The 59990-nt window shown below is 30.9% G+C and overlaps 1 protein-coding gene across 8 annotated transcripts; it reads right to left on the bottom strand.

Moving 5' to 3' along the window:
* Positions 1–31969: 31969 nt before the first annotated feature.
* Positions 31970–57235, bottom strand: LOC132727157 (cytosolic carboxypeptidase-like protein 5). 8 transcript variants are annotated; one of them, XM_060712577.1, is made up of 11 exons: positions 57068–57235; positions 56314–56449; positions 54594–54778; positions 53817–54016; positions 51564–51772; positions 47027–47358; positions 44988–45217; positions 43945–43974; positions 38442–38502; positions 33150–33252; positions 31970–32833 (listed from the first exon to the last, which is right to left on the bottom strand). In XM_060712577.1, the coding sequence occupies exons 1-11, from the start codon at positions 57226–57228 to the stop codon at positions 32714–32716; spliced, it is 1767 nt and encodes a 588-aa protein (XP_060568560.1). In that variant the 5' UTR covers positions 57229–57235; the 3' UTR covers positions 31970–32713. The 8 variants fall into 8 exon arrangements, with proteins under 8 accessions (XP_060568560.1, XP_060568562.1, XP_060568558.1 ...); XM_060712579.1 differs by lacking the exon at positions 38442–38502 and adding an exon at positions 37752–37764 and having other exon boundaries at positions 51534–51772; XM_060712575.1 differs by lacking the exon at positions 38442–38502 and adding an exon at positions 38074–38134 and having other exon boundaries at positions 51534–51772.
* Between the last annotated feature and the right edge of the window lie 2755 nt (positions 57236–59990).

A 59990-nucleotide genomic window follows, 5' to 3' on the forward strand; every position in this document is an offset into this window, starting at 1 on the left:
AAGGAAAAACTATCTACGATTAATTTAGTATGGGGGATAGTAACAATTTATTTAGTATTTCATTTTTTTTTGTCCATTAATATTTCATTATTTTCAATGTATCGTAATATATTCACATCCTAAATCGATCGATTTCTATTAATCACCCTATCATATCTAGGAAACATTTTCAAAATTAAAAGATCGAGCGGCTGCACCGTTCCTTTTAGATTTGGTCAAGTCAGCACGTCCAATATAGGGGTTTTGATGCTCGTACGTAAACCGGTTTGTTACTCCAAAACTAAAACTGCTAGAGCCTTAAAAGTTTCAAACTTTCAGTGGCCAGCATGCAAATTTATAGTGATACCAACTGTTTAAACAAAAAAGCATGTTAAGACTTATGTCCCGTGTGACTAGCAAGTGTCATTTAATTTTCTAAGAAGAATTGTCAGCATGTGACCTTACTCATCTGGGTATTTCGTCGGAAATTGGTTGGCGATCGACACAGTAGTGCCACCTGTTCAAACACACTAAACATGTTAAGACTTGCGTAGCAAGTATTTCAAAAACTCTAACTGCAAGGGCTATAAAACATTTTTAAAATTACTGTACACACTTCAGATTAGAGCTCACGCAAACGCTTTTTGACACGTAATTTATCGTAGAACAGCAGAATTATGAGGGTATGCTTATCGACGGTATCCGGTCTCCGCGGTCCTCGACGGTCCACGGTCTTCAAAGACCGTCGATTGGAGAAGACTGTCGATTAATATGTTATTGTACAAATTGACTGCCTTTTGGTTAAACATAATGGATATGAGTTATGGACCCTGATGAAGCCATAATAAGCATTATATGTTTATGCCGAGTGTAACTCCAAATGTGTAACTGCTACAGTAAAAATCTTCTAGGAATATTTGTCATTACGTGTACTGACGCATCCCGGTAATTTGTCGGAAATTCATAGGAAAAAATAGCAGAGTTATTACCCGTGATTTAGCCAAATAAAACATATTTCCAACAGTTTAATTGCTATATTTGTACGTACCAGATTTTGTATAGGGTTTTAGTTGAATGTTAAGACATTCTTGTCCTGATGAGCATTTCTAATTATATTTATAAATTTATCTTTGATAAATTTGATATGACTTGACTTGGTGCTACAATATGTCGTACTTTATTTTCATTGTGTTGTTTATCTATTTTGATTCACATTCATACATTTTCTTATATACATTTTCGTTAAAAGAGAGACACCTCTGTTCTATAGACACTTTCATTTTTTAAATTCGAGAACTAATTATTTAAAAAAGGCAATTTTCATGTCTAAATTCTTTCAAGTAAGAGTTTTTGTATCATACGCTTTTTAGTATTTTTTCTATTTATCTCAGAAAAATTCTTTTAAACTCCACAGCTGATGCGGATATAGAATAAGTACAAATAAACATAATTTGTATTCGAAACATACTTTCGTAACGTCGTAGAAAATTTTATTTTATTTTATTTTATTTTAGCAACAACATAGATCACAGTTACATAATAAGATATATATATATAAATAAACATACTGTATATATAAAATAACAGTTTATCCAAATTAAAATATCATTTCATATTAATAATAAATAAATCAAATTTAGTTAATGACTGAGATCAGATGAGGCATAGGATAAATGTATTTAAAAAAAAGAAGCAAATGAATAAATTAATAAAATCACATTTCAGGTTAAGACTACAATAGTCAGAATTATAATTATCACAGAATATTGTTTAAAGTTACTGATAAACATGATATAAAAGAAGTAAAAGAATTTCAATAAAATTTCAAAACAAGGGTTTTGTTAAATAGTGATCTATGGTTACAAGGATAGCCCATTAAGCTGGTGTGCTTATTTCCAATGGGGTCCTGTTAACCAAATCGATGGAAACAAGATAAAACCAGAGAGACATTCATTCCTCAAATAAAAATAGACAATGAGATAACCTTCAAATTATTCAATCACAGTAGTTTTGCATTATCACAGAAAGAAAGGCACAGGAAAAATAAGATAACTAAAAACAATAAAGTTTGGCGAAACCTATGTCGCCACTTAATTAGTAATATAAAAAGTCACTTTGATGTTGCGCAGCCCATATTGAAGCAAGATGGCTTTTAACAGAATTTTTATATAAAGTTGGATTTGATATACATTTTACATCATCTTGGCAAACTATTCCAATCTTTAATACCATTATAGAAAAAGGTGCTATTACATGTCTTATTACAAAGAGGAATTGAAAAATTAAACTTATTTGATCTAGTGTTGTAGTTGTGTATATCAGACATCCGAACAAAATTTGTTTTCATATAACTTGGACACGTATTATAAAAAAATCTTATGCATATGATTAAGTCTCAGTTGTTTAACTCTGTTTTCAATATTTAACATGTTAACATCTTTAAAATCAGAAGGAGTTAAAACTAGTTCTTGGATGGTAATCTTTTATAAACCTTATGACTTTGTTTTGAGCTACTTGCAGTTTCTTTTTCAGACTTTTATTTAAACTTTCGTACCAGGACGAACAAGAATAGTCAAAATGACATTGGATTAAAGCAGAACAAAGCAATTTTCTACAGTTAAATGATAGACATTTACTGCTGACAAAATTTTTAAAAGGGTTTTTCAGAATGACTGCATTAAAAAATTTTTTCCAGACCCGAAGGGTTTTTTAATTTTCAAGCCCAAAATATTTGCTGTCTTTTGTAGATTCAATAGTGTGACCATTACAAATAATATTAAAATTATTAATCTTTTTAAGTTTTTTCTTTGGACCAAGAAAATGATGAGGAAATATACGATTTATCGACAAAAACTTAATGTTAATCACCAAAACTGAGACGCTACATAAGATGTGTGCTAACGTTTTCTCCTAAAAAGATATTTTATTAATTTAGCTGTAAAAGTTCTCGGTGATTCAACAAAAGATAGCCCTCCGGTGTAAAATAATTTACAGAGAAGCACCTGTGTCTCCTTGTACCAGGAAAGGTCAGATGACACTAAATGTCCATAACAAGAAATATATGAATGATTCAGTTAAATACAGCGTCTACTTCTGTACCGGTAGTATCAGGATATAGCCTCTGTGTATCTAGTTTCTTTAAACCAGATGCGACAGACATGTCTTACTTTTGAGAAATTAATCATAGAAAAAAATGGAAACTGTAAAGAACACTGCAATGGCAAAATTGATAAAGAGAATGTACTTAATTTTCGGTAAGCTTCATGTCTTTAAAACTCAGGGTAAGGTGGTTTTCACAGTTGTTTATGAAGTTAAATCAACTGACACTATTATGAAACAACTGCACATTGTCCGGAAATGTTTACATTGTACGATTGGCGCCAAGACATTATAATAGTAATACTGAGACAATCAATGTATAAATAGTGAATTGTATTTAAGAATAGGGTATTCAAACATGCTTGCCATCAAATATTTGCAGAACACTTCTTTATCGTAATCTTTTGTTACAATATCGATATTTGTCCTAGCTATGATTAGTTATGATATAACATGTCTTGGGTAAATAATGTTGTTCTTGTTTATATGTCAATCTTTTATTTTAATCATATTGATACGGGAAATCATTTTTTTTGTTAACATATAAGCTTACAACGCAAGTAATTTACACGTTGTCAAATGATCATGACGCTTATGCCGAACTATTTTATGGATATTTGCATATAGTTTATAATATATCGCAAAATGTAATCAAGGAAATATTCCACTTTGTTAGCTGTTTACTCGCCAGCTGTCCAAAATTATACGAAGAAAGAAGAAATGCATGTTTGAATATTTTTTTAAAAGTAGGTCTATCTATTTCAGCGGGATACAACAGTTTAACTCAAACAAACTTATACTACTAAAGACAAAGTTATGATTGGATCTCGAATTGTTGCAAAATCAGCAAATAGTCGAATAAAAACTAAACCTCGTTGCTGTTGCTAAATTGAACTAACAAATGATGATATACTATGTGCAAAAAATGTTGTTATATTTCATTCTTGTATAATTCATATAATTTACAATCAATTATTTTACTCAGAATATTATATTTCAGATTTTGTACTTTGTTAGTGTCTTTTACCTCAACAATGTACGGGTAATTTCATGCAGAAATAAAATGAAAACATGAAGAGCTTCATGATAACGATATGTTTTATTGTCCCTTCATATTTTTTATCCTATATTTAAATGATGTGTTTAACTATGTAAAAGTAGTTCAACTAATTTGATTTGAAACTGTTATTTAAGGTCATTTTTCACTCACAAAAAAAAAGATTATTCAAGAAACCCAGAGTAAGCAAGATTTTTGTGAAGACTACGGGATCAAATGGCATACAATCTTTTAAAAACATATATCCAGTCAAGTCATGTCAAATTCATTAGTGGAGAACCTTAGTATTAATATTACACCAATACAATAAGAATCACATTTACGAGCAGATCAATATTAGTATATATATATCAGTTATAACATTTCTATTGAATCAGGAAAAAATGAAACATGTCAGTACTGGCATGCGAGCAGTTCCCGTACAGAAGCAGTACCCGTATTTTTCATTTAAACGCTTGATTTTTACTTGCATTCTTCAAAAATTCATTTCAAGTCAAGCAGATACATAAACGAGACAAAATCTGAGTGTCAGTTCGGCAGTACGTATAAAAGTCTCATTTTAAATCAGTTTAACCTGTGCCTCGTCAAAACGTGACCTTGTTTTCTCTGGGGGATTCCGTCATTGCGCGCATGCGCAAAAATACTTACACGTGAGGCTTGTTAAAGGGGTTTCCACTAATACCACCTGTTTACAGATAAGTAGGCAATGTGATGAAAACTTGTTTAATTATCAGAATTTTGACAAATATTACTATATAAAATAATTTTATGGCTTTGATGTGTAAAATATCATGCATACAAGCATGCTATTGCATGTGATTTCATGCGTTGGGTAACGGTACCGGGTAACAGATACCCGCGTTTAGTCTACGCTCTATTTCCTGAGTTACATCTATTTATCTCTTGGATAATGGTCTGTTCAACAATTGTAAATGAAAAATAGGTCCGATATAATAAAATTGTATAATTATAATGGGTCAGATGTTATGTACGGGAACTACTTCTCTTCATACAAAATAATGGATAATTTCGGTACCCCATATGAGGCCTCATAAGTAAGGGTTATTCTATGTTTAGAACATGATGGAATTTCCATGGTTTGTGTGACGCGCCGAATATTGATGTGTAAAATTCAAATTTTGGTGAGTGAGCGTAATAAAAAATAATGTTTAAGTAACTATGATTTTTGTACGGGAACTGCTCGCATGCCAGTATATAAATAACACATGGGTTTGTGAGTAACAGTAAAAATATCATCCCGAACAAAATACTGTGATGATCTGAAATTGTCAACTAAATCTAATTGTAACAAAAATAAACCAAGAGTAACAATAACTAAACTGTCCTTATCTTTAAAGTTTTAAGTGTACTTTAGGCCTACTTGAGAAGTTTTCTTTTTCTTTTATTCTTTAAGCAAGTGATGATATCTACACGTCATAAACATACAATAAGCTAGGTTTTATTTAGAAAACAAAACACTAACCCATTTATACGGTTATGATCTGTGAAATCTGATCCTTCTGTTTCCAGAATATTCTTCGCATGGTTTTTGACAAAATAACGATGATATCCTATGTCTGTCCACCATATCTGAAACGTTTCACTGATTAAAATTGTTAAATAATCCTTTGTTGCATGCTTAAATCGTCTGCATGTTCCAGTTTGACACATTATTATTTACATTGTAATTACTTCCGTTGAAAACGGATGTCTACTTTTTGACTATTCAACAAAAAGATATTTTATACGCGAAAAGCACACCAGGGTGAAAATAGGTAAAATAGGTCATCTATTGAAAAAGAACTGACAGATGAACTACATTCTGTCAGTCAATGGTTAATTGACAATAAACTTTCCCTTCACTTAGGCAAAACAGAGACAATATTATTTGGTTCTAAACATAGGTTAAAAACAGGTTCATCTCTTCATGTCAGTTGTAAAGGGACTGATATACAGTCAAATTCTAATGTCAAATATCTAGGTGCAACACTTGATCAGTCTCTCTCCGGTGAAGCAATGGCAAGTTCTATTATTAAAAAGGCCAATGCAAGGTTAAAGTTTCTGTATAGAAAACGTGATTATCTCACATTTCATTCTAAAAAAACTTCTGGTTATGGCCCTCATCCAATGTCATTTTGATTATGCATGTTGTTTCTGGTTTCCTGGGGTTACTAAATACTGGAAGGATAAACTCCAAGTCACACAAAATAAATTAATAAGATTTGTTCTAAATCTTGGTTATAGGTCACATATTGATAATGAACACTTTAAAATTTTAAATTGGCTACCTGTCCAGAAAAGAGTTGATCAAATCATCCTATGTAATGTTTTTAAAATAAAACATGGACTTGCCCCTGAATATGGGAGAAAACTTTATTTCATTAGATTCTGTTCATACTGACAGGACCAGGTCAAGTGGAAGTGGGTGTTATATGCTACCTAAGGTCAAAGGTTTCGGATCAAAGTCTTTTGCTTAATTACAATGGATGTGTATTGTGGAATAAATTACCCTCTTCTATTAGGATGGAATCAAAATTATACAATTTTAAATTATCTGTTAAAAAACATTTATATTACTTAATGGGTAATTATCTCTTTTAAGGGTGTCTATCCTCTAGTCTTAATATTAATTATTTTTATTAATTTATTTTAATTTGAAAATTTTATGTATACTATTGTCTTTCTTCAATTTAAAACTGTGATAAGTCATTTTCATGCCTCTCTTTGTCAAAACCATCAGTATCTAAGGACCACAATGGAAATAAGAGATTAAGTTCTCTTTCTTGTGTTATCCTTGGTATGATGTTTTTGATATGGTGCATTTCTTTTACATTGATATTTGTTTTTATTGTTTTATCATGTATTGGATATGTTTTTACCATGTTATTACTGAGTACTGAAATAAATCTATCTATCTATCTATCTAGGGTGCAAACAACTAAATTTTATGGGTGTCATAGTTACTCCAGAGAAGAAATGGATGTCCTATCGGGGTTTAACGTCGAAAATAAGAATGAATAGAGAAAAAAAGGGCGGCCATTTTATTTCATTTTATTTAGCAAAATAGACCACGTGACCAGATTTTATACTGTTAGAAATACTGTTACCTATGTAACAGTGCACTGTTACCTATGTAACAGTACAAAATTCTTAGTCACGTGGTACACTTGCATTAACAGTAAAAATAACTCCCTGAGGCCTATGGGAAATTAACATTACGAAAAAAGTGAGGGGTAATAATACCTAATCTTGTCAGGTAATCAATCAGTTCTGTACGATGCCAGGTAAACATTTACCTATGTACTATGTCAAATAATCTTTTAATGCTTTACTGTTTCAGGTAATCATCTTTTGTAAAAGATTTTAGAATTAGATTCAAATTTGAAATTGTTGATACAAATGTTATAATGGAACACCGCTCTATGTGCTAGCAATCCCTAATACAATGTAGTTATAAAACAACGGTAAATACTTCTGTGTTGGGCAATTTATGGTAGATTTAATGCTCAAGTCAGTTATTTTCGGGATGAAAAGTCGACATTTCGTCTAACTAATTTAGGTATGGCTAAACTAAATAAATTTGAAATATCACCAATTTTTTCTTTTTTTATTAATGAGGCGTGATTGTACGCAAATAACAATAGCTGAGCGATGATCAAAGTATTACAATAATTTTTAAAAAAGAATTATAAAATCTATTTTTACACAATGCGGATCTATAAAGCGATATTATGTACCCGATATGATTTCACTAAATAACTCTCAAGTTGCCGTTATATGCCTCAAATATTGTTTATGTTACAAAGAGTTAAAAAAAAATGAAGTCTCCTTGAATATGCGATGAATTGATACCATATTGATCACATACCCCAAAAAAAGACCATTTGAAGTGAAAATAACCATTTTTCATTGACGCGCCTATAGTATAACGCTACAATTTAACGCATTCTAACGCTATGTTCAATCTCAATGTTCACAAAAACGAATATGTCACACGTGTGAAAAATTAGTGATAGGCGGAGAATTATATGCCCGAAAGTGTTTGGGTTTTTGTTTGTTAGTTAGAATGAAACATTTGTAAGACATGGGAATTAAATACAGTATTACCTCCTTCAAAAAGCAATCCTCATTTATAGCTAAAGAACCTTCATATATATACAGTTGCTGTTTTCAAAGCACCACCATCAAGTTGTAGTTATGCTCCAGAAACCACAACTTTCAGTGTAAGGATCATTGTGACCCTCACTTTTGACCTTATGACACTAAAATCCACCATCAAGATGTAGTTATGCTTCAGAAACCACAACTTTACATCTGTAGATTGATTAATACTTAAGTTATTGAGCGGAAACTGTTTTCAGTTTTAAGGTAATAGTGACCTTGACCTTTGACATTGTGACCCCAAAATCAATAGGGGTCTTCTACTTAATATGGACAATCATCCTATGAAGTTTGAATACTTTGGGCGAAATAGAACTTAAGTTATGCTCCGGAAACCATTTTCAGTGTAAGGGTAATAGTGACCTTGACCTTTGACCTTGTGACCCCCCAAATCAGTAGGAGTCGTCTATCTAATATGGACAATCATCCTATGAAGTTTGAATACTGTGGGCCAAATGGAACTTAAGTTATGCTCCGGAAACCAAATTTCTTACGGACGGACGGACGTTCCAACATTTTGGGTTTAGGGGCTATTTTCTTTGTTATTTTCTTTGTTTTCTTAAGGGCTACTAGCCCATAAACCCTTTGATCACGGAATGAACCTATTGTTCTATTTTGTTCTCTTTACTGTTATATAGCCCCTAAACCCAAAATGTTTGCTCTGACGGATAGACGGGCGGACGCCAGGGGGTATAACATATTTGCCGCATATAACAAAAAGGTGCTGTGAAATTCTCAAGCCCTATTTTTCAACCACCTCTTAGTATAAACGAAATTTTCACAGAAAATATCAGAATACTACATTTTTTTTCACACATGCAATGGGGGTTTTTAAATTAGGGGGGTTTTTCAATTTTGATTTCCCGGGGACTGTAACCCCTAAAAAACCCTTAAAGAATCCACCCCCAAAAGGATTGCCCCGATTAAACTTAAAAATTTCAGCTTTGGAATTTAATTTATTTGAAACCTTTTTAAAAAAAACTTTTTTCAACCTGTTTTCTTTCCTTTACAAAAAGACTTAAAACCCCACTTTTTACAAAAATACACATTATTTTTGCTCTACACTGTAAAAAAATCAAATACTCGTCCCAAGTTATATGTTGTTTGTTTCAGCCTCAAAAATTTGAGGCAATTTTTTTCCCTTTTTTACTCATCTACGTAACACTCTGTCCTGATAAAAGATTTTTAATCACTGCATTTTAAGATAACAAACTTTTTACAGTCAAATTTATATATAACAGTATGCCGATTATGTGGCAAATTCTTCTCCAGACGACACGAAGGACGACATCGGCAACTTGGTCCTTACTAATGTGACCTTTGTAACATGTGGCTTTTTTCTGAGTATCATTCTTGACATATACGAAGTGCCATACCTCTGAATGCAAGTTATAATGTATTATCAACCCTGGTAATCCAGTAAAGCAAACAAGTGATTGTTTCAAAGATTTGTTGATCAGCTAAATATTCAAGGGCGCCGTTCTTTAATCTCTTCAGTACAAAATGGTCAGCATCCTTGTTTCGAACCTAGTGAATCCTCTGTGCTCATCAAATATCGCTGTCACGTGATTCCTGCAATATGTTAATTAAAATTACTCGTTAACAAGTGCTAGTAAGTTACATAAAAGTAATTAAACTGAAACAATACAAGAAGTTTTACAAAAACAGTAAACACATGTAAGTAACCAGTCACTTAATATTTAAAAAAAAATCAAAGTTCTTTAAGAGAGAATTAACAATTATAAATCCAAATAATTATAGTAGAAAACCAATACAACTAAACACTATTAGTAAAGTAACAATAACTGTTTGACTACGGAAAAAACAGTAACGTGACAACAGAACAGGAACTGTAAATAACAATAACAAAACAGGAACTGTAACAGAACAGTAAATAACTATAACAGAACAGGAACTGTAACAGAACAGTAACAGTAAATAACTATAACAGAACAGAACAGTAAATAACTATAACAGAACAGGAACTGTAACAGAACAGGAACAGTAAATAACTATAACAAAACAGGAACAGTAACAGAACAGGAACAGTAAATAGCTATAACAAAACAGGAACAGTAACAGAACAGTAACAGTAAATAACTATAACAGAACAGTAACAGTAAATAACTATAACAGAACAGGAACTGTAACAGAACAGGAACAGTAAATAACTATAACAGAACAGGAACAGTAAATAACTATAACAGAACAGTAACAGTAAATAACTATAACTGAACAGGAACAGTAAATAACTATAACAGAACAGGAACTGTAACAAAACAGTAACAGTAAATAACTATAACCAAACAGGAACTGTAACAGAACAGAAACAGTAAATAACTATAACAGAACAGGAACAGTAACAGTATATAACTATAACAGAACAGGAACAGTAAATTACTATAACAGAACAGGAACTGTAACAGAACAGGAACAGTAAATAACAATAACAAAACAGTAACGTAACAGTAAATAATTATAACTAAACAGGAACAGTAACAGAACAGTAACAGTAAATAACTATAACAGAACAGGAACTGTAACAGAACAGTAACAATAAATAACTATAACAGAACATGAACTGTAACAGAACCGGAACAGTAAATAACAATAACAAAACAGTAACAGAACAGTAACAGTAAATAACTAGAACAGAACAAAAACAGTAACAGAACAGTAAAAGAAAATAACTATAACAAAACAGGAACAGTAACAGAACAGGAACAGTAAAAAACAAAACAGTAACGTAACAGAACAGTAACATTAAATAACTATTAAAAACAGGAACAGTAACAGAACAGTAACAGTAAATAACGATAACAGAACAGGAACTGTAACAGAACAGGAACAGTAAAGTAACTATAACAGTAAAACAACATAAACAAACAGAAAAAATAAAACAATAACAATTGTTAACAGTAACAGAAAAGTTACATGAACAGAACAGAGACAGTTACAATAACAGAACAGTAACAGTAAATAACTATAACAGAACAAGAATGATAACAGAACTGTAACACTTAATAACAATAACAGAACAAGAACAGTAACAGAAACTGCAATAGTTGGTTACAGGAACAATAACAGAACAGTATCAGTAAAATAACTATAACAGTTAACAGAACAGTAACAAGAACAATAACAGGGCATTTAAGTCTGAAAAGTCTTTTGATATCAGTAAAATATTAACATTTAAAGAGTATTAATATTCTATTGCAAAACTTGTTTTAAAAAAATATAGTTTTGTTCACATTTAATATTACTGTAAACTCGTAAAATATAAAGTATGAAACTTACATTGTATTGAGGATTTGGTAATATCATACATTTCCAAGATTTTTCACGTTTTTGACATTTTAAGTTCAATTTTCATACATTACTGTCGCTTGTCACTGATTGAATTTAACTGTACATAGTCATGATGTGCTAACATAAATTTAAGCCAACTATTGGGTGAAATTTGGATTAAGCAATGTATGCACGAATAATATCATTAAGTCGACCTTCTTTAAGGTGTGAAAGCTATTATCTATACTCTGTCTACACCGTCCATTTACTGGTATACACGTATGTTTAGCCAGTTACGTCACAATTTAATGTCTAATTGTTTATAAAAAGTATTATATATATTTAACACTATTTCCCAGGAAATTCTTCTGAAAATGTTAAATTATAATCATCAATATAATCATGAAACAGTCTGGTCATTTTTTTAATTACAAATAAATTAAATATTGAAATTGCAAATAATATTTCTGTGCCGTAATTTTTTCTGTTATAAAGCTATATCTTACGGAATATTTTTTTTATAAAATTTATCAACAGTAAAATTATATTCCTTCCATTATCTTAAGGTCGATTTTAAAAGCGTTACATAGAATGTATCTATTATTAACACACGTGAATATTGTACCTAAAGAGAATAAAATGTTCCTGAATAAAATATTCTGCTATCTTAAGTTTAGCAATTATCTCGTGTATGCGCCAATCTTTTATAAAGCAGTTCACTATTACATTTATTTCATACAAAAAATGGAAAAATTCTCTTTTTTACATTGAAACAATATGTTTTGCAGTGGATATATAGCTTTAGACACTTTAACAATATTACAATATTGTAAACGCCTTAAGATATTCATTATGAAATATAACAAAACGGAACATATTTGTGACTATGTATACATGTACTCTAATAAACAATATTATAACAATATAGATTATATATGATGACAAACAGAATCATCCACAGTCATATATGAAACACACATTTTTACAAGAAAAACTTTATCCAATGAAAGCAACGTTACAAACGGGCAGTATTATAAAACGTAAATGACGTCACGTTCAAAATAAATGTTTTTGGAGGAGTCGTCAAAAAGCGCATTGGTATGTGATAAATAGCAATAACCAAGTATGCACTGTTTTTTTGAATAGATTGTTTGTTATCAAATAAACACAATGTAGTCTGTCCTTGTTTTTAAGTGTTTTTCTTTAAAGACCGTAATAGCTGCTGTGACAGCGACTAAACTGGTAAGTGTGTAAGAATATTATATAACAAGTTAATTAGGAATAAATCTGCAGGGCACTTATTGTAATTATAACCACTTAAGAATCAAAGCATGTAAACTTTGAGATTGTTAATGACAATGGTTTAAGATTTCTATATCGCCCAAACTCTTCTGGGAATTGTCCAAGAATTTTTTTTGAAAGAGGCTTTTAACGTTATAAAAATAGATTGTTTCTCAAGATACTTCGTAATGAATAAGATATTTTAACATTGCATAAGCAAACTATAAGGCCTGTTTAGGCATATTTCATTATTGAAATCTGATAAGCTATTATCGAACGACGTAATGGTCGGAGTATTAGATGATTTAAATACCCAAAACCTTAATACGATCATTCTTTTTAAACATACCTTTAAACGATACATGAAATTTTTCTGTGGCAAATCAATCGCACTGTAAATAACATGTATACAATGTTACATTATAGAATTGTTATACATGTATAAATTGAATGAATTTGATCTTTAACAATCATCAAAACAGATTGAAAAGTAGTGTCAATTTAATTCTATTTAAAATTCTGAATTCAGTTTGCTACATTTTTTAACAATTCCGGCTCATTTGGTATATGTATATATTTAAACTTTCTCCCATTTCCACATTTAAAACTTAATGTTCTGAAATAGTATTGTGTGAAATAAATTTCCCGAGGAACTAAAATCCAGTTTCTTAAACAAAAAAGAACAAGAAAAAAAAAAATGCATTTTCCAAGAATCGAACCACGGTCTCTACACTGACGAAGCCCAACACTCAACGACTATGCTATTACGCTGAATGGTTTAAAAAATGGGGAGTAACTGTTTAAAGTAGTTAAAGATTTTTAGGCGGTAAATAGTATGCTTTCTATACTTAGTGAATTATCGGACACCCCTTTGGTCAATATTGATGTAAACAGATGAGTGAAAGGAATAGCGAATCTCGAAGTTGTTTGTTTGTTTGTTTCATTTTACGCCTTTTGTCAACAGTCATTTCAGTCATATAGGCGGGTAGTTACCTAACCATCGTTCCTGGAGAGTTACCCAGTACTAGACTGCCTTTCCTCCGCGCTAAACTACCAAAGCATCTCCCGGGATCGAAACCCACGCCAGAGAGGTAACTGGATTAGAAATCACTGACTCTAACCCCTCGACCACGGAGGCGGTTTAATTCGAGCTGTACCCCTCACTATTTTTGTAATGTTAATTTGCCACAGGCCAAATGGAAGTTATTCTTACTGTTAATTCAAGTGTACCATGTGGCTAAAATATTGTACTGTTACCAGTACTTTTTCAAAATAAAAACCTATAGAAACAGTGTCCCAATCAAGTATCTGTTCGGGATAACGCCTCGGGTAAAAGTATTTCTCTCAGGTTAATATGTTATACTGTTATTTATTAATCGCCTAGTTTGTATTATGTGGGTTTGTCGTTGGATATAAAAATATAATCAAGACAATTTTATAATTTAATCTAATTTATTAATGCCCATTTTTAACATTTGGTAAGAGACTCAAAATGGATGGCTTTATGAAGGAAAATATGAGAATGTATTATTACCCCTCACTTTTTTCGTAATGCTAATTTCCCATAGCCCTCTGGGAGTTATTTTTACTGTTAATGCAAGTGTACCACGTGACTGAGAATTTTGTACTGTTACATAGGTAACAGTATTTTTTTAACGGGTCACGTGGTCTATTTCCTAAATAAAATGAAATAAAATGGCCGCCATTTTTTCTCGATTCATTCTTATTTTCAACGTTAAACCCAGATAGGACATCAATTTCTCCTCGGGGAGTCACTATGACACTCATAAAATTTAGTTGTGTGCACCCCTGGGTGTGCTTTTCGCGTATAAAATACCTTTTGGTTGAATAGTCAAAAAGTGAACATCCGTTTTCAACGGAAGCAATTGCAATGTAAATAATTATGTGTCAAACTGGAACATGCAGACGATTTAAACATGTAACAAAGGATTATTTAACAAATTTAATCAGTGAAACGTTACAGATATGGTGGACTTAGGATATCATCGTTATTTTGTCAAAAACCGTGCTAAGAATATTCTGGAAACAGAAGGATCATATTTCACAGATCATAACCGTGTAAATGGGTTAGTGTTTTGTTTCCTAAATGAAACCTAGCTTATTGTATGTTTATGGTTTGTAGGTATCATCATTTGCTTAAAAAATAAAAGAAAAAAAAACTTCTCAAGTAGGCATACAGTAAAGTACACTAAAACTGAAAAGGTAAGGACAGTTTAGTTATTGTTACTCTTGGTTTATTTTTTGTTACAGTTAGATTTAGTTGACAATTTCAGATTCATTCTCAGTATTTTTGTTCGGGGTAATTAAAATAAATAACACATGGGTTTGTGAGTAACAGTAAAAATATCATCCCTCGTAAAAATACTGTTACCCTCGGCTACGCCTCGGGTAACAGTATTTTTCTCGGGATGATATTTTTACTGTTACCCACAAACCCATGTGTTATTTATATAATACATGTATTAAGTGATTTGTGGAAAATTAAGTTAATAAAAGTCATTCTATTACAGATTTATGGCTTTTCCTTAAAATTATATATATAGATATAGATATATATTTAGTATTTTCACATACACAATATATATTTAATTTTGATATATATATAAGTTGTATATTTCATGTGTTGAATGTATCATCAACGACAATTATTCACATGAGTTCTTCTATCATGACAGTTCTTTGTCAAAGGCTTCTGTTCCTGGCATTGCACATTCTGAATGAAACAACATATCATTGATTCTCCACTAAACATTCAAATTAGGCTGTGTGTAATAGTGAGTAATTGACATTTGCGAATAGTTACCTTTTTTTGTTGGTTTAACTCATGTATAACATTGAACACATACTGGTTCTTTTAACATTTCACCAAAAAACTTGTAATATATCCTGACATTAAGTTACCAAGAATTCGAGATTTGTGCAAAAACAGATACGTTACCATTTTTCCAATTGCTTTCAGAGACTAGATAAAAATAATTAGCATGAATATACACGATTTGGAAATTTACTATCATTCTTTCAGCAATATAGCACCAGTATATATTACAACATATTACGCATCGATATGCATTTTTTAAAAAAAACTATGTCTATGAATAGCTTGTGAACTGAAGCTGATGAAAATGTTACTTATTAATCAGACGTGTTTATTCCAAATACATTATTTACTTATAAAAGCATTTTAGTTCAATAAAAATACTGATGTTCCATACTTATCTATTGACACAATGTAGATCGGATTTACTTAACAGTATAAATTTATTCCGCTAAGTGGAAAGGAATATTAAATCATAGTAACGTATCTGTTTCACAGTTCTACTATGAACAAAATTATGAAAAACTCTGAACACGTAGATAGATATTCATAAAGTTTTTTAAACAACTGACCAATAAATAATATGTCTGAACCAGTACTTTTAATATTAAACGGAACACACAATATCATCTCCAGTTTTTTAGGTTTTATTGGTTTATGTGTAGCTTCAAATAGTCAAATAACATCGTGACTTTAAGAAACAGATTGAACTTATTAAGAACATTTAAATAAAGACACTCATCTATTAGAATATGTAACAGCTATATTAATGTGAGTTGTGTGAATTGACATTCTGTATTTCGTTTTTTTTTTTTTGGTTCATCTGCTGTTCAATTGTCTTTATTTTTTCTATATACTTTTTCTTTATATACTGGTACAATCTCGATCTATGATTTTTTCATACTTGGTGATATGAGTAAACCTACATGTATATGCTTACCTACATTTAACAAAATTATATCAGAAACAATGGTACTGCTTAAAGAAAACCAACTTAGTAATAATCAATCCATATATATATATGTGCACCTCCAAGATTTTGAGTTATATCCAATTAGTCCATCCCTACCATAGACAGAAAATCTTTATACGACCCTGACTAAAATTTAGAAACTAACGGGCATTCATTTAAAAATACTTTAATATGTTTTTTTTTCATTAAGTTACAGTGCTGTTATATACTGCCTAACCATATATTACTTATTTAAACCAAAGTTTTGTTGAAGATTTAGTTATATATATTAAACAGTACTGAAATCTTTTTCTAAACAGATACGTTACTATGATAAACAGATACGTTACCAGATGTTTATACAGTCCTTTACATTTTATTTTTATGCAAATTTTGCAAACCAAAAAGATATCAACATATATTTATTCCAGGAAATAAAGCAGTAAATCTTTATATGTTTCTTTTCTGTTTTTCAACATTTTATTTCCTAGAAAACTCAACTAATCCTTGAATTTCAAATTCCTGATTCACATTTTCAGTTTTCCAATAAAATCGAGATCTAAGCATCATTTATGGGCTACACGTATGTTATGCTGTGAATTTTTACTTGAAACCATTTCAAAACTGAGCAAAATCGTCAATTAAGATTCAAACAATAAATATTGGTAACGTATCTGTTGGTAACGTATCTGTTGGTCAAAAAACTAAAATATATCAGATATACACATATGTTTGCCAAATATATTAAAATATTAAGTTTTGTAAAGCATATATTTGAATAATGCATAAATGCGATCCTACTTTTAAGTGCTGGTAATAGTAAATGTTTCTCAGTGGGATATCATGGTAACGTATCTGTTTCACTTTAAAGTAAAATCCAAATTGCCTCATCATTGCAAAGTCATTGTGGTTCTAGTATGTATATTCTAGTCAAAATTATTTTTGAATAATGAAATATGATAAAACTTGAGTTCAATAGCAAAATATTAATATGTTACACGTTCATATTACTCTTTCTCAGGTTTACCCTAAGTGTGGTAACGTATCTGTTCAATATATGAGGGACATGCATTTCAGCTGGTAACTTTTTTTCCAAATTCACTGTAGAAAACAATAAAAATCGCCCACTTAGACATTTAAACAAAAACTTAATACTTAAGAGGTTTTTCTTCAACACATGTTTCAGGTGAAATTATGTAAAACCAACAGTAATGTGGGACCCAAGCCTGGGGACATTACATAATGGATTATACAGCACCTCTGCATGATAATATTTTCGTAAAAATCCAACAGACTAAGTCATTAATTTGAATGCTTTACATACATGACCATGTAATGAAGCAATAGAAAGCCCAAAAAGTATTTTTCAACTGCAGTGCAACTAAATATACTCGAGGGACAGAATATTTTCTAATTTGCACGTTTAGTGGAGAATCAATGATATACATTATATTAGCTAAAATATATGTGAATATAATGTATTGTAGATGATGTACTTTGTACAAGTCTTAATAAAATTTCTGTTCTGCTCTGTTTTGTTCATTATATTGGTTTAAAATCTTACATTCAGATGAAGTTTAGCAATACGGTGAAAAGTCAAGTTTAATTAAGAAAATTACAGGTTTGTTTATCTAACAAAATGTCAAAATTGTAATAGGTGCAATATTTGTTTTTGCTACATTATTATTACATTCCTATAGTTTCAAGCACGATGTATATATGAATATTAATTTTATAAAAAGTAGTTCTATAAGAAATGTTTATACTTCAAAGCAACGAATGAACAATTATGTCAACAACCTGAATTGTCTGGTGTTGTCCAAGTCCAGATTAGCTGTGGGTCGGTGTCATCAGAAAACATTTGCCCCAAACATGTCTGGGAATCTTTTTCAAACTGAGTCCATGGTATATCGTTTAGTCTGATCACTTCCTCGTGGACACCTTCACTATTTACATTACCTCTTTGTTCCTTGTAGAAATGACAAAGATGTATAATATTTTATCATACCAAAACACAAGTTGTAACTGATGCACATGACAAATAAAGCTTTCTGTTACAATAAATGGTTAAAGATGAATATAGAAATGTCGTTTTTATGTATAAGTGCATCGTTACACAATACATGTATATTATATGTTGATATCCTTTAGTTTAGTTTTTAGAAAAAAAAATGTAAGTGTATGTTTGTGCTCAACAACAACAAATATAAAAACTTACCCTGACCATGAAATGAGTGAGTGTTTCGGAGCAACGACCGTCAACAATGTTTAAGAACGTAAAGCAGGCATGGATTATGATGTATCTGTCCGGCTGAGTACTCATAAAATAAACTCTCATACTGTCTAAATATAAACAATAATAAAATATTTGCTATAACAAATGACATACAGGGTGATTTACTAGTGAAATAAAACCTAAAATCACTTCTTACTAGTATTGATCGCGTTATATTCATTTTTATGCATGATTGATTGAAATAAAAAAAAAGTTCTACATGGCATAATTTTTTGTTGAAGACCTCCTTTTAATATATATGAAACAGGTATTTGTATTACAGCAGTATGTAAATATTAATTTCTTACATTGCAATTTTAACACATTTAATAAAGTCAGTTCTAACCTCCTCTTGGACCTTGAAATATAGCAAGATGGTCATCAGTCCTGACAAACAAGTTATCAACAAACGTACATCTCTTTGTAGCAGAATTCCTAACAACAAAATACAATAAATGACAAGTAATTAAATATATGTAAGTAATTTGTTTACAATTGTAATTCAAACTATTTCGACAATAGTTTATTACAAGAACCTAAAATAAAAAGACTGTTACAATGGCATTCTGTAGTTTTAGTAATGAAACGTGTTATATAGGCAAACCAAAAGTCACCGAAAAGAACTCGCAATATTTAAGTGAAAATACTGATGGCAATACAACGTATTCATAGAGATTTGACTTAAGAACAAATTCCCATAACACTTTTTCAACCAAAGTTACCCACCTCCAGGGAATGGTGGGAGAAATCCTAAAACAAACCTTGATTAAAATAATCACTCGTATAATTAATTAGAATGAAACATTCTTGTCAAATGCTATAACCCCTGTCATTTTCGGAACAAAAGTTTCACAACCTATATAATGCCAGAAACATATCTATATTTTTACCAAAAGCTACCTATCCTCCTCACTGTTGTTTCATTGACTACAGACCAAATCACAGATAACTTAAAACGTGTTCCTGGAAATATGTCCTCGTCTATTCCATATATATCAATCAAGTTTCTGCCATCAATCTAACAGAAAAAAGATATGCGATCAATCTAAATGGTAAAAGGAGTAGCTATAAATTTAAAAATAAGTACACAGTTTTATTTTCTTTCAATTGGGTTTTCTTTCCTTCATTGCTATATACTATTCCAGCGGGTTTGTCACAAAGATCGTATTAACCGTTAGTAAGACAAAATATAGATCTATGTTTCGCCCAAAAGAATTCTGATAATAATAAAACGTGCGCTCATAAAGTTGAAACTTTTATGTCATCAAACAAGGACATAGTGCTACATTTCATATCACTAAGAAAAGAATTCTAGAATGTAAGTTTGCAATAAATATAAGGCTATAAGTTTTCATCACAATATTATATCCTAGAGTCATTAATTTTGACGCCCTTAAGCTGTTTAACTAGTGCATTTTTATATTGAACTTGATCATTAAATAAAATACAGTATAAAGTTACTTTGGCATGTTGTTTATCACTGCAAACCATTTTTATGTTTGTTAAAAATTCATAATCAGTTAAGTATTGTACTTAAGTAAACTGACCATGGAGGCATCCATTGTTGTTTACAGTCATATGAAATGAAGCCTTTTCATTGGGTGGTTATTTTAAAAGAATATTTCACTGTAATGTAATATGAACAACAAAAGAAGTTTTTTAATGAGCAAACCTGCAATGTAACAACATCGTGAAAACTTAAAATTATATTTTATTTCATATAAAACTGTCCATTATTTAGAATGCCATACACCCTGGCAGTAGTTTAGTCTCAATTGGTGGAACAGTCTCTTTAACCTTGAATGTATTTACCATTAAACTTGATGAATAGCATCTGTATTTGGCTTATAGAGCTGAAAAATATATCTAAAATGAAAGATGTTGTAAAGATATGTACGAGGGCTGTCCCAAAAATTTTGTGCACTGCAGTTATTGTCATGAGGGTTATTAATAAAACAAATGAATTATATATCACATGAAGGGGAAATCTGTCTCAAATAAGAAAACAAAATAAATTTAGCCGAGTTACCGGCGTGTCGTGAAAGAGAATTGTCATTAAGTTACCTTAGTAACGTAATACCGGCGCACGACAAAAAATTGGGTTACTTCATTACTGTAATTGTATTAATTGTTTGTTGCTTGTAAAGTGGCATTTCCTTTTTATGTTATAATTTCTTTTACTGTCAATAGAGGAATGATTGATGCAAAGCATTTTGTAGTTTTTATTGTTCTTATGCAACGTACATGTAACATATTCCACAAATGCACGAATATATTGGACAACCCTCGTCACATGCGCCGGCAATACGGTCTGCCTGACCGGTTGTCATCGTCTACCGACTCTCGCCCTTCTACAGAGCGTTTGTGCCATTTAAAAACCAGCCTTCGTGACACTGAACTTGTCCCGCTTGCCCTTTTAAATTCTTTGTATGTATCTGTTGGTGTTTTACCAATATTTGCACAAAATTTAATGATCCTCCGTATTTCCAGACATTTAGCGACTGACATTTTCACTTAATTACAGTATTGACGACCACACACAAATGTTTGTTTACGACCGCTAAAATAGAGCAAATGACGTCATATTTTCTAGTGACGTTAGGAATACGTACACACACTTTTCCCTGAATTTTATCAGTTATATGTAGTGTCTAAAGAATACCGTGATGCATCAAAGTAACCCAATTTTTTGTCGTGCGCCGGTATTAAGTTACCAAGGTAACTGTACGACGATTTGTTTTCACGATATGCCGGTTACACTTTTTTCTTTTGTTTTCTTATTTAAGACAGATTTCCCCTTCAAGTGATATATAATTCATGTGTTTCAATCAATAACTCTCACGACAATAACTGCAGTGCACGATTTTTTTGGACAACCCTCGTATATGTTGATTTGAAAATGATATTTTTCTTTCTTTTTCAAACTTTATATACAATAATTAACCCATTATGAATTTTACTCAGTTTTTACCCGATTACGTTTTCAAACGATATAACACCTTATGCTACAGTGAATATTAAGGACACTGCTAAGTTTTGGTCATATGACACTCATTAAGACATTTTAAAATGGAGGATAAAAACAGAAAAGGGCAGGTCAAGATTTTTCAAAGGCTATATTTGCAAAATTATAGCTTGTTTAACCAGCGGTTGAATTTGCATTAGTAAAAAGATGGAAAAAAACAGTACATATGATAAAGGTGAAGTATTTTCAGTGAAATGCCTAGATGTCTTTCCACATGTTTTAGTTATACGTTGTAAATACATGCTTGCAGTGAAGTCAGCAAATTATGACGTCATACGAGGTCGTTTTCGTCATTTGTTAGGTCAAAACAAAAATGGCGTCAAAATAGATGAGCGTCAAAACACATGACCCGACGATGTGTGTTGACTGATTTGACTGACGAATTTAAATGTCCCTTTAAATATACCATAATTTGCTTTGTAGAAATGTCAACACAAAATAAAGCAACATATTTTGGATAAGTAAGCATTCATTGAAATCTTTTGCATTTATGGTACAAGATTTTACCTCGTGTATCGCATATTTAAGATATTCACCTATAAAACAAGACCGAAAGTAAAACGAAGAGTGTCCTACATATTATTATAAAAAGCGGTTTTAATTGCCCTCCAGTTAAAAACAAGAAACGCTGAACTGTAAAAATCAATTACATATTCTCAATTTTATATACATGTTATAGTAATCATTGTTGCCTTAATAGTATTTTTCTATGATATTAATTTCTGAGAAGGGCTTAATCTAATGTTGCTAGAATTTGTTGCCCTATGTATTTGATTTTTGCAATATACTTATCATTTGTATAATAATATACAAGTATATGCTGCAATAAAATATGTTTAAACTAAAAGGAAACTATAAAAAATATAATATGATGTTTTGATTTACGATCTTTTTCTCCTGACCGGAGCCGACTGGTAATATTAAGCTTAAATATTGAGAATACACGGGGAACACGGAAAGTATGGAAATTAATTTCACACGCCATCAGACAGATAAAAGGACAGTGCGCCCGGCTATTCTCGTTGCTTGAGAGTAAAACAAGAGCCTGAATAACGAAGCAATTAACAAAGAAGAACATTTTGTAAAAAAAAAGACCATGACAATTATATTCACCAAGACATGTATTAGTAAATACCTTAAGTAGCACTGAAGGTTGATGTATCATGCACAACTTTAACCAACAATTACAAAGTTCACAAAGGGCTTCGATTTATTTAGTAAAAACCCATGTCAGGGTAATAGGCCTTGAATAATGACCTCCAGTTCGGTTCATAAAGACTTGTATTAAGTTTCTAGTGTTTTGAATGTGTTGCATACTAATCTTAAACAAGGATTTTCCTAATTCAAAAAGGGTCAGAATTCACTTAAAATCCAATTAAGAGGCATAAGCTTTGGGTATGTATCTCTTAAACAAAATGTGCTTTGGATAATATCTATAATTATCTCAAAAAATCGTCGAGCTAAAATGCTTAAATATAGTCGTCCTGCCAAAATGGATACAGAGATTTTAGCATATGTGTGTGAATGTTTTTATTTACTTTGCAATAAGTTTTAATGCTCACAAATTAATCGTAATATCACGCAATAAATCATGCGTCTTACTCAAAATCATATACTTGTAAGACTCTTACACATATAAATATCATTAATGATTATTTTGCTAGCAAATACTTTGCCGATTGCCAAATAGACGAAAATGCCGAATAAATCTACTGCATAAGTAAATTTCTGCAAACTTCAACTTACATGTTCTTTAAACTGATCCCAAGTAATGACACACTCGTTTTGTAGTGGTATTTTGACGCCATTGTCCGAGGCCTGTTTATCGTCCTCCTCGTTCAACAACATAATGTTTGGTGTGGTTCCCGGGTTAGCTGGCGTTGTCATTGGATTATATAAATTTTGTTGTTGAAATGAGTGTATAGGGAATCTAGCGCGATTCAAACTATTCCAGCTGAAATGACTTGCCATGCAGCCGGAAATTACGGCAAAAATCAGAAATAATTCCACTTTCCTAAGAAAAAGAAAAAGAGTAACTAATAGAAATTTCCATATCTCGAAAAATAAGCTTTAGCAACAAACTAAAGGCAATATCATTTTAAATCAAATAACCGGGTTTAAAAATTGAAAAATAGTAAGTAAGTAGAAAATCTAACTTCCATCTAACTTAGATAAACAAATTTTGAAGAAAAAAAATAAAAAGGCTTTTCAATAATAAATTATTTTGGTATACAGTAAAGAAGAGTCAAATAAACTGTTTTATTATGCTGGTTAATAAACTACAAGGTTCTGTCAGTGTATCAAATATAGCATATACGAACCAAGAAACATAAATGAAATGGTTAACATATTTATTTTCATGTGAAAACTATATACATTTCACGATTGTCAAATGTTTAGGAAAGTAAATAAAAAATCACTTGTTGATGAGATATAACTTTTACTAAAATTAATTAATGAAACAAAAAAAAAAGTTTTATTTCCATATCCTTACATATTTGACCTTCTTTAAACACAGACTTTTTTGGTTAAAGATAAATCTGTACAAATCTACTTTTTTTCCACTCGCTCTATTTATGAGCTTACCACTTCCTTAAACGACAACCGCAAACATTTATGTTTCAAGTCATTTATTTGCGTTTTAGTAAATTACATCACAAAATACATAATGTTTCCTTTCTGAACTTAGATCAAGGTAAAGATAACGATATGAGCATCATTTATTTTATTCTGTGATATATTTAAAATTTATTTAAAATTTATTTATTTTGTGATCTATTTAAAATATACCACTAAGTTTTAGACTTGTATCCATGCCAATCACTTTACATTCAATTTAGTGCATGTGTATAGGTAAATTATTATATTAAATTTATTGAATAGGTAAATTACCCCAAATATATCATATATATTGCATCTATAATTACATAACCACAAATATGACTAAAATGATATACAACATAATTGATAATTGTTCCCTGTGAGACATTTATTCACCATCAGCAATTTCTAGTTCCCCTAAAGAATAAAGACTTATATACGTTAAGAAATTAACTCATTAATATTACCGGAAGACAGTAGAGTATATATATATATGAGCCGCGTCACGGCAAAACCAACGAAATGCGTTTGCGACCAGCATGGATCCAGACCAGCCTGCGCATCCGCGCAATCTGATCAGGATACATGCTGTTCGCTTACAAACCCTATTACAAGTAGAGAAACTGATAGCGAACAGCATGGATCCTGATCAGACTGCGCAGATGCGCAGGCTTGTCTGGATCCATGCTGGTCGCAAACGCATTACGTTGGTTTTGTCGTGACGCGGCTCATATATTCCTACAACAAAACTGTTAGCAGATATGGAATGAAGGGGAATTAATGCGTTCATCATAATGTTACCATAATTGATTAAAATGTTCTGTTCAAACATTTAACAGATTTATTTTTTTCAGAGATAAGAATTGCACTGATACTCGTATATATCTAGAATTATTAAATATCTCAAGACACATAGAATTATTCATAGTCGTGCAGCAATACCTTAATTAAAAGTCTGAATGTCACAAATCCAATTTTCCTTCAAAACTTACAAAAAAACATGGAAACCCTACATAAAATGTTAATGGTCAGGTACATCAATAGATTAAAGTCAGTAAAAGTGTAATGTAAAGGAAAAGTTCGAGACGTCCTCTTTAATTCACCAGAGAGAAGTATGATATTTTGGCTTTAATCATAATTATAACGACTACAACTAGACATAAACTTCTCATTTATTCAGCCACACTATGTAAGTAATATCAAGCAAAAACAACTTTCCAGACTGATCATTAAATCAAAACTTTTGTTAAACCGCAAAACAAAAACAAATAATTTGAATGTTGTTCAAACTGACTCAACTTTGCAATACATTAAGTTTGGAATGAGTCGTTGTTAGCAAACTTTCTTTCTTTTTTTCTAATCTACCCCCTAGAGAATTTGGAATTTTAATTATTACTTAAATCGTTATAATTATTTGGTGTAGTTCTAAGTATTTTTTAGCATTAGATAGCGCGCCAAGGTATAGCAAATCTAAACTCATTTTTTGTGAGTATACAATCATGTACATTTAATTAATTAAAATAACTTAAGTACATATTATAAATATTTATAACTTAGTGGGTAATTATGTTGGTATTGTCATGGTATGTGACAGAGTTGGAAGTAAGCTACAGTATAATAACGGCATTTTTGATATCAAGAACAAAAGTATGGGAAGCCAATATCGCTTTGATCTTGAAAAAATATATTTGCGTTGTTGTACAATAATGCCTATGTATAGTTCATTGCCTACCGTGTTTGTAATCTGAACTGAACTGCTGATGTACAGTAGTGCTCTCAGAATTTATAAACATAAAGGTTTATTTACTAAACAATGATGCGACGAAAATCCCTTAAGTTTACAGCCTCTCAACTTCCCCTTGTCCGTGCACGTCGCTGAGAAGGCACATGGCATCTTGGTTTGCAATAAACTTAAATTACTCTACCCATTATCGGAACTGCTATTTTGTCGACGACTGGGGACCAGCTGCCGATGTCAAGACTAAAGCCGAGGGGAGTTGCCCTATATGTAGGCAGAGACGACGAGGATGGTGTGTTAGGGTGCGTGAGACCCTACCTAAGATAGACAGCTCTTAAGGCAGGCCCTTTGCTTGGCACCAAGTTACTGTACATTTATGTTCTCATTGACGGCCGTACAGTGACCTTCTTTTGGCTTAATTCATTCTTTATACAACGTGGAAATTGCATGGAGGTAAATTATCACCACTTTGTGCTTCAAAATTAACTCTTTAAGGGCATGAGTGGTGACATGTCCTGGGTCTGTACTCGACAGCTCAAGCTGCTTTTTGTGCCTTACCGGGCGCTCATTAAAGATAGACTACATGTTTACAGGGACTTTTAAAAACAAGGCAAGTTCAGTTTGTGTACAAATACAGACGGAATATTAACTAGCAAAGCTGGATAGCAAAAATAAAACAACCATCTTATAAATGATTTCACAAAATTTATTAGAACAAGTTGAGTTTCACATAAAACACATTCTAAGCAACACAACTGTATTGATGAGAGAAGCAAAATAAAATAACCGAGATTGTTTATATTTAGAAAAACTGATTTAATTTTATCACAGATAATCATGGTCAAAATAGATTTACAATTACAATTTCTTACTTCTGACAGCCAAATAATTTGTTATCATATGCAGACAACTCAAATACACATCAAAGAAGAGAGAAAAAATGATTTCGGAAACATCGTTCAGAAGCTCTTATTGATTTAAAAAATGATTACGATTATGCGATCCAAAAAAGACATACAGTGTAACTATATCAGCTAGTAGGTGGAAGAAATACATGTATTATATGTTACACACAGACATTGTCCATATCCAAACAAGTAAAATCAACATATAAACTGTGGCACAATATGATTAAATAATATATCTAGAAATGTATATTTTGTAAAAATAAAAATAAAATAAATATAGAGTCTATAATTTAAGAGCTATCACATTTGAATTATGGGACATAAAATATCACTTTAAAATGAAATCTTGTTCATCAAACATTCATTAAAACATTTAAAAGTAAAGTTTGTGTGGTAAAATGAGCTTGATAATAATTAAATGTCATTCATTAAAAGTAAAATCATGCAACAATTAAATGTCAATTATGTATGACAATGTGATACAGGAGTTATACACTAGACTGAGATAACTTTCCCATAAAACTTACTGACAAATGACCAAAAAGTAAACACTGCTTCACATAATGATTTGATAAATATAATAAGCCAATAAAATGTTATGAAGTTAAGTAAAACTATCATATATATAAATATATTGTTTACAACAATTCTAAAATACTACTAGATCTAGTTGGTTTTTTTTTTTAGATTTTTTTTTTATTATTAAACTATGCTATTGGTCTAGATGTATTTTTACGATAGCATTAAAATGTAGAAGATTTCAAACCTTCCGTACCATAATCAAACATTAAACTGTAAATGAGATCCAATGATATATGGTATGATTTAACACGTTCATTTATTGTGTGCAAAAATTCATCACAGGATAAAATAAAAGCACTGATTCATAATGTTCACTGTTAACAACAAATATGTTCACTGTTTTGATACAATGGTCTATGTTGCAGTACAATGTATTATATTCATAACTAACATGTACACTCTTTCTATAATTATGTTCATTTTTCTATTTAATGTTCACTGTTACAGTATGATAATTATATCTTGCATGTTCACTGTTCTATATAATGTTTAATGTTACAGTATGTATGTATGTATGTATGTATGATAGATGTTAACTTTCCTATTTCATGTTCACTGTTACAGTATATTAGTATCATACATGTTCACTGTTCTATATAATGTTCACTGATACAGTATCTATCATACATGTTCACTGTTCTATATAATGTTCACTGTTACAGTATCTATCGTACATGTTCACTGTTCTATATAATGTTCACTGTTACAGTATCTATCGTACATGTTCACTGTTCTATATAATGTTCACTGTTACAGTATCTATCGTACATGTTCACTGTTCAGTATAATGTTAACTGTTACAGGATACTATAAACTGTGTGTTATATAGTCCACAGATATGTGCAATATTCTCTACTACAACAGCAGTGTGTTCACTGTCACTATGATTTCATGAAAAATATGTACTATGATAAAAACATGTTTATTATGTTCACTGTTTAATATGACAATTACTGTTTTTTTTTCAAAATAAGACTTTCAGTTTCTGATCTTCAAGTAGTTAAGAAATCTATCACTGGTGCTAGAATAACAATTCTATCCGGCAACTTTAGTTAACAAGATGTTATAAAGAAGAAGATAACATACAAAATGAACATTATCAACATTGTATAAACACAACATTTCACTCAATTGTTAGTTTGATAACAATCACATTACCTAATAAACTAAAGACCAGACTAAAAAATACCTACATGTATTTTAGAAAAAAACATTAAGCAATTTTTGTATATTTATGGAAACTTTCCAAGCTTCTCATACTAAAAACATTCATCATCTAGATAATACATTAAATTATAATAGATTTATAGGTATGTGTAACACTACAACTTTCTATATGTATAAATGTGATTACAAATATTTCTACATCTAGTTTTCAACTCTCTACACTCAATTTTCTATACCTTTACTTCAAGAATTAACTCATTTAGTTGTCTTTTTTTTCTATACAGTATATATCATAGAACATTATTATGGCAAGAAAATTTATATTTAATACAGACATTAATGAACATCTTGCTAGGAAACTCCAGACACATTTATTTTATAAACTTTAATTATTACCACATCTACAACCTTCTACAATAAAATCATTACTGTTCTAAATACATGTCATTAGGGAAAAAAACAACACAACAGCAAAATATTGGAAGACAAAAATATCATATATGAGATTATAACATCATAATACAATAGGGGTGTCACTTTTATCTATTAAAATGGGTTCAGTCAGTTTACAACCAAAAACAGGTTTGAAAATTTAATAACCAAAAAACTGAACTCGTATAAGACCAACAGATTAAGAAATTTTAGATTAATTTTTAACATTACTTTTGTTTCTTTATGACAAAATATGACATTATGTTTTAATTTCAAATGTATTTTTTCTAATTTTTCTGATTGCAGGCTATCTCATCTTATCAGTTTCTCAATAATCAGATGTTATGTAATTGTTTTTAAGTATAACCAAATACAACAAAAATGTATTATCTTACAATAAAAAAAGAACAAAGTTAATAATTAAAATCAAAGATTTTTTTTTGTATGGTCCTTTAAATGTTTAACACAGTTAATCAGTTGCTGTTTCAACGGTTGGCATTTTGCTAACAATGACACCCCTATAATACAATACCGAACATATACACTGATATTGGTGTTATACTAATGTATATGAAGATATTTTATCATCTATCACAGCAGTCTTATCTTAATACAATGTACAGTATAACCCGTAATCTCACTGCTTATTAAGAGAAATCAAAACCCAACTGTCAACATAGTTCACCATCCTAATGCATTACCTCTGCTTTGAAGAGTATTCAAGGATTGTCATACCTTAAAATATGTGTCCATATACAGAAACAAGAGCTGTCGGTAGGACAGCAACGCTCGACTATTCTAAGTGCTTGATAGTAAAAAAAAATGCTTGATACAGTTACCTCCTCCTGTTTACAGGTTGGGGTAATGATGGTGAACAAGTGTGCAAAGTTTCAAAGCAATATGTCAATGAACTTTGAAAATATTTGAGGTATTACAAAAACTTTAAAATAAATTTTAAGTCGAAAAAGGGGCATAATTCTGTCAAAATGCTTGATAGAGTTACCTCCTCCTGTTTACAGGTTGGGGTCATGATGGTGAACAAGTGTGCAAAGTTTCAAAGCCATATGTCAATGGACTTTGAAAATATTTCAACTATTACAAAAACTTTAACGTAAATTCTAAGTCGAAAAAGGGGCATAATTCTGTCAAAATGATTGATAGAGTTACCTCCACCTGTTTCCAGGTTGGGGTCATGATGGTGAACAAGTGTGCAAAGTTTCAAAGCCATATGTCAATGGACTTTGAAAATATTTGAACTATTACAAAAACTTTAACGTAAATTCTAAGTCGAAAAAGGGGCATAATTCTGTCAAAATGCTTGATAGAGTTACCTCCTTCTGTTTACAGGTTGGGGTCATGATGTTGAACAAGTGTGCAAAGTTTCAAAGCCATATGTCAATGGACTTTGAAAATGTTTGAACTATTACAAAAACTTTAACATAAATTCTAAGTCAAAAAAGGGGCATAATTCTGTCAAAATGCTTGATAGAGTTACCTCCTCCTGTCTACAGGTTGGGGTCATGATGTTGAACAAGTGTGCAAAGTTTCAAAGCCATATGTCAATGGACTTTGAAAATATTTGAACTATTACAAAAACTTTAACATAAGTGGTTACGCCGACGCGGACGCGGACGCTCGGGTGACTGCAATAGCTCTACTTATTCTTATCGAATTGTCGAGCTAAAAATCATGCCCTATAAGAAATGTAAGATCAATTTTTTCTTTATAGAAAAAACTAATCAATGAACTAGATACAAATAGATCAAACCTTCAATTCTTAAAAAAAATTCAACCTTTCTAAAAATATATGTCAGATCTTATATCTGTATCTTATAAAATAAAAAAAAACAATAAATACAAGACATTCCTATAAATTATGTTACAATTCACAATAAAACTTTATTCTTAACTCATTGTATCCCAATATATTATTTTTCTCCATAGGATGACCTTAACCTACTGTAAACAAGGGCGGGACAACAATTACCATAAACACTCTAGTGTGATTTTAACAGTGACAATAGTTAACACAATATTTCTACAACACTAACTCAACACTAACACAATATGTAATATAAATGTATGGTAAAACAAGACAATTTATCTAGTATAAAAATGCTGAAGGAATTGTAGCAAATTTTAGATAATGCTTATAAAGAAAACAGAACTGGTAAAACCATCAAATTGTCACAAACAACAATAACGATTTGCCTTGTGTACATGTAATGCCTTTATGATATGTGTATGAATACCTAAACACCATTATTAAATGATAACATTGTTAAAAGATGTAAAATGATACCATTTGTCTTAAAAAAGATCTTAAAAGCTGACATTAACATTAAATTGCAGTTTTAACTATTTTTTAAAATGCAGTAATGCTTATAAAATGCTTATATTGATATAGAGGGGATTTAAATGTAATCTGAATATTTATAAATTCAAATATCTGTACTGTCTCTTATTAAGTGATACATGTTTTTTCAACACACATGTGACATATAAGTTGCCATTTTTGGTTTGGTTTTAAGTCAAACTTGCACTGTAAAGTCAATTTAAAGCTTTACTGGTGGATTTTTGTTTGTTAGGTTTTATGGCACACCAACACAGTTTATGTCATTTGGCACCAGAATTTACTGGTGGAGGAAGGGGAAGACCATAGGTGCCCAAGTCTATGCATTATTTCAGGCATAGAGGAGGAGAAACCAAGACAATACATAAGCTAGCTGGGCAGCTTTATCAGCAATGAGAAGCAAGAGGCATAAAGTCAATAGTTATACATAACTTGCTTAACTGTGTAGAAACTAAACCATCAAATGTGAAAATCATAACCTATAAGTTTTCTTAATCAAAATATACAACAAAATATAGATGCATGCCAGATTAATATATGGCCAGCTGAGCTTTCATTAGATCATAATGATAAATGGTAGGAACTTAGATAGAGGCATCAATCTTTACTGATATGTCTATACATAAGCCATAACAATAGAGTTTCAAATGGTTTAAGTAATTCATTTACTAACACATCAATTATCTATACATGTATATACTTAACAAAAATCCTGCATGAATACCTTTTAATACTTTGCACCTAAAATCAGTCAAAGTTGTTCATTAGAGGTAAAGATTTGACAATTTTTTTTCAAATTAATCTTTCAATAATCCAGTGATGATTAATTTGAAATGATCTTTAACAAAACAAAACCTGATTTAAACAGGATCACTTTGTTTTTAAGTAAAGTAAAAACACTAATAGCTAACATTTGAATACTGTAACTCTTAAGGTCACTTATAACTGTTGCTGTTTATACATTGTTGAACTGTATTCATCAGTAATCTACCCAAAATATGTTCAGTTTATTAGGATTGATATTTGTGGGTCTTGGTGGTGGTCGAAGATTTCCAGCCTGACGTAAATATGTCTCTAGATTTACCATACCTGAGCTACCCTGTAATATACATAAATAATATCTTATAACCTGGAGATGTATAAAAATATTTGTGAATTAATTAAGAAAATAACACCAATCCTATAATAAAAACCTTTTTATGTAAAAGGCATGTTTCTGTAAAGCAAATCAATTATAATAAGATTAAACAAATTGCATTAAACCAATTACAAGTAAAAGAGAACAAAAAACGAAGTGTAATATTAAAGTCATTATGAATATGACAGCTTCCAATTTCTTTAAAAAGACCAGGTGGTAATTTATAATGATTTAAGTTTTGTTCTAATATTTTAGGTACAAGAAGTAAAATATTTACTCTGTTTGATTGTGGTGCCTGTCTGTAAGTTGTTGCTGTTGATGATGCCGATAACTGTCCATGTGATCGCGGAACTGTCCCGTCGCCGATATTGGTGGCGTGTCTATAATACACAAAACATCTCACCATGACCAAGTGTACAAACCAGTCAATAACTAATTTATTTTTATTCAATATCAAAAGGATTATATTTGAATATAAACTTAAGATTTAAAGTTTTTTAATCAAGACTCATCAAAAATTTTTAAGAGAGCTTCTTAATCAGTTCAATTAAACAACTACAATGTTAGTTTAGTTAACTGAGGTATCATATAGTAATGTGACATGTAATCTTTTGTTTCTATAATAAAATGTGAAATGAAAATTGTATTTAAGAGACCTCAAAATGTACAAACATCTAATAACAGTTCTAACATAATTATGCAACTCAAGAATTCAAGTTTTTATCAATTCAATCCTTTGAAAAATTGGAAGAGAATGTACATGCAAAACTAATACATATATATTATTATATCATCTGAAATATTACTAAGTAAAGGTGATCATTATATGATAGAAATAAGCAGTTATTAACTCACTAGTACTAAAATGATAACAATGTATTCCTTCAGATTTACAGTTGTTTTCATATATATATATTTTAAATATTAATTGGCATCAAAACAATTAAATTTTCAACAAAGTTGAGCATAAAACATGAACTGTCACCACTGATTAAAGAACACATACTTTTTCCCATAACTTAAACAATACAGTAGCTAATTCCAATGTAAATTTTCAATTTTTACAACAAGTTATCTTGTAAATGTAATATGTGTAAATTAATTTGTTAAATGAATGAATGAGAAAATGCAACACTTAGCAATTTTCAAATCATGAAACGTAGTATGTATTTTGATTAAGAAGAAATAACTTAGAAAATATGTTTTAAATATCATACAAATACAAATAATTATATAGAGTAATCATTTTATTGTAAATTGTTAAAGGCTAATAACTAGATATGAAGTATTGAAAGATGATTATAATTCATCAACTTTAACATTCCCCATACAAATGTACTGGATTAAAAATTCTGTCATCTTAAATCTACATTAATCTACATTCCTGTATACCTTATAATCTACATACATGTAACTATGTATAATGTAGTCAGTCATCATCTTACCATAGAACTAACATTTACCCAAGAAAAAAGTTTATAAACCTAATCAGTCCTTTGAATTTCTAAAAAATATCAGTGCAATAAATTCATGTAGATTACTCTGTCATTGTATTGAGTTAGAAGTGAAGGCAAAATGGCCTTCCACTTGCTGGATGTGTATAGTGAAATCACATTGGTCTTTCATTACGGCCATTAAACTCTCAAAGTGTTAAAAAAATACATTTTGTTGAAAATTACTAGTAGACACACAGTGTTACAGTGTTGATGGAATTGACTTTATCATTCTGTAAGAATTGATAAAACCTAAAAGCTACCAGGTTAAAATTCTAATGTGATACTCTTAAGTATATAAGTAACACATTAGGTTTGCCTGTAACAGTAAAAATATTATCTATAAAGGCCTCAACAGACCGGTAGGATTTAGTTGTACAGCACTAATTAGAGATAAGATGTACAATTTTCAAAGCTATACAACACTTGCATTCAGAAGGTAATTCTATACTGTAAGAATCTTCTGAGGTTTCCCCTGAAAAGGATCCCTTTACATTGATCCTTTACATACTTTACTCACTTAATACTTTTTTTCGCCATGAGTAATGATTGAAACACCTCCATTAAAAAATATATATATATATTTTTTTAATGTGAAGCCTGACCGAGACTCAAACCTGGGACCCTCGGAATACCGTACTGCGGCTCTACTGACGAAGCTATGTGGCCGCCTACAAACTACCTCCCCTCCCCAAATTCATGTAATTAGAGAACAACTCAATACCGTGACATAATCATTTTCGGAATAATTTGGGATTCGAACACAACACAACTTTGGGTCTCCTGAAGAGTCTTTCATCATCATTTTTAGCCCATCTTACTACTATGTTTACCTTTTAGCCCTAATATTGTTCTGGAATTTCATTCATTACACCCATTATCAGGAGATAATTTGCTTATCTGTTACTTGTCATTGTGGGAGGTCTGTAAAAATCTGTACGACAAGATTTTCAAAATAGAACATGTCCTATCCCTTACATCTTGACATAAGGTTTCCGAAATCAAGAAATAGTAGCCTTCACACATTAAGATTTGTCTGTACATCTTAGTTTTAATTGGTGTTGTACTTCAAAATCCTACCGTCTGTTGAGGCCTTAAGGAAAATACTGTTACCTGAGGCTTTAGCAAGATTTACAGTATTTTTGCAAGGAGTGATAGTTTTGTTGTTACTCACAAACCAGTGTGTTATTTATTTTATTACCCCGAACAAATACTTCATTGGGACACTGTTTCTATAGGTTTTTATTTTTCACCTTTTTACTGTGAAAAATACTGTTACCTATGTAACAGTACAAAATTTTTAATCACATGGTACAATTGAATTAACAAGAGAATAACTTCCACTGGCCTACTGGAAATCAATATTACAAAAATAGTGAGGGGTAATAATGTGATATCTTTAACTAAGTCCTTCACACGAGCTGTTGTGACTAATTTAAAACACCTTCTACAAAATACATTATTCTCTACATGTAAAAATCAATAGCTGATAAGGTAGGAAAATGAAAATAAATGCCCATTCATTTGGTGGGGAATCTAAATGGTTTTTACTATTTCAAGATTAGACCAACCAAAATCTACATTGTTTATTTCTTGAAATATACATACTCAGTCGGAATCGATATGGCACTGGAAAAAAATAATATTTTCTTCATCATCTATACATGAGTGAACTAGTAAAATTCATTAATAAAACTTTCTTGCAGAATGTTCAGAAAAACCTCTGTGCATAAGATAAAACCAATGTTGAGTAACCAGGTCAAATTTATCAAGTTTATGTTGAGAAGAAACCTGAGGAAAGTCTTTCAAACTATAACTACATCATGTAATGTTTTACTCTTTTATTCCTTATGTTTGATTCAATTCTGACTGAAATATCAGATCTTCCTAATCAAGTGTTTCACAAAAATGTTATGTTACTTGAGAACTGATATTTCATCAGATTGGTTTAATTCCTATTTTCACTAAATATCCTAAATTCATTTTTCCACAACAAATTGTCTTAATCATAATTTCTGACCTTTTTCCTTTTTTGTCTGATTATTTTTCAGCTTTACTGCTGGAGTATAATGTTCATTTAGTTCTGGGTCTAACAAATTAGTCCTCAATAAATCATTACAGAATGTTACAGTAAGTCCCAAACATGTGCTCATATGTGACATAAGTTTCTTAAAAAAGAATCAAAGTAGTAAAAAAGGGAAATTTTATGTCTATTACAAGAACTAATGTAGGATTTTTAAGTTGTAGCATGAGATATACAGTAACACATAAGATGTTCAATATCTATATTACAGTACAAGTTCAGTACACTAGGAAACTCAGCTACTAATTTTATATAGAGCTAAATCTTTAATTATCAGGACAAAAACCAGACAAATACAGTGTCAACTGCCTTATACAAATCCCAGTTTGATAATAAATCTTTTTTCCCCTATAAGAAAACATTACACTGTAACATATGATGCTCCAGTCAAATATCACAAAATACATAAACAGACAGGTCTCAAATGCATCTGTAGCCAAAATTCAGCCAAATATCCCTATCATGAAAGTACATATTTTTCCTATGTTCATAAAAAGTTATTATTAGTTACATATTTATTGACAGAATTATTTTATAAAATCTTATTAACTTATTTTTTTTCTAAAATTCTATGATGTCTTTAAATTATCCATTTACAAAATATTTTCCCTTCGTCACACTATACACATTAATGAATTTAAAAACAAAAGCTATTTGTATGACAGCACCCTCGACTTTTCTTAGTGCTTGACAGTAAGAAAAGGAGCAAAACTTTGTGAAAAGGAAACTTTGAGTTATGGGACCTTATAATGCCCATCATGTTAGATAATCATAGAGAACATTTAAGTGTGAGAAGTGTTAACCTATTCCCTTTCTAGGAGATAATAACTTGCTGGCACTGTGACACCTACACTGATGTCAGGGCAAGTACTAAGATTCTCCATATTATTCCAATAGTTGAGCTAAAAACCATTGTCACCATACAAAAACTGTTGAAAAAAACCCTGTCCTTATACATACAATAATAATAGTCTAGAAATGTTTGTGGTAATGATTGAAGTAATGATTAAAGTGATAACTACAGGAATATTAGCCAAAGCACAAATCTCTCTTATACAAGCTTCAAACAAAGTCTGGTGATATAAAGATGACAGAAATAATGCAGCCACACAATGTGTCTATATTATAATATAGTACAGCAATTAAAGCAAAAAATATAATTATATTGATCATGTGACTAAATCATTTAAATATAGCTCAAATCATTTCATGTCACAATGAATAAATAAAGTTCCTATGTAAATATATATACATAATGTATATAATATATGTGTGAGTTGAGGATATAGTTATATATATATACCTGTCCGAGTCAGCTGATATTATATGAAATAATTACAGTATTTATACAGTTAGTAATGTATTGTGTATATACATACTTGTATTCATATTATACATGGTATTATTACAGATTCTGCTCAAGCAAACAGCTTCAATACCTGATCCAAGATAAGATAAAAAAAAAAAAACTTTCAAATAAAGAAACCTCTATATAAACCAGTAATAACATTTTACTGATATTTATATAACTGGAAATTCAAATAAAAAAAAAACAAAACAAAATGTGTAACAAAAGTTCTGATATTTTTGCAGTAAACATGTATAAACAAAGAACATGTCATTACTTTGAAGTCCGATGTAAGAGGTTTCTTTTACCACTGTTTAATATAGTCATTGCATGCCATGCTGAAAGATTAAATGTTAGCAAAAAAAACAGCATTATCAAAGTTTACATTATATACAATTTACTAAAGTTTTACTTCTAAGATGCATAAAAAACTACTGTTTAGTTCTACAAATTAAAACTAGATACAAATTGTTAGCTTACAAGATACATATTGAATCACTTTGGGTGAATTACTCATTATATTTTTGCTCAGATGTAACTTTGATTATGCCACCTTTAAACAAGAACAATAAGAAGCTGCAAAAGTTCAAAGGTCACCATTTCAGTAATGGTGAGGTCACATGACTTGAACATGTGACTTGTTACCTTGGTGATAGGGTCACAGCACTTCCTGCTACACCAACCCCAGTGATCAAAGTAAAGTCAACTGTTGCAACAAAGTACAAAATAGTTTAGCAGAGTCTTATCAAATACATTTGGGTATTCCTTAAAATCTTTTTTTATAACTACAATGTATTTCAACAAAACAAAGTTTTTCTTATCAGGACATTCTTATAATGCCTTGAAAAATAAGAATTAGAATTTAACTACAGTACCCCTAAGACTTTACATACTTATTTTTATAACTCTCAGAAAGAAAAATATCAAATCAATAATGTTTGCTTTAAACTTTTAACTTAAAATAATTCAAAATATTTATTGTTCTAGCTAATGTTTTAAGTAAACGTTTATTTTCAGAAATATAAATGCTTTTTTTAAAATCAACGTTTACATCAGATTTTATTACCGCACATTTATGTGTAGTAATTACTGGCAACAAGATATTTCTCATATAAAATGCAACATTTATTACCTCATATACTTGTTGTTACCATGACAACTAACATCATCATTTCTATGTTTCTTATTTCCATGACAACTTAATTAAAATGTAATATCATATTTCTAATTTTGTATTTACATGACAAGTCGAATATTACAGTTAATCATTCATATTTCTAGACAGGTGAGAATGAAAGAGATATTAATGTGTTTTTAATGTGCTCAGATATCTCTTTACAAGTGTTAATAATTATATTTCTAGCAGCAAAGACAATGTTAAACTTGTTATATATCAACAGATATCAAATATATGGTCAAGTAAATAGAAAGTAGTCCAACTAATTAGACTTGTCAAAGAGACATTGAGATAATTTTGGATGATTTAACAGCATAACAAAAGTCTGTAAATTGGGTCAAATCGTTCATGCAAAATTAATTAGGCTACATAGAAAGGTGCTGTGCATGTACACATATTTTTATTAGGTTTTCATGAAATAATTGACAAAACAATTAATTTATAAATTTTATGTTTAGTTTGTGTAACAGTATTATAGAAAGATTAATCTGAACAATATATCATCCTACCAACACCAATAATAACAACAACAAGGGCACCTGCATGTGGTATTTATGCTTTTTATATTAAAGGAAATAACTAAACATATTAAATTCAACTATGTCATGGTGATATGGCTGTAAAGCACTGCATCTCAATGAGATAAATAGTTTTGTAAATATAAATTTATATTCAAGATATTGGTATTCATACAAAAGTTATTTTCCATGTGTAAAAGGAGCATAACTCTAGAAATATTGTTCACTTAGTTATGTCCCTTGACGTACAGATGTGCCTTCCAAAAGCAAGACTCCCAATTTTTGTCCCTATATACAAGTATGCAAAGACTGAGTACAATATCTTTGATAATTCTAAAGAAAAGTATCAGTATCAAATCTTTACAAATATATTAAGTTAAAGTGACTAGAGCTATCTTTGCTGTCTGCAGATTAAAAAAAAATGGTATTACCAAGCTATCTGTATGAAAGAAATATGTTGATATATTTCATTTATATTTCATTTTGAGTGAATGGTGCATTGTAGAAATCATTGCTGAACCATGAAAAACCTACTTGAAATAGCAGTATAAATTATATTTCATTCTGTTTATATACAGTTATCATGTGTATCAAATAATAGAAACATTCTATGTAACAACCCTTTAGTGAGTTAACCATAAGATTGTGTAAAGAATGTAACTTTACTGCTTTAAATTCTATAAAAAATTATTTCATTAAAATAGCTCTATACACTTTAGAAAAGACTCACAGTTTAACTCATAGAAATTTAGCTTTTACAATAATGCCAATTTGTCTAACATTTACTGTGCCATGTCATGAGAAACAAGAATTCCATGTTATGTCTTGTTATCTTTATAAGTGTTATAGTAATGCCCACCTGTCAGGAATGATCTTTTAACTGAGTTTTCAATTGCAAATAAAAACTGTAAAGGTTAAACATTTTGTTTTTTATTTAATTGGTGGTGGAAAATACAATATTTCCTTCTTAAATGGGGACAGAAATACAATAACAATGTGACACTGCTGTCACTAAGCAAGATCTTTTGGTTACAAAGAGTTAGTTCCCTTGCCATAATAAGTAAAGCAAATTAAGTACTGATATATAAAAAGATAAGCTACATATAACATTGCTGTGTAAAACATTTCTGTGACAAATGTCTATCATATAAGCAACAATGATCACACAAGTTTTTACCATCATAAACACCACATTATTCAGAGAACTGTTGAACATTCTCGAGATATTAATTTGTTATTGCATTTTAAAATTTGATATAATGTTTGCCAAATAAAAACACTAGATATATATTTATAGTTAGAGGAAGCTGAATATTTATATCTGATTTACACAAGTAGCTGTTTCAACAATACTGGACATACATAAATCATGAATTGAAATTCATACATGTATAACTGACATTCAACATTTTATTTTCCTAACTGTATTAAAAATTGGCCTCACTTTATAAGGAATTTATACAAATATTTCTCAATTATTTATTTTTCTTTTAAGACCTAAACTTAAACCAAAACAAAAACCATGATAAAAGAAGATTTTTTGCTCATTAAACTTTAACAACTCATATCTCTCCAACTAATATGAAATTCATAAATAACAAAATACATTAATTATACAATATAAAAAATATGTTTTGTATGAAAGAAATTGGAAGTTTATACTATTGTATTCTATTGAAATAAATTCAAGAGAAATAACAATTTATATGAGATATGGGTTAAGTCTTCATTTAATACATTATTGGTGACTCCTTACAATGATTCAATATGTGTACTGAATTGTAACTTGTGCTACATTATCTAATTTTAAAAGTAATATAAAGGCAAGTTGGATGACAAAACAGGCGTTTTTATCTTAAAAGTACCGTAAAGAACTGGAATTATTTTGATAATCTTTGAGTCTTACACAATGCTGCTATATAACTTAAATGCTTATTTATTTTTGATGGATTGCTATATCTTATCATTTTATTTAAGTTAAATATTGTTAATGAAATAAATGCAATAGGTAAACTGTTCCATCGCAGCCTCAGTCTGTTATGATACCCTAAACTTAAGATAAAATAGTTGATTTATACCTAAACTTAAGATAATATAGTTGATTTATACCCTAAACTTAAGATAAAATAGTTGAATTATACCCTAAACTTAAGATAATATAGTTGATTTATACCCTAAACTTAAGATAATATAGTTGATTTATACCCTAAACTTAAGATAATATAGTTGATTTATACCCCTAACTTAAGATAATATAGTTGATTTATACCCTAAACTTAAGACAATATAGTTGATTTATACCCTAACTTAAGATAATATAGTTGATTTATACCCTAAACTTAAGATAATATAGTTGATTTATACCCTAACTTAAGATAATATAGTTGATTTATACCCTAAACTTAAGATAATATAGTTGATTTATACCCTAAACTTAAGATAATATAGTTGATTTATACCCTAAACTTAAGATAATATAGTTGATTTATACCCTAAACTTAAGATAATATAGTTGATTTATACCCTAAACTTAAGATAATATAGTTGATTTATACCCTAAACTTAAGATAATATAGTTGATTTATACCCCTAACTTAAGATAATATAGTTGATTTATACCCTAAACTTAAGATAATATAGTTGATTTATACCCCTAACTTAAGATAATATAGTTGATTTATACCCTAAACTTAAGATAATATAGTTGATTTATACCTAAACTTAAGATAATATAGTTTATTTATACCCTAAACTTTAATAATATAGTTGATTTATACCCTAAACTTAAGATAATATAGATGATTTATACCCTAAACTTAAGATAATATAGTTGATTTATACCCTAAACTTAAGATAATATAGTTGATTTATACCCTAAACTTAAGATAATATAGTTGATTTATACCCTAAACTTAAGATAATATAGTTGATTTATACCCCTAACTTAAGATAATATAGTTGATTTATACCCCAAACTTAAGATAATATAGTTGATTTATACCCTAAACTTAAGATAATATAGTTGATTTATACCCTATACTTAAGATAATATAGTTGATTTATACCCTAAACTTAAGATAATATAGTTGATTTATACCTAAACTTAAGATAATATAGTTGATTTATACCCCTAACTTAAAGATAATATGTTGATTTATACCCCTAACTTAAGATTAATAGTTGATTTATACCCTAAACTTAAGATAATATAGTTGATTTATACCCTAACTTAAGATAATATAGTTGATTTATACCCTAAACTTAAGATAATATAGTTGATTTATACCCCTAAACTTAAGATAATATAGTTGATTTATACCCTAAACTTAAGATAATATAGTTGATTTATACCCTAAACTTAAGATAATATAGTTTATTTATACCCTAAACTTAAGATAATATAGTTGATTTATACCCTAAACTTAAGATAATATAGATGATTTATACCCTAAACTTAAGATAATATAGTTGATTTATACCCTAAACTTAAGATAATATAGTTGATTTATACCCTAAACTTAAGATAATATAGTTGATTTATACCCTAAACTTAAGATAATATAGTTGATTTATACCCCTAACTTAAGATAATATAGTTGATTTATACCCCAAACTTAAGATAATATAGTTGATTTATAACCCTAAACTTAAGATAATATAGTTGATTTTATACCTAAACTTAAGATAATATAGTTGATTTATACCCTAAACTTAAGATAATATAGTTGATTTTATATACCCTAAACTTAAGATAATATAGTTGATTTATACCCCTAACTTAAGATAATATAGTTGATTTATACCCCTAACTTAAGATAATATAGTTGATTTATACCCTAAACTTAAGATAATATAGTTGATTTATACCCCTAACTTAAGATAATATAGTTGATTTATACCCTAAACTTAAGATAATATAGTTGATTTATACCCTAAACTTAAGATAATATAGTTGATTTATACCCCTAACTTAAGATAATATAGTTGATTTATACCCCTAAATTAAGATAATAGAGTTGATTTATACCCTAAACTTAAGATAATATAGTTGATTTATACCCCTAACTTAAGATAATATAGTTGATTTATACCCTAAACTTAAGATAATATAGTTGATTTATACCCTAAACTTAAGATAATATAGTTGATTTATACCCCTAACTTAAGATAATATAGTTGATTTATAAGGCAGACACAGAGATAACAACTCAAACATTTCACCTTCAATTATCACATCATCAACATTAAGTATATATGTTAAATTTTTCAACATTCTTTAGTCTTACTTTTAGTAAATAACATAAGAGATCAGATTTAATATTTTCTATATACATGTGTAAATCAGACAATTAAATAAAGCCCTGTATAAATAGAAAATCTGCACTACAGATTTGTTAGAGAGACAAGTTAGAAAAGCTTAACATAGATAAAACAACTCTTGTAACATTTATACCTGGCACGGGCTTAAACAAGGGTCCTTGTACTATGAAATAAGTAAATAAATGATAAAATAGAAAAAATAAAATAATTGTTAGTTCTTCAAAATGCATGCTGGATAAAAAAAAAATTTTTTTTTTTTCATTCCCATAAAATGAACAGCAGACACTTTGTTATTAAGATTGGTTAAGTATTAAAGAAGTAACTTGATGGCTATAGATGTTACTGCTCATCATTTATAGTATTATTTTTTATACTATGAAACATATCCATAATTTTTCTAACAAGCAAATTGTTTGTTCAGATATTCAACACTATAGAAAACTGTTTTCCTTTGTGATTTCTTTGTAAGAAAGATCTTCAATAGAAAATCATTTTTCTCCAATCATAAAACAGATAATGAACTTGTGTGGAATATGTTTCAATTATATACATTTGAGATAGAACAAAATGCCAAGTGGTAAATAAAACCCATAAAATTTCACAAATATTTCTAATAATTTATTTACTGATGTATTTCATGCAAATAGACTAAAAAATGCAAAAAAGTCATTTTTGAAAAAAAATCAAGTTAGACCAGTGTTGCGTTCAGCCATCGATATAGATTATTAATTCATTATAAATACAATATAAAACAAGTTTCTATAGCTCGTTTAACATGCTCAATTCAAACTGCATGCAGTATAATAACTGTCATCTCATACAAAGATTATAGACAGCCTAGTGGTTGAAGTGATTAATCCTATCAGTATAAATACAATGTTTTCTAAAGAGAACATACCTTATATCTAGAAAAAAATATCTGTATATAACATACTTTAACTGAAACCTATTATCAGGCCAGTCAAAACATGACTTATATAGACTTATGTTCATTTCTAGAGATTTATAATTCTACAAGTAATATTTACAGACAACAAGTGTTACTGTATAAGTTAACAGTAGGTGAACTAAATTATTCATGCTGAAGTGTTTAATTAATACAAACGTATCATTTCACAGACTTCACACACAACATGCTACAGGGAATAAATTATCACACAATGTGACATTTCTCACCTTGGCCTGTATCATCAGATGATGGTGAAGCCATGGAAATATTTTTTCTCGAGGATTTCTTTCTTTTTCTTTTTGATTTCCCGCCTTTATCTGCCTCACTTCCCGAATCTTGTGCTGGGCGTACAACAGAGCGGATATTACCACCACTGTTTTTACCAGAACTCGGAGATTGATTTGTTAAATTACGTCTCTTCAACATCGTGTATCTACGACGCCTTTTCTGAGATTCTCTGTTTAATTGATATATTTTGTTAACGAACCAAATAGTAAAGTTGTTGATAATATAAAACTGTCAGTAATGTAACTACAATATCTAGATCTTTAAACTGCAGAATTCTAATCAACATTAACAATTTTACATGTCTTGTCATGGTGTAACTGATAAAAAAACATACAAAAAGTCTATATAAATCATCTGTCCGATATAAGTATATTCAAATTACTCATACATTTAATATTATATAAATAACAAGAGGGCCATGATGGCCCTGAGGTTGCTCACCTGTATATAGGCCCCCCCAACCCCCACCCCCCAACAATGCAGGGCCAATTTAACCCAAGGGCTTTTATTTGCACAAAATTGGTAGACACCCATAAGAAGATGTTTCATGCTAAACATCTAAGCTCTAGCTCATTGGGCTTTTTAAAAGAAGATTTTTTTTAAGTTTTTACTATACACATATAGTTAAAAACAATGACACCCCTGGGGCCGGGATAGTTTTGACCCCAGGGCTTTTATTTGAACAAACTTTGTAGACACTTACTAGAAGATGTTTCATGCTTAATATCTAAAGTCTAGCTATTTGGGTTTTTTCAAAGAAGATTTTTTTAAGTTTTTGCTATACACATATAAAGAAAATCAATGACCCCCGGGGCGGGGCCAATTTTGACCCCAGGGCTTTTATTTGAACAAACTTTGTAGACACTCACTAAAAGATGTTTCATGCTTAATATCTTAACTCTAGCTATTTGGGTTTTTTCAAAGAAGATTTTTTAAGTTTTTGCTATACACATATAAGGAAAATCAATGACCCCCGGGGCGGTGCCAATTTTGACCCCAGGGCTTTTATTTGAACAAACTTGGTAGACACCTATACGAACATGTTTGATGCTAAATATCTTAGCCATAGCTCTTTGAGTTCTTTAAAAGAAGATTTTTTAAGTTTTTACTATATGCATATAGGGAAAGTCAATGACCCCCCGGGGCGGGGCCAATTTTGACCCCAGGGCTTTTATTTGAACAAACTTGGTAGACACTTATTAGAACATGTTTAATGCTAAATATCTTAGCTCTAACTCTTTTGGTTCTTTAAAAGAAGATTTTTTAAGATTTTACTATATGCATACAGGGAAAATCAATGAACCCCTGGGGCGGGACCAATTTTGACCCCAGGGCTTTTGTTTGAACAAACTTGGTAGACACCTATTAGAACATGTTTGATGCTCAATATCTTAGCCATAGCTCTTTGAGTTCTTTAAAAGAAGATTTTTTAAGTTTTTACTATATGCATATAGGGAAAATCAATGACCCCCCGGGGCGGGGCCAATTTTGACCCCAGGGCTTTTATTTGAACAAACTTGGTAGACACCCATTAGAACATGTTTCATGCTAAATATCTTAGCTCTAGCTCTTTGGGTTCTTTAAAAGAAGATTTTTTAAGTTTTTACTATATGCATATAGGGAAAATCAATGACCCCCTGGGGCGGGGCCAATTTTGACCCCAGGGCTTTTATTTGAACAAACTTGGTAGACACTCACTAGAAGATATTTAAAGTTTTTTCTTTCGGTTGCCATGGCAACCAGAGTTCTGCATGGAATTAAATTCTTTGAACAATTTATAAAGGTGACCATCAAAGGAACATTCCTGTGAAGTTTGGATGAAATTGGCTTAGTGGTTTATGAGGAGATGTCATTTAAAGTAAAAGTTTACGGACGGACGACCGACGGACGGACGGACGCCGGACGAAAAGCGATCACAAAAGCTCACCCTGTCACTTTGTGACAGGTGAGCTAATAAAAAATTAGAGTGACAACTCACGATTCATTGTTATTGACATTCATGTTAGCTTCAATGGTTGTAGGTTTGGCCTGATGATGAGATAATGATGTAGCACTGGCTTTAGGTATATCAAGTATTTCTCTCCCAGACTGACCTACAGGCGTCAAACCTCTATATGTGGAGGGCGAGTCTAAAGGTAATGTTCGTTCCATGCTAGCTTTGCGCATACCACCTGATTTGGGTGGGCGAACATTGCTGTGAACAGGAGTCCTTGGAGGCGGGATTTCTGAAGGAGACAGGTTAAGGAAATATCGTCCTGTAGGAAGAGGTATACGACTATTTGGTCCTGGACCTTTCTTGGCCAAATTCATCTGCAATGAAAAATTATAATTTTCTATAATATAAAAATTAACCTTCCTACAACAAACAATACCATACTGTGCACATTTCTTCCATTCAAACCCTTTATTCACAATAATTTTGCCAAATTTTTCATCAATTAATAATCAAAGTTTGAAATTGTTAAAATGCTTCATTTATTGATAAGACAAGCAATTATCATAGTATTGCAAGCAATCCATAAGTCCCCTACCGGATAGAACCCCATCAGCATTCTGAAGGGCCATTGGCCATTCACTAATGTGTAAATTTTTGTCTGTTTTAAGTAAATTTGTTGGAAATGTTCTTTAAAAGTGATTACAGGAAAAAGTTTTTATGAACAGACAGACAGACAGACTGAAGGACACTCTAAAGTTAATATTTGAAACATCCATGTTACCAAAATATAACATTTTAAAAAGCAAAATTCTTAAAGAGGAGATAACTCTGGAATTAAAGATGCAATTTCATAAAAAGTTTCAGCTCTTTTTGACTTATCACAAATATTGTTATATTTGCCATGTTTTAAGCCTATTTGTTGCCAAGGCAACCAATATTTTTTCAAAATAGGAAGAACAGATAAGACATGCATAATCTCAAGACTGCCATCTACCCACATGTCAAGTTTCATAAAATTTCCAGTACTTTTTGAGTTATCACTGGATTCAGTTTATGTGTAAAATTTGCCATATTTTCAGTCTATGTGTTGCCATAGCAACCAGAATTTTCAACATAGGAAGAAAAGAAAAAGACGTGTATAATCTCCATACTGCCATCTACACATATTACAAGTTTCATAAAAATATTTCTATTACTTTTTGCGTTAACACTGGATCCAGTTTATGTGTAAAAATTGCCATATTTTCAGTCTTTTTGTTGCCATAGCAACCAGAATTTTCAACATAGGAAGAAAAGAAAAAGACGTGCATAATCTCCATACTGCCATCTATCCATATATCAAGTTTCATAAAAATATTTCCAGTACTTTTTGCGTTATCACTGGATCCAGTTTATGTGTAAAATTTGCCATATTTTCAGCCTATTTGTTGCCATAGCAACCAGAATTTTCAACATAGGAAGAAAAGAAAAAGACGTGCATAATCTCCATACTGCCATCTATCCATATATCAAGTTTCATAAAAATATTTTCAGTACTTTTCAAGTTATCGCGGGATCCAGTAAACCGGTAGGGGACTAATAACTTTTAAAGATAAAAAATTACTTTCATACAGAATATCTACATTACCAAAACTATTTAGGAACTTAAAACAATAACAAGAGGGCCATGATGGCCCTGAGGTCGCTCACCTGTATATAGCCCCCCCCCCCCCCCCGGGTCAATTTTTACCCAAGGGCTTTTATTTGAACAGACTTGGTAGACACCCATAAGAAGATGTTTCATGCTAAACATCTAAGTTCTAGCTCATTGGGTTTTTTTAAAAGAAGATTTTTAAGTTTTTACTATACACATATAGTTAAAAAACAATGACACCCCTGGGGCAGGGGCAGTTTTGACCCCCGGGCTTTTATTTGAACAAACTTTGTAGATATTTACTTAAAGATGTTTCATGTATAATATCTAAACTCAAGCTATTTGGGTTTTTTCAAAAAGAGATTTTTAAGTTTTTGCTATACACATATAAGGAAAATCAATGACCCCCGGGCAGGGCCAGTTTTGACCCAAGGGCTTTTATTTGAACAGACTTGGTAGACACCCATTAGAACATGTTTCATGCTAAATATCTTAGCTCTAGCTCTTTGAGTTCTTTAAAAGAAGATTTTTTAAGTTTTTACTATATGCATATAGGGAAAATCAATGACCCCCTGGGGCGGGGCCAATTTTGACCCCAGGGCTTTTATTTGAACAAACTTGGTAGACACTCATTAGATAGAGGATATTTGTTTGTTTCAGTGTAAGATCGAAAAATATTTCACCGAGTGAACACCAGATGCAATATTTTCCACGAGTGGCGTAGCCACGAGTGAAAATATAATAGCTGGGGTTCACGAGTGAAATATTATTTTGATCTTACATGTAAAACAAACAAATTTTCTGTTTATTTCATGATTTTTTAACGATTTTTACAACCATTTTACTGATTTTTTTCGCCGCGTAACGTCATGCTCTTATCTTCATGACGTCATCAAATAATGACGTCACAATGTTGAAGCAAAATATAATTCCATGATTATTTTTAGATTTTAGATGTTTTTTCAGCACAACGTTCGTAATATTTACGAACTACAGTTATCACGTACATTTGTTATTATGATTGACTACATTTCCGCTGAAAAAAACATTCATTAATGATAAATATTTTATTTTTACGCCAAATATAGTTCGGCTACTGTGAAATTATATTTGGTAATCATTACTGTGAAATTATCAGAATATAATTAACCGTTATAATTCAGTAATCTACTGCAAAACATGTAATAAAAGATGTTTCATGCTAAATATCTTAGCTCTAGCTCTTTGGGTTCTTTAAAAGAAGATTTTTTAAGTTTTTACTATATGCATATAGGGAAAATCTATGACCCCCTGGGACGGGGCCAATTTTGACCCCAGGGCTTTTATTTGAACAAACTTGGTAGACATTCACTAGAAGATGTTTCATGCCAAATATCTAAGCTCTAGCTCTTACGGTTCTTTAAAAGAAGATTTTTTAAGTTTTTACTATATGCATATAGGGAAAATCAATGAACCCCCTGGGCGGGGCCAATTTTGACCCCAGGGCTTTTATTTGAACAAACTTGGTAGACACTCACTAGAATATATTTCATGTCAAATATCTTAGCTCTAGCTCTTTGGGTTCTTTAAAAGAAGATTTTTTAAGTTTTTACTATATGCATATAGGGAAAATCTATGACCCCCTGGGGCAGGGCCAATTTTGACCTCGGGCTTTTTATTTGAACAAACTTGGTAGACACTCATTAGAAGATGTTTCATGCTAAATATCTTAGCTCTAGCTCTTTGGGTTTCTTTAAAAGAAGATTTTTTAAGTTTTTACTATATGCATATAGGGAAAATCAATGACCCCTGGGGCGGGACCAATTTTGACCCCAGGGCTTTTTTATTTGAACAAACTTGGTAGACATTCACTAGAAGATGTTTCATGCCAAATATCTAAGCTCTAGCTTTTACAGTTCTTTAACAGAAGATTTTTTAAGTTTTACTATATGCATATAGGGAAAATCAATGACCCCCCGGGCCCGGGGCAATTTTGACCCCAGGGCTTTTATTTGAACAAACTTGGTAGACACTCACTAGAAGATGTTTCATGCCAAATATCTTAGCTCTAGCTCTTTGGGTTCTTTAAAAGAAGATTTTTAAGTTTTTACTATATGCATATAGGGAAAATCAATGACCCCCTGGGGCGGGGCCAATTTTGACCCTAGGGCTTTTATTTGAACAAACTTGGTAGACACTCATTAGAAGATGTTTCATGCCAAATATCTAAGCTCTAGCTCTTACGGTTCTTTAAAAGAAGATATTTAAAGATTTTTCTTTCGGTTGCCATGGCAACCAGAGTTCTGCATGAAATGGAATTCTTTGAACAATCTTGATAGAGCTTCATACAAAGAGTATTCCTGCCAAGTTTCATTAACATTGGCCTTGCGGTATCATAGAAGATGTCCTTAGAATATTTAAAATGTGGACGGACGACAGACGACGGACGCCATTTGGTTGGCCATCCTAAAAGCTCACCTGCACTTTGTGCAAGGTGAGCTAAATATCGCTAAAAGCAATACATTTGTATATGCTCTCAAAACCTACACATTTGTCAATGCATTTCAATGCATATCAGCCAATAAATAAAGGTTGTATAAGCAAATCATTAAAATCTGTTTTCAGCAAAGGGGATCTTTACCCAAGTGACCCCTTGCACCATCAAAAGCATGGTAGAAATTATGACACTTCCTCTTACTGATTTAGATCACAATGTGAAGTTTTCCTTAAATTCTTCCAATACTGTTCAAGTTATGCTCCAGACATGTGACACACAGTTGGGACAATGATGTGACCTCTGCCCTTCAAGAGTATTTGAACCACGCCATGACAAAACCAACAGTGCGCAGGCTGGTCTGGATCCATGCTGGTCGCAAACCCATTATGTTGGTTTTGTCATGGCACGGCTCATTTGATATATCAAGGAATAAGATTTACCAAATTTGACATATTCTTCAATTGTTCTACCTTCTCTTCTTCAGCCATTCTAGACAACTGTGATAAATTACTACCAGCGGAATATTGTCTGCCTTCTTTTGTATCCATGGCAGCTGTTGTCATGGTGAGACTGACTGGTTGTGACCCAGATGATGAAGCTTGTGGAGCTGATCTACTCACTGGTTGACTGTTGGGAACATTGGGACGTCTTCTATTCTGTGCCATGTTTGACCGAGTAGCTGAAAAATAATCAGCATTATTTTAATGTACAAGTCAAATACTTTTCATTGGCAGCCTGGCAAAGTGGTTAACACGTCAGGTTAGTAATCTAAGGATTGCTGACCACGTGGGTTCAAACACTGTCAGGGGCAAGCCGTTGTTTCCTTGAGCAAGAGACTTAACATTCATTGCTGTTCTAGGAACAGATAAATTTGTATAAACTAAACTCCATCTAAAATATTCAAAATCAACAAATTCTTTTTTTTATCTGTGTATAGCAACTTTTTAATGTCAAAAACTAGAAAACTTTATACATAACAAGAACTGTCAGAGGACAGCGATGCTCGACTATTCGAAAAGTTGTCACAAGTGTGTTTCATTGAGTACAATAATGCTTACCTATATGAATACATAAAATTGTCAGAAAAGGTACAAAGGTTTGTTATTAAGATGTTTTATTGAGCAAATCACTGCTTTATTATTGTGAATGCATAAAATTGTCCCCAAAAAGGCACAAACCCTTCAGTAGTTATGGAGATACCAGCTTACAAGCAAAAACTTTACCAAAAATTTCTAAGTTGAAAAAGGGGCATAATTATGCAAAAAAAACAAATAAGAGTTACGGGACTTGTGCCAATCATGTAAGATAATCACAGAAAACAAGTATGTGAAGTTTCAATCCTTTCCCTTCAGTATTTATGGAGATACCAGCTTACATGCAAAAACTTAACCTAGGATTTCAAAGTTGAAAAAGGGGCATAATTATGCAAAAAAGCAAATCAGTGTTATGGGACTTGTACCAATCATGTAAGATAATCACAGAAAACAAGTGTGTGTGGTTTCAATCCATTCCCTTCAGTAGTTATGGAGATACTTGCTTACATGAAAAATTTAACCACAGGGCTGACAACGCAGACAAATGGGTGACTGCATTAGCTCGATTATTCTGCGAATAATTGTAGGATGTATTTGCTTCTTCCTTTAAATGGCAGACATTGTATTTCAAAGTTCATGATTACAGAATATGGGCAAGGGAAACAACCAGAAACTCTTAATTGAAAAAAATGTTGATATTTCAATTAGAATGATGTCTAGTCTGGAGTACAGTTACATAGAAAATAGATTTAAAATTGTCCTCTGTGAAAAAAACTTCTTATTTTTCATTAAGCATGCACTATATCAGTTTCTAGAGGACGACACAGTAATAATTTACAATATTGTATGGGGAAACAATACTCATGTGCAGTATTTAATTGGTAATTTCCCTGCAGATTTTAATCATTATCTAATTTAATTTGCTTTTATGAATTGACAGGAAACCAGTAATACTTTATCACAGAACTTAATTAGGAACACTTTAAATTGATTTCTGATGATATACTTTGAACAAGTTGATGTAAAGTGTAAATGTCAATAAAAACTTCAACACAGCAAGATTTCTGTGATGCATGAAAGAGTTAAATGCTGTCTGCAGATTCAGTTTTAATCATCATTATCAACAAATCATAGCCTGACAGTGTTGTGAACATGTTATTTCAATTTCACCAAGCTGATTAATGAGAAAACAAAAACTAGTGGGGAAAATGTCGATTCTTTTTACATGTCAGATTTATAATTGAATAGTATTTAATGAGAAATGAAGAAACCTTTGTGCTTCATAATTATCACATTTTTTTAGCTTAACTTTCAAGGCTTACTAGAATGACATATTACATTCATAATAAAATCAATAATCTTTTATGTAATGTCTTCCCATGTATTCAATAGATGCTATAATTTTAGAAATTTAGGGAAACAGAACAAGATTGTAACCATGATCAATCATTATGGTGGCCTTGAATAAACATCTATCATCAAAATCTCAATTTCAAAGTACTAATGGGCATGCAGCCTTTTGATTTTAATTCAGCATCAATAACTGGTCCCTGGATAATAGTTATCAATTCATTTCATCTTAAAGCATTAACATTTCACATCCTTCCTTTATATCAAGATCAAATCTAGGCATGTTTAAAAAAAAAAGATTTTAAAATACAAAAAGCAACATTGAAATATGAAGCATACTTTCTCTAACAGGTCCCAATTCCCGCCTGTTCTGGTTGACTGATTCCCGGCGTGAGTATCGTGATGCAACACTTGTCATGGAGTTTGTTGATTCTGTTGAGTTGTGACGGGAAATTGTTTGTCTACTCGGTCCAGAATTGTCATTACTATTACCAAATCTGAACCCTCGTGTAGCACCCTGATTGCTTGTACTATTTATACTGAAAGAAAATAATGTTGCTTTATTAAATGACTCACTGTGGTTTTTCGACAAGACAGGACTGGAAATAACTTGTTGAGATTAATGTTCCATTTGATGTAGGTCTAGACCAATAACTTATGAATCATTCGCTGACTCTGTTTTCTAGATTACTGTGAAAAAATCATCTTATGTTTAAAAGCAATACCTATGCCAGGGTCATTATGTTATACATGTACTAAATGAAATACTTCAGACTTGAATCAACACCTATATATACTTTTATACATCACGCTTGTAAATATGTTGTTAATAGCTTGAAGTGAAAACTAGAAATCCTAACATAAATAGATCATAAAATTTCACACAATGTTCACTTCTTTCTAGCAAATGAAAGGAAAGGTCTGAAGTTAACATCCTTGAGTATAATTTGTTAATAGCTATCAAACTGTTTGTAAGCATAAGAAATGAATAAAGAGTTGATACATGCATTACATTTGAAATGTAGCCAAACTAATCATCTATGGCTTTAGATGTTCATTATTTCCTTGTGATGATGAAATCATTCTACATCAACAAACAATACCATGTATATATACCTATTACTCCTGGAGAGAGGTTTACTTGGGTTTCTAGGAATTCTGGGACCTCCTCGTATACTTCGAAGGAATCTTCTCACAGAATCACGTACACCAGATAGACAGTTATGTTCAGATAAGGTCAGTCTTGACCATGGATTAACATCAAACATGTCTATAGCAGCAATAGCTAGAGCCCGACCAACCTGTAATATAACATTTTACTATACACAAAAATGTCCTGAATTTGCTACATGTTTCACATACACAAGAACAACACAACAGAAAGAAAATCTGTATAATACTATTGTGTGTGATCTGGAATTACTTTATATTTGAAAATCAAGTTTAAATTTGAAGAGGCATATAATGAAAGTGTCATTTTAAAAAATTTCTTTATTTGTATTTGGCTCTCATAGATAAAACTAGAATTGATCACACTATGTCCTTTAGCACTTTGAGATCCTGTCACAGTAAATTCCACTAAAGACTGAGTCAAATACAAGTAACAGATCAAAATACTCTTATAATAAGACCTGTACATAAGAAAGCTTACTAGACCATTCTCAGTGCTTGACAGTAAGAACTAGAAATGTTTCCATAGGACACGGATGCCCCCACACGCCACTGTTAATCTTATGACTCTAGGTCAAATATTTTTTGGACTACATGTGCCACAAGTTGAAAATTAAAAATCAACAAAGGGCCATAATTCTGTTAAATTTGGTCGCAGCAAAAATTCCTTCCTTTACTACCATCTACACATTAAGGTTGTTAATCCCTGGAAGTTAAAGCAAAATCTGCCATCCGGTTTAAGAGGAGTTGCATTCCCAAAATTTCTACATAGTATATAGTCAAAAAATCAACAAAGGGCCATAATTCTGTAAAATTTGGTCGCAGCAAAAATTCCTTCCTTTACTACCATCTACACATTAAGGTTGTTCATCCCTGTAAGTTTAAGCAAAATCTGCCATCCGGTTTAAGAGGAGTTGCGTTCACAAAATTTCTACATAGTATATAGTGAAAAAATCAACAAAGGGCCATAATTCTGTTAAATTTGGTCGCAGCAAAAATTCCTTTCTTTACTACCATCTACACATTAAGGTTGTTCACCCCTGTAAGTTTAAGCAAAATCTGCCAACCGGTTTAAGAGGAGTTGCGTTCACAAAATTTCTACATAGTATCTAGTGAAAAAATCAACAAAGGGCCATAATTCTGTTAAATTTGGTCGCAGCGAAAATTCCTTCCTTCACTACCATCTACACATTTAGGTTGTTCATCCCTGGAAGTTTAAGCAAAATCTGCCATCCGGTTTAAGAGGAGTTGCGTTCACAAGATTTCGGGACGTCCAGACGGACGGACTGACGGACAAGTGCAACGCTATATGCTCCCACATTGTGGGGGCATAAAAAGGACATAACTCTGTAAAAAGGTAACTCAGAGTTATCAGACCTATGCCTATGTATTATGTAAAATAATCACAGAGAACAAATGTGTAAAGTTTAAACCTATTCCCTCCAGTATTTTTTGAGATACCAACATGCATGCAAAGACTTACCCAAAGTGTGATGGCAACACCTATGCCACATTGAGTACAATAACTCTACTTTTTCTTCAAAAGTCGAGGTTAAAATTATTTATCAAATTACAAAATTACTGATCAATTAATAATTAATTGATAACATAATTGATTGCATGTTTTAAATTCCATTGTCCCAGATGTTTACAGATAATTTAATACCTCTTCAAAGTGTGCCTGCGTGTATTTTGGTGGGAAGCCTGCCAGTGGTGGAGGTGTAGCCCGCCCATCATCCCCATACGCCTGGGGTACAGGGTTCACCATACGTCCAGTATTGTAATTACATTCTAGTGTGTAACTGAAAGATTTTTATATATTTATATATTAATAACAATATACAATCATATTGAACGTTCTTTTGTTCAAAAAATTTGAGTAATTTCTGCTTTATTAAAATTTTGTAATAACATGCAGTCTCAATGAGGCAAAAACAGGCATCTGTACAACAATTAATTATTTTGACAGTCCCAATTAGACAAATCGAAATTTTGGATATTGATTAGTATATATAATTACTTATTTTTATTGTCTTAACTTCTTAGAACATGAAATTTTCGTCATGAACCTTATACAAAAATTTATTTCACATCAGCTTGATAATGTGTGTATAGATGCTATAGGCTAGCAGGGTCCATTATAGAGCTGCTTCCCCAAAGAAAAATTCTTTAAAATCATGCAGTTTTTCCAATTGAAGTGAATTTACATCAAGTTTTTTCTTCCCCTTTAGCAAATATACCTTATAACTTCCCCCAAAATTAAGGGCAAGGCTGCTTTTCAAACTTGTGAAAAAAAAGCCCTAATAGAGAATTGATCCTTGTGTGCTTAAAGAAGCAAGTAAATCAATATATTCTGTATGCAAAGGAATGGTTTTACTTATAAATTACAATCTATATAAACCAGTTAAGTTCCAGTGTACCTGTGTATTATGCCTAATGCCTTGTATATTGCTACTCTCCCACTACCTTCCTTTGACATACCATCCCTCTTATCCTTCGTGTACATGTTCCTCTCTGTAAAGTTACATCCAGTAAAGTCAAAGTGGGCTGTATTCATTGATATCAACTTTGGAAACAACATGTTCTCAACCTGAAGTAAAAGAGAATAAAATAACTCCATGAAATAGAATAAAATAACATGATACTAGGCTGAACAGAATAAAATAACATGATACTAGACTGAACCAAATAAAATAACATGATACTAGACTGAACTGAATAAAATAACATGATACAAGGCTGAACAGAATAAAATAACATGATTCTAAAACCGAACTGAATAAAATAACATGATACAAGGCTGAACAGAATAAAATAACATAATTCTAGACCGAACTGAATAAAATAACATGATACAAGGCTGAACAGAATTAAATAACATGATACTAGACTGAACCGAATAAAATAACATGCTACTAGGCTGAACCGAATAAAATAACATGATACTAGGCTGAACAGAATAAAAAACACGATACTAGACTGAACAGAATAAAAAATAACATGATACAAAAAAAATCCGAACAGAATAAAGTAACATGATACTAGGCTGAACAGAATAAAATGATACTAGACTGAACAGAATAAAGTAACATGATACTAGGCTGAACAGAATAAAACAAGCAATTATCATAGTATTGCAAGCTGAACCGAATAAAATAACATAATACTAGACTGAACCGAATAAAATAACATGATACTAGACTGAACCGAATAAAATAACATGATACTAGGCTGAACAGAATAAAAAACACGATACTAGACTGAACAGAATAAAAAATAACATGATACAAAAAAAATCCAAACAGAATAAAGTAACATGATACTAGGCTGAACAGAATAAAATGATACTAGACTGAACAGAATAAAGTAACATGATACTAGGCTGAACAGAATAAAACAAGCAATTATCATAGTATTGCAAGCTGAACCGAATAAAATAACATAATACTAGACTGAACCGAATAAAATAACATGATACTAGACTGAACCGAATAAAATAACATGATACTAGGCTGAACAGAATAAAAAACACGATACTAGACTGAACAGAATAAAAAATAACATGATACAAATAAATCTGAACATAATAAAGTAACATGATACTAGGCTGAGCCAGTGATAACACAAAAAATACTGAAAATATTTTTATGAAACTTGATATATGGATAGATGGCAGTATGGAGATTATGCACGTCTTTTTCTTTTCTTCCTATGTTTAAAATTCTGGTTGCTATGGCAACAAATAGACTGAAAATATGGCCAAATTTTACACATAACCTGGATCCAATGATAACGCAAAAATAGATCTTGTTTTTTATTCTGTTCAGCCTAGTATCATGTTATTTTATTCGGTTCAGTCTAGTATCATGTTATTTTATTCGGTTCAGTCTAGTATTATGTTGTTTTATTTGGTTCAGCTTGCAATATTATGATAATTGCTTGTTTTATTCTGTTCAGCCTAGTATCATGTTCCTTTATTCTGTTCAGTCTAGTATCATGTTATTTTATTCGGTTCAGTCTAGTATCATGTTATTTTATTCTGTTCAGCCTAGTATCATGTTATTTTATTCTGTTCAGCCTAGTATCATGTTATTTTATTCTGTTCAGTCCAGTATCATGTTATTTTATTTTGTTCAGTCTAGTATCATGTTATTTTATTCTGTTCAGCCTAGTATCATGTTCCTTTATTCTGTTCAGTCTAGTATCGTGTTATTTTATTCGGTTCAGTCTAGTATCATGTTATTTTATTCTGTTCAGCCTAGTATCATGTTCCTTTATTCTGTTCAGCCTTGTATCATGTTATTTTATTCGGTTCAGTCTAGTATCATGTTATTTTATTCTGTTCAGTCTAGTATCATGTTATTTTATTCTGTTCAGCCTAGTATCATGTTCCTTTATTCTGTTCAGCCTAGTATCATGTTATTTTATTTTGTTCAGTCTAGTTTCATGTTATTTTATTCTGTTCAGCCTAGTATCATGTTCCTTTATTCTGTTCAGTCTAGTATCGTGTTATTTTATTCGGTTCAGTCTAGTATCATGTTATTTTATTCTGTTCAGGCGGTTAGAACCCCAGCAACATTCTGAAGGGCCATTGGCCATTCACTTATGTCTCTAATTTAAGTAAATTTGTTAAAAAAGTTCTTTAAAAGTGATCACAGGAAACAGTTTTTATGTACAGACAGACAGATGGACTTTCAAGGACACTCTAAAGTTATTTTTTTAAACATCCCTGTTATTTAAATATAACATTTTTAAAAGCAAAATTCTTAAAAAGGACATAACTCTTGAAATAAAGATGCAAGACATCATACACGATGTGAGTGTAACAAAGAACAATTAGTAATGAAGGTGTTGATAATGACTGTTTATTTTGAATTTGAAGTAAGAGAAAGTAAAAAAACAAAACAATATTTTTTTAATGAAAATTTTAAGTTCAAGGGAGGAAATTCTGATAAATTTTGTGCTAGAGTTGTAAACCTTGTCCCATATGATGTGGTTGATGACTAGAAACTTATATTTAAAGTTTGAAGAAAAAACCTTAAGAAATAAAGAACTTATAGTGAAAAAACGTAAAAACTAGAATCAGAAATCTTGAAATTCAGTCTATTTGTTGCCATAGCAACCAGAATTTTCATCATAGGAAGAAAAGAAAAGAATGTGCATAATCTCCAGACTGCCATCTACCCATATTTCAAGTTTCATAAAAATATTTTCAGTATTTTTTGCGTTATCACTGGATCCAGGTTATGTGTAAAATTTGGCCATATTTTCAGTCTATTTGTTGCCATAGCAACCAGAATTTTAAATATAGGAAGAAAAGAAAAAGATGTGCATAATCTCAAT

Source organism: Ruditapes philippinarum, unplaced genomic scaffold (assembly GCF_026571515.1).
Source record: "Ruditapes philippinarum isolate M1 unplaced genomic scaffold, ASM2657151v2 ctg5161_1_1_1_1, whole genome shotgun sequence".
NCBI classification, from domain to species: domain Eukaryota; kingdom Metazoa; phylum Mollusca; class Bivalvia; order Venerida; family Veneridae; genus Ruditapes; species Ruditapes philippinarum.

Coding starts and splice junctions, on each gene's coding strand:
- LOC132727157 (XM_060712575.1), bottom strand. CDS start 57,228: ATGTTGTTTCCAAAGTTGATATCAATGAATACAGCCCACTTTGACTTT. Junction 54,017..54,593: donor CCTCTCTCCAGGAGTAATAG/GTATATATACAT, acceptor ATTTTCTTTCAG/TATAAATAGTACAAGCAATC. Junction 43,975..44,987: donor ATCTGATGATACAGGCCAAG/GTGAGAAATGTC, acceptor CTTATTTCATAG/TACAAGGACCCTTGTTTAAG.